This window comes from Setaria italica, chromosome VIII (genome assembly GCF_000263155.2).
Source record: "Setaria italica strain Yugu1 chromosome VIII, Setaria_italica_v2.0, whole genome shotgun sequence".
Classification (NCBI taxonomy): Eukaryota; Viridiplantae; Streptophyta; class Magnoliopsida; order Poales; family Poaceae; genus Setaria; species Setaria italica.
Window position 1 is genome coordinate 33,364,669 of NC_028457.1, and position 72,089 is coordinate 33,436,757.

General features: G+C 43.1%; 3 protein-coding genes and 1 long non-coding RNA gene across 5 annotated transcripts; all 4 read right to left on the minus strand.

The window, feature by feature from the left end:
• Positions 1-4,017: 4,017 nt before the first annotated feature.
• On the minus strand, positions 4,018-13,469 carry LOC101781174 (disease resistance protein RPM1). 2 transcript variants are annotated; one of them, XM_022829311.1, is made up of 5 exons: positions 12,551-12,643; positions 12,151-12,459; positions 11,481-12,053; positions 7,163-7,741; positions 4,018-6,390 (listed from the first exon to the last, which is right to left on the minus strand). In XM_022829311.1, the coding sequence occupies exons 2-5, from the start codon at positions 12,415-12,417 to the stop codon at positions 4,465-4,467; spliced, it is 3,345 nt and encodes a 1,114-aa protein (XP_022685046.1). In that variant the 5' UTR covers positions 12,418-12,459; positions 12,551-12,643; the 3' UTR covers positions 4,018-4,464. The 2 variants fall into 2 exon arrangements, with proteins under 2 accessions (XP_022685046.1, XP_004979689.1); XM_004979632.3 differs by having other exon boundaries at positions 12,151-13,469.
• Positions 13,470-20,242: 6,773 nt separating this feature from the next.
• Positions 20,243-21,748, minus strand: LOC101781569. The gene is made up of 2 exons (XR_002678786.1): positions 21,583-21,748; positions 20,243-20,863 (listed from the first exon to the last, which is right to left on the minus strand). It is a non-coding gene; the product is annotated as an uncharacterized LOC101781569 (long non-coding RNA).
• A 12,656-nt stretch (positions 21,749-34,404) lies between these two features.
• LOC101754443 (disease resistance protein RPM1) lies at positions 34,405-37,546 on the minus strand. Its single transcript, XM_022829551.1, has 2 exons — positions 37,280-37,546; positions 34,405-36,144 (listed from the first exon to the last, which is right to left on the minus strand). The coding sequence occupies exon 2, from the start codon at positions 36,100-36,102 to the stop codon at positions 34,405-34,407; it is 1,698 nt and encodes a 565-aa protein (XP_022685286.1). The 5' UTR covers positions 36,103-36,144; positions 37,280-37,546.
• A 3,560-nt stretch (positions 37,547-41,106) lies between these two features.
• LOC111258346 (disease resistance protein RPP13-like) lies at positions 41,107-42,549 on the minus strand. Its single transcript, XM_022829552.1, has 2 exons — positions 41,223-42,549; positions 41,107-41,136 (listed from the first exon to the last, which is right to left on the minus strand). The coding sequence occupies exons 1-2, from the start codon at positions 42,396-42,398 to the stop codon at positions 41,107-41,109; spliced, it is 1,206 nt and encodes a 401-aa protein (XP_022685287.1). The 5' UTR covers positions 42,399-42,549.
• Positions 42,550-72,089: the final 29,540 nt, after the last annotated feature.

The following is a 72,089-nucleotide window of genomic DNA, read 5'->3' on the forward strand; positions in this document are numbered from 1 at the left end:
ATAAAACTAATTACATAGATGGAGGATAATTCACAAGATGAATCTATTAAGCCTAATTAATACATCATTAGCACATATTTAACGTAGCACCATATTGTCAAATCATGGACTAATTAGGTTTAATAGATTCATTCGCAAATTAGCCTCCAACTATAAAATTAGTTTTGTAATTAGTCTATGTTTAATACTCCTAATTAGTATCTAAACATTCGATGTGATAGGAATTTTAGGAGGTCCTAAAGAACCATACGAGGCCTTGTTGCTGGATACAAATGGAGATCCTTGCAATGCTGTCTTCGGTCGCCGGTCCATGGCCTGGGAGTAAACTGAGGCATTGATATTTTGGTCCCCACTTTCCTTGTCGTTGAGCAATCTCCCAGCAATAATACCTTCTTGCTACCTATGTTGTTCTCTGTACGAAGCTCATGTCTATGATGCCATAGGTCGCCGGTTAGTAGCTTGGAACAAAATTGAGGTGTTGATGCTTGAGCATTCACTTCCTTTGCCGCTGCGCCATTCCCCTGAAGTAAAAACTTCTCTCTGAAGTAAAAACTTCCCTCTGTGTGAGTTGTTCTTTGTTTGGAACGGATGTGATTGTTGTCCTTGCGATTGGTGACAAGTGTCTCTACTTAAGTGAATCTTTGCTTCTCTTTCTCCATAACTCTCTTCCTTCTCTTTTCGTGATTTAATTATGATTTAAAGATTTTCTAAAAAAAATTTGAATCCAAAATTAATTCCCAAAATTAGGAAGAGGAAAACAAAACCGGACTCCAACCCAACCTATAAATACTGTCCGATGATCTTCCTTACTTTCTTTTTCCAACACCGCAAACCCCACCTCATCTTGATCCTTAGCTCCGGCAGTTAGAGGCTGAACATCTTCATCGGTTAAACTCTGATGAGCTGCAACTCTGGCCAGTGAAACAGTAAGTCTTTCGTCGAAGGTGAGCCCACCATCACGTTAATCTCGTCGTTCTCGTTCTATTTTGTATTCTGCCCCTCCGATGAGAGTTTGGTGGTCGTTGCCCGACGATCCCCTTTTCTCTTCCTCCCTCCCGTTCTGTTCACCGCCATGGCCATGGTCGTGACCGAGCTCCGCCCGGCCGCTCTCGCCTCAAGTCCGCACCCTAGGCCCCTGGCTCCCGAGCTCCTCGCCGCGCCACCCCTACGGTGGACCGCCTGCACGCACCGTACTCCGAGCCTCGCACCCGAGCTCCTCTACGCCGCCGCCCTTTTGCCCGAGCCACCACCGCTCGCCGCCCTGCGCACCGCCGCCGCTCGCATGAACCGCACCGCTGCCGCCAGCCGCGCGCCCCCGCGCCTCCCAGGCCCGACCGCTGGCCGCCGGCAAGAAGCCCCCACCGGCCGCTCGGGTTTGACCGGTTTTGGATTGAAAGGTTGAAGAAGGCAGTTTTGCATTCTAGCCTCTGAGGAAAAAGGTTTTTGCATTCGAAAAGTTCTGAGTCTTGCGGATCTTGCTAATAGCCCCTCATAAAAGTTAGATTCTCGCAATTCAGCCCGTCATTATGCTTTTGCGCATTAGCCCTCCGGTTTATATACGTTTATGCCCTCAGTTTTCACGGTTAAGCCCTTAGAAGCTTAGTTTTCTCGCAGCTATGCCCCGTTTAGATTTTTAGTACTATTTATGATGATTGGTGTACTTTTTTAATTTAATTTATTTGTTTCTGGTATGTGCGTGCTCTGGATATTTGCTTTGGATGATTGTCACGAGTAGAACGAATGGACTTCGAGAGCTTTCAAGAGTAAGGAGACCAAGACATTCTAAGTAGCAGCGGTGCTCTGGATAAAGGCAAGTGTGTCCTTGTGCTTTTGTCCCAATAACTATATTTAATCACTTTTGCATTGCTCTGCATTTAATATTGATGGGTCCTATCAAGGTTTGCCTATCTTTTATGATCATTTCTTGTCAACTTGGATTTTATCTTTCTGTTCGGTAGCTATGCTTAGCTGCTATACTTGGGCTACGATGGTTTTAATAAACTCAATGTTTAAATTTGTTTTATTTATGTTATACCTTTCATTAATACAAGATCATTATACTTTAATTGGAAAATGGAGCAACTACCCAGGAAAACAGTGCAATCACCATAACTAATAGGCTCTACTCTTAGCTAATTAAGGGGTAATCTTACCGAAAGGGTAAGAGCGGAGGCGTTGATGGGGTATAACCCGACCCTCAGTCTGATATGCTCTATGGTAGCTTCACGGTCTTGAAAGAGGTTTATGCTCTGCTTCGACCTGAAACCTTAGCAGGTTACCACTTATTAGGGAATCTTTGTAAAAGTCTCATAGCATCCCTATGCAATCACACCTCGGCAGTGTGATGAGTGCTTGATCAGCACAAAATGGTTGGGTCAAGTTGGGTCTAAAGTTCTTCTAAACTTTTACATGACTTGTGGGTAAAGATGTACAATCTCCGCAGAGTGTAAAACTGATATATCAGCCGTGCTCATGGTCAAGAGCGGTCTGAACCCTCACATGATAATTGAACTTGAAGTTGGACTTAAATTATGGTTTATGTTATGGTTATATTTCTGCCATATGCTTACGGCCTATGTTCATGTTAATTGTGGGTTGATATATACTTATACCTTAGTAATCATAAGCTAATAAAATTTGACCAATTAAAAATGTTTAATGCAATCAGTCAGTCAGCATTTTCTTGTTTAAGTTTTGCATTCATATTTTCCCCACACATGCTGGGTACGACATGTGCTCACCCTTGCTATAACCAATGTTGCTCAGAAGAAGAAACTACTATGAAGTTATTGTGAAGATGATGCGGAGTTTTAGACGTACACAACCCCCAGTCAATGGTCTGCGAAATTTGGAGCCTCCATTTTTAGGATTAAGCGTATATCTCTGATAAATTATTTTTCTTTACATGATATTTTATTATTATTATTCACTTATGATGTCACTATATGTATGAAACTAGATCGTACTTGGTTTTTGGTGACATGCCTCGTTCTCGCGCCAACAGCAATCGTTTTTTTTGCTCTACCTCCAGTCATCATGGCGCTTGTTTTTCTACCCAAGCTGTTTAAATGAGCCTTCTACGCGCTCTATCGTTGGGCTGCTCCACGCCAGAAAACAGAAGAAATGAAGCCGCGCCAGATGAAACGGTGGGGACGCTCCATTACCCTCTGACATCAGATCATCTCATTCTGACACAAGTAGGCAGGTACTTTTTATTTTATTTTTTTTAAATGAACAAGGTAGAAGATCTGCTGATTATATTAATAATAAAACAAGCTTAGATTGAGCAGAACAACAAACAAGATTGGTCAGTTAAATTAGGATATCAACAGGTAGGTAGAGTAGGTACAAGCTCTTTCTAGTTAAGAGGACTGGAGATAATGTTGGACGAGAGGCAATCAGTGAATGATTCTCACGTCACGGGCTCAGTAGCCAGCAGTTGCCCTCTGTCTGGACGAGCGTGGTTCCTCCTCCAAAACAGGTTTCATCTTCTCCCGGTGCTTCGCAAGCTGGCTGCAGAAGTGCTGCTTCAGCACGTCATAGTAGGACCCGCTGAGCCAGACTTCAGATTCGGACAGGGAAATCTTCATCAGACTTTAGCTTCCCTCCGACATATGTCAGCAAGTCAGCAACGAAACCAGAAAAAACTGGAACAATGTAGTTCATTGGTTCCAAAAAAAGAAAAAAGAAAAAAGAAAAAAAAAGATAAATATAGCTCAATTGAGCACAGAGATGATGAATCCCCAGGTTAGTGACCTCAAACGAGGAAAATTTGCACATCCTTCAACCTTCTAGACCATCAAAAACGTGTGTTTCGATGAATATCCACGGAATCAGTCAGAAAAGAGGATGGAAGTTGAAATAACCGGATTTTTTTGCTTGACTTCAGCATGGCGAAGTCACCAAGAATCACTCGCTACGAGACAGCTCCTTTTTTTTCTTCAGAAATAAGCTCTCTTCCTCCAGCAATTTTCAACTTCATTCATACATGGTACTACTGCATCATTAGTCGGCATGTGTCCATGATCATACATTGTTGTTTTTTTAATGAAACAGGAGGGTTGCATCGTACATTATTGTTTACCTAAGTAACAACAACATGCTCTGCTTAGAAAAAAACAACATGCTCTGCTTACAGTCCCTTTTGGGCCCCAGATATTACATAACTAAATTACAATATGTGAGAGAAATACAACAGCGATGGACACAGACAATGAGGGCCTTTTATTTTATCTGCAAAAAACAATGCATATGAGCTGATCCTTATTACTAATAAAGACTACGACACCAATGAACTGGACTGGATGCTGTCATGTTACTCATGTATGCATATAATCCCATTGTCCGGACGATAGACATTTATACATGCATATCCTTAATATTTTTGGATGATTAGCAGTGTCTATTCGATTGGCCAATGTAGTCCTGCAAACGTGAATGGTAGAGGCAATGGCCATGACGGGCTCAGCTGATCAACGCCCATCGGGATGAACCAGCTTCCTCCTTCAAAACAGGCTTCATTTCCCTTGGACGCCCTTTTAGTTGGTCCTCCAAGCGCTGCTTCACTTTGTCGTGATACAATCCGCTAAGTAGGATTTCCCGGAGACCTCGTAGCTTCTCTAACCCATAAAACTTCAAGGACGATGGCACATTATAGCAGCGGATCTTCAGGACCTCAAGCCCAAGCATTGTGTTGTCCGCAAACGTAACAGACTGTAACCTGGAGTTGCAAGCAATCTCGAGGACCCATAGTCGTCCGAAACATCCCTTTCCCCTGAACCGGAGCTCGCCACATTCAAAGTCCTTGAAACAAAGACAGAGAGTGTGTAGGCTTGGTAAATCTCGGAGGAGATCCACATCATGTTGCGTTATCATAGTCAACCGTAGTTTCAATTTTCTAAGGTTGGACAGCATCTTGATCCACGCTGGTAACTTGACGACATGCCCATAAAGCTCGAGGCTCTGTAGTTCCTCAGGAGGTGGGGAAATGGAATCCAAACAGCCATCTTGATTCTTGTCGAGCCACAGTGACAAGAATTCCAAATGTGCATAGCCCGAGATAGCAGAACACAACTCTTTACAGTTTTCCGGTTTCACCCCAGACACTCCAAGCTTGCGCAATTGGGTAAGGTTCTTCAGCTCTTCCAAGATAGCCGGCCCGCTTGCGCCACTGACGTCGATGACGCTGATATTGTGTACCATCATCATTTTCCCAATCCCTCGGGGCACCTCAACGCCACCATTTTGAGAGCCAGGAAGCAGCTGCCAGCGGCGTGTCCATGACTCTGGAAAACAGAACCGGGACACTGGTGTAGCGGCAGGTGGCCTTCTCATCGATGGTATTGATAACGATGGGGGGGTAGCTGTTGCTGATCCTGCTTCTGGTGATGGTGGTAAGCTTTCAACAATGCTCGTGTCGTCATCCAGTTGCACAGCAGTGCCAGCACGAATGTGCTGCAGCTTCTTTATCTTGGTGATGCATAGTGGAAGCTTGACAATGGAGGTGTGTCTGATATCCAGAGTCTGAAGCTGCCTCAGACCACCAAAAGAATCGGGCAGACGAGTGATCTCTCTGCATCCTCTTAGGGAGAGGAACTTGAGGCGAGGCAGCAGCATGACCATCTGTTCAAGGTCACCATCTGTTACTGATGATGCGTCCTCCAAATCCAGCACCCGGAGTATACTCATCTTGTCAGAGATGAAGAATGTCTCCCACTTACCAAAAACCGTCAATGACCGCAGCCGCGAGAAGTCGATGCTCTCATACACACTCTTGTCCCTGTCCCAGGTGCTCCCTATGGTGAGATGCCGTCCTGCGTGTCGCTGTGAATTCACGCTACAATGCCCCGCCAGTTCAAAGACAAGGTTCTCTTCCATTGACCGTGAGACGATGTATTCACGGAGGAAACCATTGACTTGCCACAAGGGCATCCTCGTCATATAGCTCAGACTTGTAGATCCTGGCACCTGGACCATGTTTCGGAAGCAGAGCTTTTCAAAGGACTCCTCCCCTTTCTCCTCGGCGGTCATATCTTTGGTGTCCCTGGAGTAGCCTTCCGCGATCCACCGCCGCACCAAGCGCCTCCGCCGAATTTTATGGTTCACAGGGAAGATAGACAAATAGAAGATACATGGCTTGAGAGAATCTGGACAGGAACGGAAGAAGGAATCCACCCAGGAAAATAGGTCCCTTAAACTACCAAATGCTGGGTGGTTCTCCAACACCTGGATAAAATAATCCTCTTTGGGTCTCCATCCATTGGCAATGAAATGAGCTACAGCAATTATCACTTTTGGAAGTCCGCCGCACTTGTGTAGGACAGATTTTTCTCTCTCAATATCCGCGGGGCTCAGGTCAGCGGGCCAAAAACTGTGACGCCGCTTAGTTATCTGGAACCAAATGAATTTAAGGATTGCATTAGTATAGGTGCGAAGAACAATTATAATCACGTTTATTGATATGTTTCAATTGTAAAACTACAAGATCAACCGATCAGATCAAAAGTTAATATAATGCGGACAACAATTATAATGACACTTATTGATGTTTCAATTTGCAAAACTACAAGATCCACCGCTTCAAATCAGATCAAACTTTAATACAGATGTCAACAACAATTACAATCACACCGCTCCAATAAGATCAAAAGATAAGATTGACTTTTGGATATTACGTTTGGCAATTTGTCTTTTTTTAAATCTATAAAATAATATTTATTTAATTGTGACCCTATTGTTTTCCAGTTAAAGGTATTTTAAGCATGACTTAAAATTTTGAATATTTGCACTTAACTTTTGAATAAGATGATGGTCAAACACCATGTGCACAAGTGAATTCATATATTTAAAGATGGATAGAGTTTGAAAGAATTGTTTGTTAATCTGATATTCAAAATGTATGAGATAATTCGAATAGTCTTTGAATTGAAATAATAATGTAGAGCCAATGAGCCAAGTGATTGATTATTCCACCTAGTTTGAGTGCTCACGTTTCATTCGGAGATCATTCATGACATGAAAAGTACACTAACATGGGCATGAGTGGAAGTGTGTACAGCAGTGCATCCCACTTCTACTTACAAAAATACACTAGTAGCATTTATGTAGAACTCTATAAGAATTATAAATATATGGGCATATGGTTGGTTATGAGTAATGTTACCGTTCTTTTGAAGAGCTCAAGTGCATCATCAATTTCTAGGCCTTCAACGCTCCACCAATTTTTTGAACAGTATGAGGCAACACTTTCCTCGTTTGCAATCACGATGATACGGCTTCGAGTTTGGTCAGGTTCAAAGCCCAAGGCAGCTTTTATCGAATCCCACTCTTCTGTGGACTGCAGACCGTCAATAACAATGAGACAAGCATGCTTTTTTAGAAGCTGGCGACACGCTTGAATTGGGTCTCTGATTCTCAACATGCCAGCATGTTGGAGAGATCCCGAGTGCAAATCCAAGAGTAACCTCGATGAGAAGTCCCTTATATTGAATGAATGGTATACATCCACCCAACCAAACTTCTCAAAAGAACCTTCAATCACTTTTGTGAAGTACACGTGTTTGACAATGTATGATTTACCAACACCAGCCATCCCAAACACGGGGCGTACCCCCCTATTGTTGGCCTGAAGGTTCTCTATATCTGCCTTGCGGCCAACAAGTTCATGTTTGTGTTTGTCTAACCATTCTTTTGCATCTTTTTTCTTGACATCCTCATCCTTATCCTCGTCCTTGTCCTCATCCTATTATTCCAATAGGAAAAATTTTCAGTGTGTGTATGATGCATTGAAATGCCATTTTAATTTAATACTAAGAGGAGATGAACTTTCAATCATGGTGGTTAAAAATTTGCCTAGAAATTATTTAAAAAAGCAAATATGTGGCCCTTTGATCGTGGTGGACATTGATTATCAAGTATTGAATGTAAATGAACTCGGGCGTGTGAGAGAAAGAAAAAGCGATGAATAGAATGCCTTTATTGTTCGATCTTGCACATCGTACTTCTACTAATTGAATATCTTTTGGAGTCTCTACGTTAATTCTCACGAGAGACACTAAAAGTTAATTCTCATGAGAGATACTAGAAGCTAAGATAAATCTTAGAAATTCTCGTAAGAATGATTCTCATGAGAGATACTAGAAGATAAGATAAATCCTAAAAATTCTCATAAGAATTGGAACATCCGACTATCAATCTAGTAGACTCTAAGCATCATATATCTATTAGATCTATTATGTTTTCTACAACAATTACCCATATCTGCCATTACGAAAATATTATAAACTAACATCCTAAATCTGTAGCTAAACTATGCACCTTTGCCATTATGAAAACTGAACTAAAGTAACACCCAACTCTTTCATCTAAATTACCCACCCATACCACTTATAAAAAGTAACTTAAAGTAACCTCAAATAACTAAGTAACTCTTAAATCTAAATTTAAATTTCTTACATAGTCATTATAAACATACTTAAAAGTACACAAGTATATGATTCTAAATTAGCTATTTCTCCCATTGTTTGTATAGAAAATACTAACTTAAAGTATCTTCAAATATGTGTCACCATTATACCATGTGTACAGAGAAAGCGATGAGAATACCGATTTCCATGTTAAAAGCATAGGTCAAAATAAGGGTCAATTAAATGCATTTAGAAAACATATGGATGTGCCATGCAAAGTGAAAGAAAATTATGAATGTGGATGAAAAAGTATGTAGAGTAATTACTAACTAAAGTCTATCATAATCGGATAAAGATAGGTATGTATCTATACGAGTATTGTGTTTGAATATTTAAAAAATGAGAGAGAGCGCAAGGTATATTTTGATTTCTAGACCTAATTTTTTTTCATGAACTAGACCCCTCAAAATGTTGCTAAACCAGTACGAAGAGGTTCTAATTACTTAATGGTTGATGGCGATTGAAATCTGATGTTGATCCCCAGTTTTCTGTGTGTCCATCACTGTGCGTTGGGGTGGTGACATGGGTATGTATGAAATGCACGTGAACAAATGCAAAGGACTTAACGGATTCCCACATACTAGTTAGTTGCATCCTAGTTAGCAACGTGTAAACCTGCCAGAGTCCAAGACGCAGATATGCAGTTGGCAAATACCAATTCACTATTAATGGTCATGTAATGATCTTTTTGTCTGAATCCGAGATGCACTAAACATATTAACTAGTATTCCGGTCTCTAATTCAAAGTACAGGAGTAATATATATACTCCACCATATAAAACTGTTAAATTAGGGACTAAAATAGAAAATGGTATAGACATAGAAAACACTTCTAGATTGCAGCTTCAGATTGTAGAAAACATGGGTGGTTTAATGTAAACGGACAAGGTTACGTCTACGGACAAGGAATGGAACCTAGATGTTGTAGTACTGTGGTCTGTGGACATTGATTTTTTTATATGTAAGGCCCATGGCCCAACTATGTAACACTCTTTATCTATTATATAAGTACAAATCGATGTATGGTTTTTATATTAGTCTGTTAATATATACATTTCAGCTACAATCTAAGACTTATATGTGATGCACAATGGACCTCTAAGAAGGGGGCCCACAATTGCATCGCACATCTACGTGTGTTTGATATGTGTTAATTTGAAATTTTACTTTGATCTAAGTGTTTGACATGGAAATAGATGTGATTATATCGTCTCTTGCATATTTGTATATATGGTGAGAATAAGTTATGTGACAAATTCTGTACATGCATACCATCGGTTTGTTTTCATATTAACAATGCAAGAAGTGGATAATATTGAAGCATGTTTAGAAGTACTTCAGGATATTTTTAATAATAATGGATGTAGGTAATTTAGAGGGTTGCTTATTTTTAATAATAATTTTAGGGAGTAATTTAGATGCGAAATTAGGAGGTTACATTATATTATTTTTTCTAATGGCATGAGTGGTATTATTTTATGTTATTTTTATAATGGTGGAGGGGACTAGTTTAGATGGTTACTTTATATTTTTTTATATATAGTTGCATATGTTGGCAGTTTAGATAAACATTAGGGAAAACTTTAGGTTATTTTATAATAGCAGATTTAGATATAGTTTATGAAGTTCCTTTAGGTTATTTTGATAACGATAGAGGTTGGCGAATTTAAAAAGCATAATAGACCCAACTATTGTTATTGCGAATATGTGGGAACTTTCGCACTAATGTGTGGGAGTTTCTGGATTTACCTTCGTTTACGGTGTCTCATGAGAATTAAGGCGTAGGCTCCATGGTATCGGGGACTCTAATTAGTAGTAGGAAGAGTGACCTTTTTTACAAAGGTGCTTGATGATATCTGTCATGCTGTAACACCCCGTCCTTCAAAGTCACACCGTCCAGCCTTATTGATGGGCAGGCATGCGTACACATAGCACCAGCCCTATCGAGGGGCGGGCATGCGTACACATAGCATAGCACCCTACTTATACTTTCACCCTCGCTTCGTGTAAAAGGGTTAACCTGAAGGTGCTATGGCTGGTGGACAAAGGCTTATAAGTTGGCTCCATCCTTGCTCAACTAGTAACGTAGTACTAAACATGCGTACATGTGCTACTACTGGGCCAACCAAATTGGTTCGGGTGTCACATACCACCCCCTCAAAGAACCCGCGACGTCCTCGTCGGTCCAAGTCACCCACACTTGGGCAAATGTTCAAGAACGTGCTATATGGCTAGTGGACTAAGGCTTATAAGTTGGCTCCACCCTTGCTCAACTAGCAATATGATACTAAACATGCGCATCTACGCTCATGGGCCATTACTGGGCCAACCAAATTGAGCCGGGTGTCATATACACCCCCCTTGTTTATAACCTGACATTCTCATCGGTCCAACTCCGTACACTGACCCGTACACGCAACCGCGAGGATTGGCTCTGATATTATTTGTAACACCCCATTCTCCAAAGCTGCCCCGCCTAGCCCTACCGAGGGGTGGGCACGCAAACACATAGCACCCTACTTACACTTTTGTCCTCACTTCGTGTAAAAGGGTTAACCATAAGGTGCTATGACTGGTGGACAAAGGCTTATAAGTTGGCTCCACCCTTGCTCAACTAGCAATGTGGTACTAAACATACACACCTGCGCTCATGGACTACTACTGGACCAACCAAATTGGGCTGGGTGTCACACATGCTCTGTGCATCCTAATTCCTATTGCAGCAAAGTAATGCCATTTGCCCAGTAATGAAAATTGTGTTAGTAATTTTGACATTTAAGATATACACTTCTTTTTTTCATTATATAATTAATGGTGATTAACTCTGCTAGCACAAGTTACAATATATAAAGGTCACATAAATCCATTGAAGTTTGATTTGTTGACTATGTGAGTTGGAACTTGGAGCATATGATGTGTGTATAGTGTTGTAGACATGTTGACCTTGACAAAAAACAAAGGTGGAGCAGAACTTTTCCACAAATTTTATTGATGATGAATGATGTTCGAGCATACCTCAGTGTAAAAGATACGAACAGAAAGGTCAGCTGTGGGCTGGTGCAGCTCCAATACTGATTGTCCGACGCACGAATGTGCAACTTCGAGCTGCTGGGTGAGCACGACGATGCAACTACTATTTTTCTTGTCTGGTAGGAATTCCATGACGGCATCCAAATCATCCTTGCTGGACAGATGTTCAAGGAAGATGAGGTATCTCTGATTGCTCATCACTTGTTTCACGAACTCCTTGATGAGTTCGCCTTCGGTAATCATCATTACACCTTTCACTTTAAGGAAATCTTCGGCACTTCCATGTTGTGCACAATAGTTTGTGCACAATTGATCCAGCAAGCTCCTAATAAAGTCCTCGTGTTTGAACGGGTGGATCAGCTTCACTGAAGCACGGTAGTTGAATTTTTCACAGATTTCTGGGAATTTATCACAGCCCTTCTTGATGATGGATGCCACCTCAAGATGGCCTGGTTGTTCGCACACGGAGATAATTCGACGCGGAGTATTTTCAGCATCTACCTTGCTGATGATGAGATGAACGAGATCTTTTGGGCCGCTACGCTTCTTCTTAGTAGCCTTATTATGAAATAAGATGGTCAAATACTACTGGTATTGTAGTAATGTTGATGCTGAAAATACAAAAAGAAGTCAGGGAACAATGTTTGAAGCATACCTCGTTGAAAAAGACACAAACAGAATGGTCCTCTGAGAACTGCTCCAGCTCCAATACTCGGTGTGATTGTCCGACACACAAGCTTGCGACTTCGAGCTGCTGGGTATGCACGACAATGCAGCTACCTTTGTTCGTGTCTGGTAGGCATACCCTGACGGCCTCCCAGTCGACCGTGCTGGACACATCTTCCAGGAAGACTAGGTATCTCTGGTCACTCACTTGTTTCACGAACTCGTCGGTGAATCGTTTGCCTTCCATAGCCATCATCACGTCCGCAAATTTAAGCAAATCTACGGAACTTCCTTGTTGCTGGCAACAGTTTGTGTAGAATTGAGCCATCAAACTCCGGCTGAACTCATGGGGATTAAAGGGATGCATCAGCTTAACCCAAGCACGGAACCTGAATTTTTTGCAGATTTCTGGATCGTTGCAGGTCTTCTTGATGATGGATGCCACCCCAAGATCGCCTACTGCTCCCCACACTGAGATAACTTGAAGTGGAGAAACATCTATCCTGTTAATCAACTCGATGAGATCCCTTGGGCTGCTCTGCTTCTTCTTGGCTTCTCTCGCCTCGATAAGGATGCCCACTGCCGTTGCATCGGCTACGGCCTGCTGATTCGTCTTCTCAGTAGAATTGGAGCTGGAGGCACCGATGTGCCTGTAGCGCTCGTTCCTCTGGCCCATGGCTTCCACCCTGGACTTGAGCAACTCTATAGCAGTGACTGCATCGCCCAGTGGATCAGCCGGCGCTGCTGAAAGCATGCAGAATGGGAGCATGCGGCGCCACCAGTGGGACTTGATATCCATGAGGACAACAAACTCGATGCAGTCCTCCACATCTAAGGCCATGTTGCGGACCTGCCTAACCAAGGTCTTTACCATTTCGTCAGTGGCACGATCCTTGGTAATGTTGAGGAAAGCATGCATCATCTCGAACTCGTCCGAGATGAGCATCAGGTCGCGCTGCATACCCTTCTTGAGCTTCTCCTCCTCCTCAATCGCTGACTTGGCAGCGGTCAGCGTCCCCTCCACCGCCGACTTGGCCAACCCAAGCACAAGGTCCGCCATTGCTCCTCCCTGCTTTCCTCCTCCCTTGATTGTTTGCTTGCAATGGATGGCTGCTGGTAATGCGGGAAATTATTCGAGGAGTGGAAAAGGTGAATGGACCATCCAACCTGCGCACACGGCAATTTATGGAACCGTCTCAAACATGGAGGCTGATGTTAGAGGCCGCGGAAGCTCTTTTTTTACACAAAGCAGTAAAATTATTCAGCCGCTACGTCAACCAAAGTTGCGTAGGTGGCAATTGTGAATAAAGAATAAATAATGCAAGTTCACAATGCGTATCAGAATCGGCTGCCTTGTGTAGCGAGACCTACTCCCTCCATCCCGCACAGAGTGTCCATATATACTATAAAATTTATCCCACAAAGAGTATCATTTTACCTCTCAGTAAACCTCATCTAATTAAATTAACATTCACACGAATAAAAAAAATATATGGAGAAGAGTGTAGAGCCAATGAAATGATCGATTGATGTTATTTCTCTGGTTTCAATTCACGTGCATTTATTTGGGATCCAAATAACTGTTTAAACAGACAGCACAATTTTTAATCACAATTAGTACTAGTTATTAGGGGCAACATAGGTATTCTCATCACTACTGTGTCTAAAATTTCTAAACGGACACTTGTTCTGGGACGGAGGGAGTATGGCACAAAGTTAACGGATAAAGAATATGGCACAAAGTTAATGAATAAAGAATATGGGATAAAGTTAAAGTTAACGAATAAAGAATATGATACTATGTCTAAAATTTTCTAAACGGACACTTATTCTGGGATGGAGAGAGTATGGCACAAAGAATATGGCACAAAATTGACAGATAAAGAATATGGCACAAAGTTGACGAATAAAGAATATGGCATAAAGTTAACGGACAAAGAATATGGCACAAAGTTGACGGACAAAGAATATGCACAAAGTTAAAGTTGACAAATAAAGAATATGGCATAAAGTTAAAATGCCTTGTGTAGGTTGCAATTGTGAATAAAGAATAAATAATACAAGTTCAGTATCAAAGTCGCCTGCCTTGTGTAGCGAGATAAGTTAATCTGTAATGTAATACATTCCGTTAATCTGTCTAAAAATATTCAAAGAAAATTATACTATGGAATGAAGGGAGTATTTAGACTTGCACTAACACACACTGCCACGCGGGCGGCGCTGAGGCGAGAGGGTGTCGAGAACCGGCCATGACCGTTGCAGACACGGCGAGCTCACGTGGGAAGCAACGACTACGTGTAGGCAGTGCGCCGCCGGCGAGGTTGTGCGGGTCCCACGGACTGAAACGAAGATGCAGCCCAGAACCTAAAATGTCGTTTCATGGTCTTCCGGGCTCGAGCAAGACACCAAACGATTCCGTCCGTAACTCCATTGGCATGTCACCAAATTACTAAATTGCTAATATGGCAGTCTTATTAATATCATAAAAACTATCCTACTTAAATCGATGAGACTGCCTAACCATGTGCTCAATTTTTGCCGTTTGTTCAAGTTAATCAGCATACTGTGGAGCTGGGTTGTCACACCCGGTTTTAAAGGCAAAACCAGATGACTATCATATATGTGCTAAGATCAAGTTTCACACATACGATGACTTCATATCAAATACAGTGTTAAAGTGTGAAAAGAGAGTTACATAGATTACATAATCAGAAGCTGAGATAAAAATCTCTAGTATAAGCAGCGGATCTCCAACAACTTCACAAGCAGTTGACTGGGAAAATGTATGTTTCGCAATTTTTCAAAGTCTTCAATAGAGTTGTCTTGTACTGAACAAAAGTGTGAGTACACTTATGGTTGGTAGTCAGCAAGTGTGGGGACATGTGTAGTGTAAAGCCAAGTTAAGGAATTGTTGTCGGGCATACATCCATGGGCTCACCAGAAGGTTTGTACGAATCCACATATGGAGAGTACACCAAGACGTATCAGGATATGGGGACCATGGTGCAGGATGGCGTAGTCTACATGGACTCCAGTGAATTAGTCGAAGACAAAGGAAACTACTCTTTCTAGTCAGAGTAGGACTCTGTAGTCAAATCCGACTAGTTCTCACGTAAAACAACTGACCTGTAATCCTGCTCCCCTGATATATAAAGGAGGGCAGGGACCCCCTCCAAACAAGTTCAATCGAATACAAGCAAACAACACACAGGATGTAGGGTATTACGTGGTCTAGCAATCCGAACCTATCTAAATCGCGTGCCTACGTACACCATCGAGATCCTGATTTTGGCGACACCCACCAACCAAAACTCTACCCCGGGTACTCCCGTGGTAGGTTGCCGGGTATAAAACACCGACAGCTGACGCGCCAGGTAGGGGCAATTGTCAAAATTCTCCACGCGAGTTCGATGGCTCAAGTCATCATCAAGCCTACGATCGCGTACGAACCCGATGCGACTTTCATCTTCGGCTCCTAGGTCTGTGTCGCTGACGGCGCTAGAAGTTTTCACCGCTACCTTGTGGAAGCTCCGGAGAAGAAGCACCACGACATCAGCCTCCGTCGCTAAGCTACGGAGGATTTCGTTGAGAAATTCAGTAAAATTTTCAATCAGACAAACAGCGAGTTTGAGTTCAACTCGGACTCTACAACAACTCGGACTAGCTCCCATGAGTAGGCAATCAAGCCATCGTGCGAACCGAATCAAACTCCGAGTCAATTCCCGTTTCGACTCCAAAACGCGACTTTGGTTCATCAAGCAACTCTATCCAAATCACAATCCGGATTGGAGGCGATTGAAGACCACAACCTCAACTTCTACTCAGATTCCATCAAGGAAACTCCTTTATCAGGTCCGCAACAGGGTCTGATGATCGGTTTACTGCGTTAAGCATTTTAATTAGTTGGTCAAGTTTATTAGCAAAATACTTACTAATGTATAAGTTTATACCACCCAATTAAACATCAGAGCAAGAATAGATCATGAACATAAATAAAGCATAAATAAAACACAGATTAATTATTCTTCAAGTTCAATTATCATGCGAGGGTCCAAACCGCTCTTGACCGTGAGGACGGCTGATATATCAGTTTTTACACTCTGTAGAGGCTGTACACATTCAGTGGCAAGGTAACAGCACCAGCCCAGCTTTGGCCATGCTCATGCTCGACAGCTACAACTTGCAGGCAGGCCAGCAACAGATCACAGCTTCACCTTGCCTGTCGATCTTTGCGATTGAGTTTCCATTACCTCAGATAAAAAGCAGCATGTATATTTGATCAACGCATTTCTGTCTGCTTGGACACATGGTTGCTTGATCTATCTGCAGATTGTTTGTAGCTGCAGGTCGTGCTTCACGGCAAGCACAGGCAGCAGTTAAGCATCGGCTGCTCAGTTCTTTTGTGCAGTTCAGTTTGTCTTCAGATTTGCATAGTTTGATTCAGAGCACCAGAATTCTTTTTGATGGACTGTCACTTTCATGCTATAGTAGAGCAACTGTTTGGCTCCTTTGTTTAATCGTGGCAGGCTTGTGTTGGCTAATCATTTGACAAGTTAATTAGCTTTTTCACTAATCATTTGGCTAAAAATATGAATTTAAAGTTTTGAATATGCACGTTCAAAGTAATGGATTCTAGAAAGTTTTGTATAAAGGAGTCAACATTTTTTATATCCTATCGTAAAGTGTTATGTATGTAACCTAAAAGGTCACGAACATAGAGAGTACAAATTGAAGTTTTGAACCTACAAACACAAATTTTTTGGATACATAAGTCCAAAGTTGGTAATTCAAGCATAAAGTTTCATTATATTGTTCCAAATATGTACCAATTATAGAAAAAGAATAAAATGTTATTTTGATACATTAAAGCCAAGGGTATATAAAGTTTTTAATTATGTTGTTACATGTAAAGTTTTGTACATGTGGTTGATAAGTTTTCAAAATATGAATTTAAAGTTCTGAATAGGCACGTTCAAAGTAATCACTAGTAGAGAACTCATCTTCCATGCGTCCCCTTTTATCCCGGTTTAAAGTTGGACCGGGATAAAAGGTTCACAAACCGGGACTAAAGCTCAGTCACTGGTGAGGGGCTCACCAACCGGGACCTTTTACCCCGATTGCAAATGCCAGTGGAAAAAAAAAAGGCCCTGAGAGGCCTTTTATCCTGGTTTGAAACACCAACCGGGATAAAAGACCTCCCTTTTATCCCGGTTGGACCTTTTATCCCGATTTGTAATACCAACCAGGATAAAAGGGGGTCTTTTATCCCGGTTGGTGTTTCCAACTGAGATAAAAGGGTCCCCCACGGATGGCTAAAAAAAAGGACTAAATCCCTCAAACCCTTTTATCCCGGTTTGTAATACCAACCAGGATAAAACATGGTCTTTTATCCCGGTTGGTGTTTCCAACCAGGATAAAAGGGTCCCCACGAGTTAATACAAAAGGATTGCATCTCCTATATAGTTAGATGTGCTGTGTAGGTGGAATGACAAGGAAGTTACGCGCGAGGCTTGAGGTTGTGGGTTTGAATCCCACGCACCGCGCATGCGCATATTTCGCGTAAAAAATCGCGTGAATTGTGACTTGCAACATGCGCGTGGGGGGCGGCCTCCTGGGGATCCCTGGGATTTCTTCTTTTTTTGGGCTGCGCCTGGTGTGGCAACCCTTTTTATCCCGGTTGGTAATAAAAGGAGATCTTTAGTCCCGGTTGAGTGACACGGGACAAAAGACCCCCTCCCTTTTGTCTCGATTGATTTATCCCGGATGGATTTTCGGAAGATTTGCTTCCTACCAACCGGGACTAAAGGCGAGTTTTCTACCGGTGAATGGATTCTAGAAAGTTTTGTTAAAGGAGTCAACATTTTTTCTTTTTATCCAATCGTAAAGTGTTTTGCATATAACTTGAAAGCTCACAAATATAGAGAGTACAGATTGAAGTTTTGAAATTACAAACACAGTTTTTGGATACGTAAGTCCAAAGGTTGTAATTCAAGCACAAAGTTTCAGTATATTGTTCCAAATATGCACAACTGCAGAAAAAAGAATAAAATATCCTTTTGATACATGAGTATACAACTTGTAGTGCTACTTAACTTATGGTTGCTTGTATTTTTCCTTTTTTAAGAAAATATAGCTGCTGTGACACAGTGGAGTGGTAATGTTCTTATTTGTATTTCAAATAGCCAATGAGCTCAAGAACTCTTATTTCCCAAAATGGTTCCACGATGGCCATAACTCCAGTTTTATGTTCATAAGGTGGATAAGTGTAATGTTTATATTTTTATTATTCTTTTATTTTAAACACTTGCTATTTAGCATTTGCAATTGTTGTTTTTTTTTGCAAGGTTTCATTGTGGATACGTTTCCTCAAAGATGAAAGCTCTCGTTTTCTATTTATTATTTTGGAAAAAATTAATGAGATTATCTTTTTCAATGGAGAGATGCATATTTTTATGTCCATGTGTTGATTTGTCTCTGTTGACGCATCTATCAAACTTTGTAATAAGTTTTTTTTGGTCAGCTAACGCTTTTTTTTTTGTGAACCTATCTATTGGGCACAACCGCACAATATTTTCATTACATGAACCAATAATTAAAATGCCACAAGAATAACACTATTTTAGTATTCTTCGACATTCATATGTATATGAAAGATTTCCCCCACCCATTTCATCTCCCTCATACCCATTGTACCGAAAGGGAAAAAGATGTGCCAAAATGTTTGCGGAAAAAATTGGGCAGAAGTATGTGAAGAAAAGGATTAGAAGCTAGACATGGGAAATAAGAAACAGAGAAATGGTGGGAAGAAACAAGCTCACTGTTCGTGCATGCAGCAGGTGGATAAGCGCCAGCTGGCATTAAGATAAATTTTATTTTTCTTTTATTTCTCAATTTCCTTGGCTGCTCCTCCATGTATATATACTTTCAAGGAATTCTTCTTTTTCAAGGTCCCCCCCCCCCCCCCCCCCCCCCCCCCCGGCTTTGCACCCTTCGCCATCATCAACCTATCATGCATGACATTACCCGATTCAGCTTTGGTGCTTCTGGACTCCTCGCTGGAGTCCACAAATGAATCCATACCAATGGATCCTGTGCTTTTGCTTCTGCGGTGGAAAACACTAGGGGATCATGTGCTTCAATATCTCCGATTAGAAATAGATGCCTCTCTGACGGGGCATCATAGGGCAGGAGGATGCAGTAACTCTCTAGAGTTTCTTTCTCCCAGCGTTCTTGGCAGTTCCGATGGATCCGCCCGTCGGGTGGTAGTGATGATAGTTTTGTTCTTTTCTTGTTGAGAGTGTACATATGCTCGAAGCTCGCTCTCTTTGGACATGTGATTGCCAGAGTTCTCCAACCTCGATCCTCCACCAACCTGCTCGCTCAATCTTCTTCATCGTGTATAGTACCAACTTCCACCAGAACAAGCAATGGCACCGTCACGAAAGAATCTCTCTGCCGTCCTCCTGCTCGTCATCACCGCCGCCGCCTGGATGCATATGCAGAGTCGGCGTCCGTTGAGGATCATGATCGCAGCCAGCACCTGAGCGGCAATTACAAAGGGACGTGCTGGTCATGGTTCAACGACGACGCCTGCAAACGTGCCTGCGTGGAACGAAAGCAGCGACAACTTTTCCGGCTTCTGTGCCTTCTTCCAGTGCTGGTGCCAGACCAGATGCACGGCTGAGATTGTTGCTGCTGCTAGCGCTCCGATCCGGCAACGATACAATGATCCCCGCCTGAACAACGAATGATCCGATCCTGTATGCATTCTAAAATACAATATTATTAACACCTCGTGGGGGTAGCCAAGTGCGCACAACACACCTAGCTCGGCCTCGGGACGACGTGCGTACGCACAACGCACCGGTACAGAGTGACGGTGAAATAAAGAGACCGACTCTGCAGGCGTGCTACTGGGGTCGCGCCGCGCAGGTGAATATGTAATGCTGATTGCTGAAGGCGCATGATATGTGGCTTAAGAGGATATGACCTTAACAGCACTCGGATCAGTTCATATGACAAGATACTAAAAATTAGGGAAAACCACCAAAGATTAACAAGTGACCTCAAAATCATTCAAATGTATAGCTTAAACTTAGGTCACCAAGTTTTACTGACTGGAAGCAAAATATTGTCAGGATGACGACAAATATGTTTTTGATCTGTTGGTTGTCAACCTGCATGGAGTTCTGATGCATCCAGCAGCTATGTGAAAAGAAAATCTTGCTGGCAATACTAATCCTCTCTACCATGGTGTCAGAATCAGGTAGGGGAATAACATAATTAGCTACTCAAGAACCGAATGTTGCAGGCAGGAAAACAAGAAATTATCCGTGTCTGCAAGATGCGTGATGTCATAAGGAAATACAGCAGAACTCACACACTAAACGCCAATCCTGAGTTGCCTCCCTCCACTACAAGAGCATGCGTACACACTGGAACACTTTGGATCGGCCACGGTGGAGGTGAGGAGCCGACTGCACGCTCACCCTTTGGATCTTGAGGAACTCGACTTGAGCAGCAATATACGAGCAGTAATATTCTGATGGAGATGAGATCTCTGAATTTTTCTGCAGAGAACATGTGAGATATGGGAATTGAAGGTCGAGACCAGCCAGCTCGAGACATGTGAATTAAGGCTTCAGTTTTTGGCAATGCAGTGCGGATACTCCAAATGGCTTGTTAATTCCCTCTGATCATCTCTACACACCATGCAAGGGACTCTTATAGCTACAGAGGACATAAATTGAAGTTCTAGTTGATCTGTCCACTAATTGACTAGTGCAATGAATACAAATGCAAATGGAGCTAGCCATCCAGTATTTTGGATTGTCCTTGTCTATCGTTTGGGGCAGAACAAGTTAATTAGAAGCTAGAGAGCTGCTTGCAAAGCTACTTAGGGGTGTTTGGATACTAGGTGCAAAACTTTAGCAGTGTCACATCGAATGTTCGGATGCTAATTAGTGGAACTAAACATAAGCTAATTATAAAACTAATTGCAGAACGCTAAGCTACCCTAGCTGATTCGCGAGACGAATCTATTAAGCCTAATTAATCTATCATTAGCAAATGATTACCGTAGCACTATATTGTCAAATCATGAACTAATTAGGCTTAATAGATTCATCTCGCGAATTAGACTCCATTTGTACAATTAGTTTTATAATTAACCCACGTTTAATACTTCTAATTAGTATCAAACATCCGATGTGAGCAGACACCCCTAATCAGAACAGCTAAAACATTTTTGTCGAGTGACACAAGTACCAAGAGGAGCTGGCCTGTAGGATCTGGATCCGGACTATCGCTGATTTCTAGTTTCGGCGAATTAAGAACTGGACTTCAAAGACGGAATCACTGCGAACCAAGAACCCTAGAACGAGAGAGGGCAGGGGAAGGAAGATGAGGACGCTGTGATTACCGGAGAGGAGGAGGCCGGAGGCGATGGGTGCCGCAGGGAAGAGCGTCGAGTCGCAGTCGCGTCCGAGGCCCGTTGGCGCGGCAGCCGCTGCAGCGCCGCCACCCCATCTCGCGTCGCCTCCGTGCGGGAGACTTCTCGCGAACTCGATGCGATGCGGGAGGATTCATTCCACGCCTAGGGACTCGAGGGTTGATTCCCAGGCCGGCGTGGTGAAAAAAGGCCGGGGTGGGCCGGGATAGAAGCCACGCCAGGGTTAAACGAACATCCCTCTCGTAGTGGGCCGGGATCTTTTTTATTTATATATATAATTTTTTGATTTTGCAGAAATATATAGTCGGATGAAAAAATTGCAAAACTAGACTATTACGGCCGGCTGGACCTTATCGACCCCAGGCCGGGGTGTACCCTTCCGCATCACACTTTAAAAAATCATAACTAATTCATATTAACTTAGATGAAGATAAACTTTATATGAAACTTGTGGATCTCGACGAGATCTACAACTTTTTTAGTTAAAACTTTTTTCATTTGATGTCATATTGGTACTCAAATAATCAATACAAGTTTTAGATCTAAAATATAACAATTAAATGGCTCCAAATAAAAATAGTTTGAACTACAAATTTGTAAATCTAGTCGAGGGCTACAATTTTCATATAAAGCTTATTTCTATCCGAGCTCACATGCATTAGTTATCATTTTTTGAAAGTGTGCTGCCCAATTTTGAGATCTAAAAATTGAATTTTAGATCTGAAACTTGTGTTGATTATTTGAGCACCAATATGACATCAAATGAAAAAAGTTTTAACTACAAAGTTGTAGATCTTGTGAAGATCTACAAGTTTTATATAAAGTTTATCTCCATCCGAGTTGATATGAATTAGTTATAATTTTTAAAAGTGTGGTGCGGAGGGGTGTATCCCTTGTCACCGGCCGGGCCGACGGTACGGCCCTTCCGCCGGCCCAACCGTCGCCTGGGCCGGCGATAAGGCCCTATCGCCGGCTGGACCGGCGATAATAGCCTAGTTTGTAATTTTTTTATCCGACTATATATTTCTGCAAAATGCTAAAATAAAAAATATAAAAATAAAAAAGTTACGTGGCGTGGTGTGGCTTACGTGGCGAGCAGGTTACGTGGCGTGGCGTGGCTTACGTGGCAAGCGGGTGGTGTGGCTGGCACCATCGATCTTGGCGCCAAGCCTATTACCACAACAGGGCGCCAAGCCTATTACTATAACAGGGCGTGTCCCTTTCTTTTGTGCGTCCCTTTCTTTTCTCGCTTCTTCATTCAAACTTGCTATCTCCAGCGTCGCTGCCGCCTGCCCGCCCCCGCCCGGGCGCCCCCGCCCACCCCCGCCGGAGATCTATGGCGCCAAGCCTCCGCCACGTCAGCTGCTCGGTCAGCGGCGACGGCTCGACCTTGGCGCCATGGAGGCTGGCGCCAAGACGTTGTAGCTTGGCGCCAGCCATCCTGGCGTTAAAGTAAGGGTCCATTTTTTAAATTAGTTCCACTAGAGGTCTATTTATGAAAAATTTTCACGAAAAGGGCTAAAATAAAAAAAAGTTGGCGAAGGGCCATGCGCCCATGCAATCCACCTAGATTTATTTTGCCCTCATGGCTCAAGGCGTTGGGCTGCTGTGCGAAGGGTTCGTATTCTCATGTAGATGATGGACCAAATCGCTTTCCTTTCCCTGTTGGTTTGTGTTGATCCGCCAATGAGGGCATGATGCCACACCACAGAGCAGCCCACCGAACCAATTGATGGGAGTAGGAATACGCTACTCTGTCTCTTATTATAACTCCAGTATGTACATGCACTTCCGCTGGGGGGTCTGGGGATTGCTGTAACGAAGTGTGTATTTGGAATTGATAAAAGTCAAATTGTTTGGCTTGAGAGGAGGATGTGCCCAGCTATTGTGGCCATACTAATGTTAAGGTGTACCTGCCCATTGTATTCTTCAGCCGATGGTCACATCTGCTTAATAACGTCTGTCCCATCCATAAGACCATACGTTTATCATCATGTGTTCGCTAAAATGCAGAGGCACAGACGAGGTCACTAATCCATCCGGTTCACCATGGCGGCATTGCTACACAGAAAGGTGCCCTGTGCAGTTGCTCTCTCGAGTGAGCTCAAGTGAAGACCTGGGCAAATGTGCACATATGTTTGTTTATTCTTAAAAGTCCTTACCTGGGCTATCTGTTCTTCCTGTATAAGATGGACACCATTGGAGGATCACCGAATGGTGTTTTCTGAAACATAATGTACAGGAGATCTAAGCTGGGCCTATATGGTCTATATGGGCCTTCTATTCACACCATTTTGGCTCCTCCAGGCCGGATGAATGAGGCGACGCCATAGTATTCTCGCTCGCTCCATTCGTATGGCGTTCAACGAGAAAATCGCCTAGCCTCAAACAAGGGGGATGGCTCGTTGATAGAGGAGGACAGGGTTGCGCGGCAAAGATTATCCTCTACAATCGACGATATTGTCTCGCTCTCAAGAAGGCAGCAACACATCTTCCATGAGAAAAAGTGCAGTGGGAGGGCGCCACGGGCAAATTCTGGTGCGAATCGGACTTCGATTTGGATGAAGATCTTGGCGATGTGGAGAACATCACCCAGGTATGTAACCCTGTGATTGCAGGCTTTAAATCTAAAACACCGGGGGTGCCTGTTCATCTTCCACGGCAAACTCGTGATCAAGGGAAGCCCAGACTACAACAATTATTCAAAGGTTGATGGCCTTGGGATAAAAAGAAAGGGTGGAAAGAGCCTTTGCCCAAGCACAGGAGATCGCCATTAACTTTGGGGGATTTCCTGCCGATATGTGGTGAGGAGCACCAATCCAGTCAGTGAATCCGTCAGCAGCGTGTTCGTCGTTCTGATCCGGAATTGCAGCCGATTCAAAATTCGAATGGGCAAGTTGGTGGGCATCCAGGTGGGCCGATTGACATAACAGGCCCAAAATTGACTTGGGTACAACGCAACCCTGGTCTGGCCTTGCTGTGTAGGAGGCGACCTGATTAAACCTACGCGGAGGTGCTCATGGCTGGCGGTGCTGGAGGCGGCGATCAACATTGTGGCCGCAATTACGGAGGTCGATCAGTTTCGAACTGCCCGCGGCAATAGCCGGCCTCCCAGGCCGTACGGTCGTGGTCGCGGCCAGGACTTTGCAGGACGCGGCCGGGATCATGGTGGTCATGGTGAAAGATCTGATGGCACCAGAGGAGGGGGTGCTGAGGGAACTGTACCAGGCATTGGTGGAAGTGGCTTTGGTGGAAGCTATCATGGCACAAACCCAGGGAAAGGTCTTGCTGAAGAGCGCACAACAAGCAGGCGAATGCATCTCCGAGGAATAAAGGTACAGAACCTGTGGGGGAACCTGCTACTAAAAAGAAAAAGAAGTTTGTGCTATGATGTGAGATTTGTGAAGGAGAACACTTCACGTCTCACTGCCCACTTCTACATGGTCTAAGCCAATAGCCACATTCTGTGGGCTTGCTGGTGACGGCCTTGGCTTCTTCCATATTCCATACACATCAGCGGCAAAGGCTCCTCGAAAGGTATCTGCTACTGCTCTAATCAAAATTGTTGAGGGGAATGTGCCAGTGGACCTTGTTAAAAGTGAACTTGCACGTGCTATTCCAGTGAAGTGGGATTGGGTGGTACGGGAACACAGCAACAACACATACATTGTGCCGTTTCCATGTCAGTGGAGCTTCAAAGGATGATTAGTATGAAGCACTCAGAACTGATACATTGAAGGGTGATGCAATTTGAGGAGTGAAAAATGAGATTAAGCCAAAGCAAAAGTTACAGAAAGTATGGGTTCATGTCTATGGTGTCCCTTATGAGATTAGGTCTTTTCTACCTCTTTGGGCAGTGGGATCCATTCTGGGAGCCACTCAGAGGGTAGATATGAGGTCAATGAAAAAGATAGGAGTTGTGCGGCTAATGGTTGCTGTCCTTGATGTGAATTGCATCCCAGATAAGGTAGATATTGTGGTGGATGATTGTCTTTATGAAATATTTTTTTAAAGTTGATCAAGTAGTGACGGACAATGGTGGTGAGCCGGATGATCTGGACGAGGATGATGATCTCGAGCCGGACAACCAAGATAAAGATAAGGATCTTGAGATGGAGGATGTGCAAAAAAAAACAATGATGGATCAGGCTCTTCTGGTTCATCGGGAAATATTCCAAAAAGCACACAGTCTGATCAAGTACCAAAATTTGGTGCATCTACTGATATGGAGATGCAAATAATGGAAAATGTAATAGACTTGGCTGTGGATAATTTGCTTGATGAGATTAGTGGCCGGGTGGTTGCTGAGATTAATCAAGACACCACTTATACTAGTGAGAGTCCAATTGAGAAAGGGTCTCATACAAATGATGTTGTGGCATATAACGAGGTCTTGAAAGCTAATGTGCATGCAGCAGTAGACACTGACAGCTACTCTGACAGAGATGGTACAGAAGTGGTAGTGCAAGGCTCGGAGATTGCAGGGGAAATTTTTCATGCACCAATGATAAATCTGATGGGTGTAAGAATCCCTGAATCAGATAAGACACCAACTATGCAGGAAGGGTGTGCCTAGAGAGTCAAATTTGCATGCAGAAGGGGAGATGGATATTGGTACTGTTATTCAAAGAACAGCAACATTGGGTCCGCTGACAGAACACAACGATTCAGCTTCAGCATTCAGGCAGCATATGACTTGCGTGCTAGGATTGGACGGACCTGTCCACGACACGTCGAGACTTTCACTTCCAAAGGAGCACCAGCTGGGGGAAATTGCAACTCTGACTGGTGCTAGCGAAGAATTTTCAGAAGTCGGGCAGGGTACAGCTTCCACAGGCAAGTCAGATGAGTGCCGGCCGAGCGACAAGGACCTGATGCTACCTGATGCGGCCACTAATTTAGTGACAACAACTAAGGAGGTTCCTGTACCAGAAATGGGAACTGTTTCATTAGATGTTCTGGCTGGGATGGTGATTAGTCCAGAGGGGTTTTCATCAGAGCCAAATTTTCACAAATTGCCCCGTAGAATGCTGCAGGCACTTTCTAAGAAGAATGGTATACGTGCTAATACTACTAATGTGGTGATGGCAAATGCTCTCCAATCATTAGAGGCTGTCATTGAAGTTGAAGAAATTGCAGCAATTCCTGGAGGCAGTGCACCGGGGGAAGATCAAGTAAACGCGCAGCAGCAATTGGGGACATCAAAATAATGGAGAAAGCAATGAACTTGGCAGCCAAAAGGAATTCACTGGAACCAGGTAATTGTTTGTCTTTCCCATCTATTTCAGATTCTATTATTTCTTCTAGAGTTGCCAACATTGGGGTTTCGATGGGTAGACATAATAGAGTTATTTTATCTTCTGTTACTTCTCTCAAAAACATAGAAATAGATAGGCTTAAATTGTCAGGAAAGAAAGATGGTTGTAGTAGCAAAGTATCCTCACCTAAGATTAACCTGGATGAGGAAGAAGAAGACCTTTTAGATGCACATCTTCACCACATATCTAGGGATTTTGAGGAGAGTGCATATGAGGAAGGCTATGATCAAATTTGTTGCGAATTAAATGCTACACCACGTAAGAAGAGATTAAATTCTAGAAACAAGAATAAGATAGCCATTAAGAAACCAATAATACCATCCAAATTGTGTCTCAAATGAAAGGGATCTTTTGGAATAGCAGAGGTCTTGGGCTGTGACGACCGGCCCCAAATCTTCCCAGTTAATCTTAATCCGAGCCCCTGATCACCTGTCTAGTTTTCCAAGCCTAAGTGTTCAACCTCCCGACCGGTCCCGACTCCTGAGACCCGACCCCTCCCCGCTTGTCTCCAGTTCCGACCCCGCAAACCCCAGCTCACCGTCGGATCCTTCTAAGTCCTTCCCAAAACGTCCGTTCTATCTGATCGGTGGACCCCTGAGATCTTTTTCCCCCAGATCTTCCGCGACAGGTGCACTCGAGTTGCATGCCCGCTTCAGAGTTTCCCCGCCGCGTGGCTCAACTTCTCCGACGCCCGCCGCTCCGCCTCGTCTCTAGCCCACGACCGAATGGATTCTCGCGCCCCCTTCCCTAATTGCAGCGGAAGCCCCTCTGCAACCTTTCTGCAACGCCTCGCCTCCCGCGCCCATCATCACATCGCCAGATCCCGGCCGCAGAGCCCGATGTCGCCCGTCTTTTCCGTCACTTCGACATGGTCGCGCCGCCTGGTCTTCGCTACCCGACGATTCCTTCTCCGCCAACCCTGACCACGGCAACGACAGCTCCTTTTCCCGCCCTGTCAGAAGCCGCTTGACAATCTGTTGCTCCGCGCTCGCCCGCGCGCCCGCGGCCGCCTGTCTTCTCACCTGTGCGCCCTCGATTTTAGCGCCGTTAACCCGGTCATTTCCATCAACTCTACCGCACGACGACGCCCACCTCCGCCAAATCTCAACCACTGGCATACCCGCTCCTGCGCCGCCCTGACGCCAGAGCCCAATGACCGCTAGCGTCATCCCCGAAGTCCTGCACCACCGCCCTCGTTGCTCAATCGCCGCCCAGGCAGAGCACTCCATTGCTTCTTCCCCGGCCTTCGCGCCGCTCCCCTTCTCACTTCCGCACCGCTTCCCTTCTCTCTCTCCCCGCCGCTATAAAAGGGAATGCACGAACCCCGCCGGAGTTCCCTCCGCCATCACTGCCTTTCCGCCATTTCTCTTGCTTCCTGCTCGAGCTCCCAGCGCCACACACTAAGTTTCTAAGGAACTCTCCTCTCCGCTCCACTCCGTTTTCCCCAAGCCATCCAGCCGCTTGCTCCTCCGTGCTGCGTAAGAGCTCACTTGTGATCCACAAGAAGCATCGCCGCCCCCGGAGCACTACAGGACCTCGCCGCTGTTCAAAGCCTTAGTCCCTCCGCCCAAGCCTGTTTCTTCCCGACCCCAAGCTTTCCTTGTAGGAAGAAGGTAAGCTGCCGACCCCTGGTCCGCCTCGTCCGACCCTTGTCCGCTTCGCCCGACCCCTCTTATCCGCCCGACCCCGGTTCCGTCTCGCCCGACCCTACCTGTTCCGCCGACCCCTCTCCGCCTCGCCCGAGGGCTCGGCTGTAACCTTTTCTTCAAACCGAGGGTGTATGTGTAAAACTTGGGAACCCTTCAGCGTTGAGTCTGAGGATCCCTAGCATACCAAACCCTCTAGTTTAAGGGTCAGATCACAAGTTCCTTCCTCGGACCCTTACCTCTTGATCTCCACCAGCTCCCTTGAACCTTCCCACACTCCTGCTTTTTGTCGCGAGTTTCTGGGCTCAGACTTACAAGTGTTGCTGTTGAAATAACCGTCTATACTAACTAATGCATTGCATTCGTGTAGAGCTGCGCCTCGCCGACGGCTTCTACGAGCTGCACCCGGCGCTAGAAGACGACGGTGTAGCTGAGCTTCTGCCCTCTAAAGCCGAAGCCGCCCCAGAAGTCGAGCAGTTCTCTTCCTCCTTGCTCGAAGGCAAGCCCCGGTTGCATGAAAACCCTGTGTTGTTTTACCAGACTTGCGCATGCCTTCTGTAGCATGCTTGTGCATTTACGTACAGGAGTTGTTTGAAACCCTAGATGCATGACTTAGTTGTTCCCATGATCTGAACACTAGCTGTTGGACCGAGTAGCTGCTTTGCTTAACTAGGAGACGGTAAAAGCCGAGTGATTCCGTGTCACTCGCGAGTTGTAGGAGTTGGATGTCTACCCTTCTGTTACAACTGTAAGGACGATGGACGGGGCAGGGCTTGGGTAACTCTTTGGTGGTCAGTTGATCGCCCCGTCTATCTATGAAACTTGACTAAGGCCCGACAGTGGTGGTGTTCGTGATCAAGTGTTTGAAAGTACTAACCTCATACTTAGTATGGGATGAGGAAGCCGAGTACCGGATTGAACCTGAACGTGAGCGGTCGCCCCATTGTTCTTGGACAGAGTTTCCCCTGCTGGATGTCGCACGTGGTGGCAAGCGTGGTCACAGAACGGCAGAGGTCGGGTCTGTGGAACCTTGCACCAAAGGAAATAGGCCCGACACGGGTTAGGGGATTGATGGGGAAGGCCGACACAGGAAGCGACCTCCGGGTGCGCGGATGTCGTGAGGTTAGGTTCACCATGCATGGTTAAAGAACTCGAATCGATTCGTCTGCCTCTCACAGTTTGAGACTGCTTGATCGCTATGTCACCCTGAGTAAATGAGGAATCTGATGATAACATGGTTTTGTTGATATATACATACCTTGGTTGGTTCTATGATTGCTCAGAATAGGTTGCAAAACCTAGATCAGTTAATGAACTTAGAACCGGAGCTAAAACTTGAAAATAGGGTTCTATTTAGTGCTTTTGGGCAAACAAACCCCTCAGCCAAAAAGCGTTGCATGTCTAGAAGTGTGGAGTAGCTTTACTCCTGTCGGTTAAGTCTTGTTGAGCTTAGTAGCTCAGCCTTGTTGTGGCCCCTGTTTTTCAGGTGAAGTTGCTGCTCCCGACCCTTCTCCCGCTGGCACTTGGCCGCCCCAGCTCCCTCCGGGTTGGACGGTCGAGTGGGATCCCTCCTCGGACGGCGAGGAGAGGGATCAGTGATGTCCCGGCTGGCCTCACCAGGGACGTCCGACCCCGACGTTTTGCTTCCGCTAGTGGTTTTACCTTCTGTTGTCTTTCTGAAAACCTTGTAAAACTTTGATGTTTATTTCATAACCAAACTAAGTGGTTAAGTTGTTAACTCAGTGGACTTGTTGTATTCTCTGGAACCGCTCACCTTCGTGTGGGTCTGCTAAAATGGTCCTGTTCAAGTGGTTAAATCGGAAGAAATCCGACGGCACTTCGTGGTTACTCGGTTTAGGCATGAGCGTCGCGTATTATGCAGCTAAATCATGTTTAACCAAGTAGATCCGAAGTGGATCCGCCACATGGAGACTTGACTAAACACGGGTGTTTAGAAGATATGGTCAAAGAGGAGCAAATTGATTTTATTACCCTCATGGAAACGGGTCGGGATCAATTCGTGGATAGGACCCTTAAAAAGTTATGTGGTGGCAAATAATACATATGGCACTGCATGTCGTCACATGGTCACTCTGGAGGAATTCTTCTCGGTGTCGACCTTATGGTTTACGATATTGGAGCCATCAATGAAGGGGACTTCTATGTTAAGTTCACTTCGAAATAAAAATAATGGCTTCAAATAGACAAGGAAATTTTTTAATAGAGTTGGCTAATATGTGTAGTAAAGAAACACTCCCATACATAATTGGTGGAGATTTCAATATTATGCAACGTCCGGAAGATAAGAATAAGGACAATTTTGATTCGAAGTTGCCAAATTTATTCAATATGGTCATTCAATCTCTAGATATTAGAGAAATATAGGCCGCCAATATACTTGGGCAAGCAGTGGAGATGATCCAACATTTGAGAAATTAGATAGAGTTCTGGTAAGTACAGATTGGGAGCAAACGTTCCCTCTCACAACTGTACACGCCAAACATAGAAGTAATTCAGATCACACATCATTATTATTAAATACGGGTGCTTCTTCACATAATAAACAACCACCTCTTTTTAAATTTGAACGAGGTTGATTAATTAGAGACGACTTTCGTGATTTAGTTGCTAACAAATGGCAATCAGAAATGGGGGGGACCACTGCTATAGAAAATGGCAAAATAAGATTAGATCCCTCCGGCAATTCCTTAGAGGATGGGCTAAAAATAAAGCAGGCCAAAATAAAAAGGAAAAAAGATATTAGTTTCAATGATCGATGATCTAGATAAAAGGAAGAAACTAATGTACTCTCTGAACAGGACTTAGATTTCAAGCATTACCTCAATGAGCGATTAGTTCACCTCTTGATGGAAGAAGAAATTAAATGGTACGAAAGAGCTAAAACTAAAGACCTCTTGGAAGGTGATGATATAACCCAATATTTCCATTTGCTTGCTAATGGTAAATATAGAAAACAACGCATCTTTAAATTAGAACAAGAAGATGGGGTGATAGTGGGTGATGTTGAATTAAAAGCTTATATCACAAACTATTACAAAGGACTATTTGGACCACCAGAAGAAAATAATTTCACCCTAGTGGAAGACCAAAATCAAGATATACCTTAGGTCACCGAGGAGGAGAATAACATCCTCACATCTCTCTTTACTGAGAATGAGGTAAAAGAGGTAGTGTTCCAAATGAAACATAATAAAGCCCCTGATCTAGATGGTTTTCCAGCAGAATTCTATCAAGTATTCTAGGACATCATAAAAGAGGACCTTTTAGATTTATTCACTGATTTTTTTGAAGGGCGCCTTCCTTTGTATAGCCTCAATTTTGGAGTAATTACTCTTCTCCCAAAAATAAAGGAGGCAACAAAAATACAACAATATAGGCCCATTTGCTTGCTTAATGTAAGCTTTAAGATTTTTACCAAGGTTGCCACTATGACTCATGGGGGTAGCCAACAAGGTAGTTCGACCTTCTCAAATGGCATTTATGCCAGGTCGGAATATTATGGAAGGAGTAGTGATATTACATGAAACTATCCATGAATTACATACTAAGAAGCTCAATGGGTAATTCTTCGAATGAAGGGATTTTGTCAGCAATGGTGCGCATGGATTGAAAGATTTGTTTTAGGAGGAAGTGTAGGCATCAAAATCAATGATGACATTGGACACTACTTCCAAACAAAATGGGGTTAAGGAAAGGGGATCCCATGTCACCTATTCTTTTTAATATTGTGGCAGATATGCTCTCTATTTTGATAAAGAGGGCAAAAGACGATGGTCAAATCAAAGGGGTCATTCCCCATCTAGTGGAAGATGGGTTGTCCATTTTGCAATATGCAGATGATACAATCCTGTTCATGGATCATGATTTGGAGCAAGCAAAAAATTTGAAACTGCTGCTATGTGTTCTTGAACAATTATCAGGACTTAAAATTAACTTCCACAAAAGTGAGATCTTCTGTTATGGAGAAGCTAAACATTATGAACAAGAGTATACTAGATTGTTTGGTTGTGGGTTTCCTTTCAGATACTTAGGTATTCCGATGCATCATCGTAAACTCCATAATGCAGATTGGAGTATAATTGAGGAAAGATTCAAGCGCAAATTAAGCACTTGGAAAGCCAAGCACCTATCCTATGTTGGCAGGCTAGTTTTACTGAATTCAGGTCTAAGTAGCCTCCCCATGTTCATAATGTCTTTCTTTGAAATTCCGAACGGCGTCCTTAAAAGATTGGATTTTTATAGGTCCAGATATTTTTGGCAAGGCAATAATGATGAACAAAAATACCACCTTGCAAAGTGGGACATCTTGTGTCATCCTAAAGATCAAGGGGGTTTAGGAATAACCGATCTCTGGATTAAAAACAAATGCCTTCTTAGTAAATGAGCTTTTAAATTTCTTAATGAAGAAGATACCTGGCAGACCTTACTCAGAAATAAGTATCTGAGTACAAAATGTTTTACTCAGGTTCAGATTAAACCTAGTGATTTACATTTTTGGAAAGATCTATTAAAGGTTAGGGAAGACTTTCTGGGGTGTAGGACATTTAAGATAAAAGATGGATCACAAACTAGATTTTGGAAGGACACTTGGGTGGGCTCTAAACCCCTTAGAGAGTAGTTTCCTAGCCTTTTTGATATAGTTAATTATCCTCATGATACAATGGAAAATGTTATGAACCAAAATCTATTGAATATTTCTTTTCAAAGAGCTCTAACATGGATAAATTAACTTCTTTGCACAACTTAGTAGCCAAATATCCTTGCAACAACTTTCACAAGGGAGGGACAACTTTACCTAGGACCTACATCAGTTCAGTCTATGTATCAGTATTTGATGAATCAGGGTACCGCCTTCACAAATAAATTTATTTGGAATCTACGAATTCCTCTAAAAATAAAAATCTTCCTTTGGCATCTCCAGCAAGGTGTAATTTTAACAAAGGATGATTTAGCTAAGAGGAATTGGGTCAGAAGTCAAAAGTGTTGTTTCTATTATTGCAATGAAACAATTAAACATCTCTTTTTTGACCGTCAACATGCTGAGACCATATGGAGAGTTGTCCATGTAACTACTAGGTTAACCCCGCCTAGATTAATAACATATATGGTTAGAAATTGATTAATGGGCATAGGAAAGAAGGATAAAAAATTAATGTTTGTTGGGGTTGCTGCCGTCATGTGGGCTATTTGGTGTACACGTAACGACTCAAGTTTTTAGAAAAAACATTTTAATTCTTTTATACATGCTGTTTTTAGAGGAGCATATTGGTTGCGGTTCTGGTCCCTACTGCAGCATGAGGATACATGGGAGATCGCCCGTTCGGCAAGCAAAGCACTGGGTTGTCGCTTTGGATATTTTTGCCAATAATGGATGGAGAAGGAATAATAGACTCTGCTTTTAATTTTTTTCTTTTATGTGTGTGCTCCTTTCCCTATTTTATTATCAACTTTGTTGCTGAGAATGAGGTAAAAATTGTGCTGCGTGCGATTGCAGAGGTCGGAAACATTTTCCTTTTTCTAAAATAATTAAAAAAAATAGCAACAGAATGAGTACCACGGCATTGTGCATGCCCAGTTCATACATATACATGGGCTAGCTATTCTAATACGTGTTCGAAAGAATACAGATATTACGGCTCATACCACCTACATAACATTCAATATTAGGTAGCTATTTTTGGTAGTGAAGACATGAAAGGCTATCAGAGAACACGAAGAGAAGTAGCACTAAGGCCACCAACCACGCGTGTGGTCTTGCAAACAGTCACCATCTGGAGCTCAGTGAGGACCCGTTAACGCTGGCAAGGTTAATCCAGCTTCCAATTAGGTTTGTTGGGATGCTGGGTAACTTTGCGCCGCAATTCTTCCTTGGTTGTGTCGTCAAAGGAGCCTTTCAGCCAGACATACTTTAGTGAATGCAGACGCTCTATCCTAGATAACTGCAGCGACGCCCCAGTTGAGCAGTGAACCTTCAGCACCTTCAGTTCAAACATCTCTCCTCCAGCAAACATCACATGTAAATTTGAGCTGCAAACTATCTCGAGGACCTTGAGTTCACTGAACTGGCGGTGTGTAGACGACCGATTTCTGTCCAGATTGTCACAGAATTGAAGCTCAACATCTTGATCCGTTTCGAAACGAAGACTAAGGGTATGTAGCCTTTTTAACTGGCCAAGGCCCTGTAAATAGCTCCAATGTGGGTACTTTACTACATGCACATACGCTTTAAGGCGCTGTAGGTTATTTGGAGGAGTGATTTTTCCTAACCACTCCAAATCCTTGTCGTCCTTGTGAAGCTGCAGTGACAATGATTCCAAATGGCTATGACCAAAGATGGCCGAAAGTAACCCCTTGATGTTACTCCGGTTGATGCCAGACACTCCGAGCTTCTTAAGCTGGCTCAGGTACTTCAGCTCGTTCAGAATGGCCTTACCGCCTCCAGCGCCGATGTTGACGACACCCAGTGTGTGCAAGGCCATCAGTGCCCCAATCCCTCTGGGCACTATGATGCCATTACAAGCGTCAACATGTCCATGACTAGTCCTCCATGGTGTTGATGGCTCCTCGTCCATCAACCGTAGGCTTGTTGCAGCACGAATATACTGCAGCTTCTGCAGCTTGGTGATGCTCTTTGGAAGCTTGGTAACAGAGGTGTGCCTGATATCCAGAGTTTGGAGCTGCCTGAGGTCGTCACCCAAGGATTCTGGCAGACAGGATATCTTTGTGCATCTTCTCAGGCCGAGGAACTTGAGGCGAGGTAGCTGTTTCACGACTTGCTCGATGTCACCATCCGCTACATTTGTGTCCTCCAGATCAAGAACACGTAACACTCTCATCCTGTCAGATATTAAGAAGGGCCTCCACTCTCTAGAAACCGTCAGAGACCGTAGCCGCGACAAGTCCATGTTGTCAAACACAAACTTGTCCCTCTTCCAGCTGCTCCCAATTGCCAGATGCTGTCCTACACGTTGTGTGTTCAGACTTCCTTCCCCCTGCAGTACCGAGACTTCCAATGGAAGGAAAATGTTCTCTTCCGTTTCCCGTGAGATGACATACTCGAGGAATAAGGAGTTGATTTGGCAACCGGCCACGGTAGGTGTCTGATGTGGATGCTCTGTTATGCCCAAGTTAGCTAGCTCGTGGAGGAGCTTCTCTGTGTACTCCACCTTGCTGTTGCTGTCAGTGCCTTCGGAGTAGCCCTCTGCAATCCACCTCCTCACCAAACGACTCTGACGAATCATGCTGCTTTGGGTAAAAAGTGAGAGATAGAAGACGCATTTCTTGAGAAGTTGAGGACAAGCCTGAAAGTTTGAATATATCCAGGCGAATATATCCTGGAAGCTATCAAGCCCCTTGCTGTTATTCAAGGAATACATAAAGTTGGCATTCAGACGCCGCGCCTCCAGTATACCATTTCGTACATCGGCCAAGTACTTAACTAAAGCAACAGATAGTTTGGGAAGTCTGCCGCACTTGTTTATGATAATCCCTGCTTCATCCAACATGTTAGAATCCCAACGAAAGGTTCCACCATGATCTTTAGTCTCCTATTGTACAACAAATATAAGGATTGTATTAGTTGAGATGACCAATGCAAAAATCATATATTCTTAAAGAAAATTTAAAGAAGCAACATTGTTGCGAATAAAACGATCTGTACATTAAACCTACAGTGATACGTGTCCTCCAAGAGTTTTCCATCAGAACATATACCTCGAAAATTACCCATGCCGACTCTCGATAATAAGAGCTATTTGTGCTGGCTTTAACTTAATTACAAGTCAGCACAGATATTATATTGTGTTTACAAAATCGATAACTTTTTGATATAGACTTAAATACAAATAAACTTTACATGTGAATTGTACGTTTCAACAAGATCCACAACTTGCTAGTTGATTAGCTAGCTTGGTAGGATGAACTCTAGGTTGGAAAACTCTTGGTGATTCGAGAACAAACGTACTAGATAAACATTAATTATAGCAAATCTAGATAGAAACGTATAGGTTTGTCTTGAACAAATTTTAGATGGAGCCATATGAGTAGATTTTAGTTCCCAAGTCCATTCAGTTCGACCAAATATTTGGTAACTGGGTACTAAATAATTTGTACCTTTCTAGTTATGTGTAATTCAGTTATACCTCCATTGGCAGTAAAAAAGACTCTACTTTGAAACAGGTGAAATTGCAATGGCACATATCTATTTGTTAAGTCTATTTGTTATGTTACAAAATTGAGTGCATGTATGAATCCATCTGATTACAAATATTTGGATATGAAATGATTAGAGAACCGGTCCAAGTCAAGCAAGTCTACATGAACATATATTTTCTTATTAATGAAATTTCTATTTAAAGTCCTATAAAAACAATGACAATTTTTAATCAAATTTTGTAAACTAATGAATAACAGCAAGGGCATACTTAACAACCATCTGCCTCTTCCCTTCCCCTAATTATGATAAAAAAAATAGACAAAGACAACTAGATTCCATTCGTCATTGTACTTAAAATAGCTTTGAAAGAAAAACTCAAATACATAGTAAATTTTGAGTTATTCTATTTGTTTATTCAAGCTAGGGTAGGTTTGTTTTTTCCATTTATTTTTACCATGGTTTCAACACAAAAGAGCATATACCATTTTAAATTTCAATTGTTAGCATCACATGGGTTGATGACAAACCTTCTCGAAGAGACTACGGGCTGCTTCAGCTTCTAGACCTTTGACTCTGCACACTGCATGGTCTGACGTTGCACAATGTCTGGCAACACTTTCTTCCCTTGTGATGACAATGATACAGCTTTTCGAAGCTCTCAATATCAGTTTACCTTCTATCAGGTCCCAATCTTCCTTGGACCGTAAGTCGTCAATAATAATAAGGCACTGTTTTTCTTCCAGATGCTTCCAAATCCTATGGAAGATATCTTCACCTTCAGGTGGTTTCAAGTCGTCAACTAAATCCTGACAGAAGTTCATGATATCGAATGGACGGGATGCACTGACCACAGCAGAACTCCCAAAACATGCTGCAAAATGGTCAAAGTAGGCTCGGACGAGAAAAGATTTCCCAACACCAGCAATCCCGCACACTGAGATGACTGCGCTGACTTTTCGTGCATGAGCTGATGTTATCTGCGTCCCAAGTATCTTTATCTCAGATTCACGCCCGTAAAGGTTATGATGTTGCTCCCAATGGTCGGGAGGCGGTAGCCGAAAGATTTGCACGTCTGGGCATGGCGGCTTACGTCTAGTATGCTGCAAATAAGAAGAGAGGAGGACCAACAAACATATATGAACGGTGCTGTGGGGAAGATACATGGTACGCATGCATGCAAGGCACAAGAATATCATATAAGATGGCGGGCATAATATAGGAGGGAACTCAGGATTTCAGGATGCATCTCACCTGAATTTTCTGACCATTAGATTTAAGACATATAGCCACAACTCGCTTATGAGAATAGTGTAGCACCACTACAAGAGTTGTGATCTTAACTGATAGTTATTCTATGGCTGGCCAACAGTTAGTCTTTAGTGCTTCTCGGTAGTGGCAAACGACTTTTAGTTAGTAGTACATTCTTATTTTCCCAAAAAGTTTGAACAAACTGCCAATAACTTCATTCCCAGCAAGCATATTACCCTTGGTTTGTAACATCCAAAATTTAAAAGAATTTAAGTTCACTAAAAATTGCTCAATTAGGATGTCGCTCAATTAGGATGTCATTTAAATTTCTAGGCATTTAAATTTGCATTTTCTCAAATTAAATTAATTTATCATAGGAGTTCATTGTGCATTCATGCTGGTGCATAAGTTTTGGTTGCTTGTGTTTGAATCAAATTTAAATCTCAAATTCAATTTCCATTTCAAAATCCTTCCTTTTCTTTCTTTTCTGTCTCCTCTTGGTCCGCATTCTTCCTTCTTCTCCTTTTTCTTCCAGCCCAGCTCCAAATCCCTCCAGCCGAGCACCAGCTCCGCATGCCCACATTCCCATCCGTCCGCTCGGGATCGAACGGCTCAGATCCGTCGCGTACCAGTCAACCGTGCCGCACCACATCACTTTTGCATTTAAGCCCTCGCATTTTTTGCAAATCAAGCCGCAGTCCAATCTAGTTCAAAAGTATTTGCAAGCCGGTCCTATTTTCTTTTGTTTTAAACCCTGCACTTTTGTAAAATTAACCCGCCATCCTGAGTTGCATTTTTGTGTGTTAAACCTTTAGTTTATTCGTGTAATTGTGTATAAGTCCTCGTTTTTTCGCAGTTTAGCCCTGGAAGTTTTGTTTTTCTCGCAGAAAAGCCCCTTAAACTTGTTTTAAGTGTATCTTTTGCATCTTAACTCCATTTTTCGCGTTCTTTATATCCACATGTTCATTTTAATGCGTAGATTAGTTTTCCAAGATTTTTTTCTCTCATTATTATGATTGGTGTACTTTTTTTTATTATGTTATGCATTTATTTGCTTGTATGTGCTCGTGTGACGCGTGTAGACGATCCGCAGTTCGAGGGATTTGAAGATCAAGCCTTCAAGGAGTACGAACAGCAAGAGCAAGGCCAAGAAGGCAAGTCGTGTCCTTGATCACTTATTTAAGTCCTACTCACCTTTACTTTCATGTTCAATACAACATTGCTATGCACATAATAGTTGTAATCTTGATGGGTACCAATTAAGGTTCGCCTAGATTTTGTTTACCTTTGCCTTGACCAACCGGGTTTACTTTTATGTTGGGTAGCTCATGCTTATTGCTTACTTGGGATATGGTGGTTTAACTGAATTCAATGATTAATCCTGCTTTACTTCTTTTATACCTTTCATTAATACAAGATCATAAATGTTTAATCGGAACATGGAGCGACCACCCAAGAAAACAGTGCTACCACAAGACTAAATGGCTCTGGTCTTGGCTGAATAATTAGAAACTCTAGTTCGAAGCGGTCTTACCGAAAGGGCAAGAGGGAAAGACAGTAGTTTGTGTATAGCACTTGCTCTCTTGGGAACTGGACTTTGCTAAGACACTATACCACTCGGGGACTGTTATACATTGCGCTGATCATGAAACCTTAGCGGACCACTTCTTATTAGGGAATCTTTGTAAAGATCTCGTAGCGTCCCTATGCAATCACACCTCGGAAGTGTGGTATGGTGCCTTGTAAACATCACATGGTAGGGTCCAAAGTTCTTTTGAACTTTTACGCGACTTCTGGGTAAAGATGTGTGACCTCTACAGAGTGTAAAATTGATCGATCAGCCGTGCTCACGGTTAAGAGCGGCCTGGACCCTCACATGATAACATTATCGAAAGATGGACTTAAATCGTTGTTATTTCATTCATGGTTATCTTATTACTTTATTTATGTTCTTGTTTCATTTCGGGTGGTATAAACTTACACTTAGTTAATTGCTAATAAAATTTGACCAACCTAATTAAAAGCTGATGCTGATTAAGTCTTAGTCATACCTTGATTTGCTTTACACTACATTGTTCCCCATGACTTGTTGAGTACCAACCATAAGTGTACTCACTCTTGCAAACCCGTTGTTTAGACCAAGATAATCTAGTGGAGTACATTGACGATTTTGAGGAGTTCTAGGCATACGGTTCTTCAGTCAGCGGCATGTGGTGTTGTCGTCGTCGTCTTCGGAGTCCGCTGCGTAATAAAATTAGGCTTGTCTTTTATTGAGACTTTCGGTCATGTAATGACTGTTTAATACTATCTTTATTCATTATGATACTGTCTTTGTTATTCACTTATGTCATACATGTGTATAACTTGATCCTGGCGCACACTCGGTTTTATCCTTAAAATCGGGTGTGACATGGTTATAGTTATTCTTGTCGTGTATACCTATTCTGGTTTACGTTGATTGTACCAAAAAAAAGCTTTTGATAGGTCTTTGTTATCACATAAAATACATTGATACATTTTTTCTTTCACTTTTTAGGTATGATTATCACTGATATTTAGAGATTTTAAATGTTTGGATGAAAGTAGCCTAAAATTTAGAAACATAATACTTAATTTGACTAAAAAAATCTTCAAACTTTATATCGGAGCATTGATAGCCTCTAAATGGCATGTACGATTTACTAATAGCAGATCATTTAAAAATATCTGGAATCTCATTCACCTAAGTTGTGGTTTGCGCCGCACACAGTACTCTCTTGGTTGTTTTCTACTTGTTTTTAACACACACACAGCTCATCCGAAATGTAAGACATTTAAGTTTTGTCCTAACTCAAACTTTGACTGTTTCTTTTAAATGCACCAACAAATAGAACATCAAATTTTTTCATTAATATAGATCCACTACTAAACATGTTTTGGTCGAGCATTTTTTTGTAATTGTAGATTTTCATATTCTTTTTTTATAATCTTGGTGAAAGATAGAAAAGTTTGACTTAGGACAAAAACTATAACTTTTTCCATTTTGGAGGAAGTACGTACCTCCTAGTAGGGATAGCAAAGGGGATATACATATATATTTGATATGTTGGGGACACCATAAAACGACTTATATTAGAAATACACGTGAAATATCTTTCTAAATTGAGATAAGACATTTAAGATAACTATGCCACGAATAGTGATATGTTGGAAAGTTTTCTGGCAGTAGTTTATTATATGTACCTGATGTTTTCTTGGAAGCGCCTTGAAGAAGGCATAGACAGAGTGATCAGTTGAGAATTCACGGAGCAACCCATGGTTTGTCTGCTCCGGGCACAGGCTTGCAATCTCAAGCTGCTGCGTTGATACAACAATCCGGCTGCCATTCCTCAGGTCTGGCATGAACGTCTTGATGGCGTTCCACTCTTCTATGCTTGAAAGGTCTTCTAGGACGATGAGGTATGCCTTCTTCTTGATTATCTCCATGTAATCTGTATTGATATTGTCTTGGGTAGCCTTCATCGTCTCTAGTACCTTCGCACCTAAAAAGTGGACATCCTGAGTTCCAACTAGCTTCTTTGCAAATTCTGCAAGGGTAAGGATGCTAAAAAGTCGCTTCCCTGGACCTCCATTGATGTGGGAGTTTCCAGAACCCAGCTCTGGCTCTTGGCTGGGAGAGTTTGCATAGAACCCAGCTAACAAGCTCCGGATGAACTCATGTGGATTGAAAGGACGCACCAGCTTCACCCACGCGCGGCACTCAAACATTTTGCAGATTTCTGGGTCCTCATATGTCTTCTTGATGATGGAAATTACACCTAGATCGCCACCTGTTCCACAAACAGAAATCACTTGAAGGCCCTTGTCTTCCATCTTTATCAATCTGGTGAGATCCAAAATATCCTCCTGATTGTCAAAGGCATCTGTCGGCTTCTTGATGATATCCAATACCATTTGGTTGGCAGCAGTTGTCTGCTGCACCTGCTCTTTAGAGTTGCCAATCTGGTTGTAGCGCATGTTCCTCTGGTTCACTTCCTCAGCTCGTGCCCTGAGCCGCTTTATCTCAGCGACGGCTTGGTCAAGGGTAAGTGGTTTTTGTAGCATGTTGAACCGCAGTAAGCGTTGCAAAAATGACCTCTTTTTGTCCAGGTGAAGGACGACGTAATCAATGCAATCTTCGGTGTCATAGGACAGGTCACGTACCTGCCTCACCCAGGTCCTCGCTACCTGGTTCTTCATGCCCTCCCCACTGGAGGCCTTGATGAGGAAGGACTGCATCATCTCGAACTCGTCCTTGATGAAACTAATATCACGTTCCACGATCTGCAATTGCTCGGCCTCCTCCTTGATGGCGGTCTTCACCTTATTCAAGAGAGCTTCCACTGCGGTCTTGGAAATCCCTATGGCAAGTTCCGCCATTGTATTGTTCTTTTGGCCTCTCCCCTATGATTGTTTGTCTTGTACTGATCTTGTAGTAGAAGCTAACAAGTATGGGTGCTGCTATCTCTATGAAATTGTGGATCGACTGAACTTAAGATGCATGGGGTTATAAAGGGGAGGGGGATATGGAACGAAGAGGCACTATTTAACGAGTTAGGTCCTATTTGGATCCACCATAATTAATTGATATCTAGCAAATTGGTAGCAATTAGCTGGGGTGTTTGGATCCGCCAATGAATTGCTGCTTGTCGAGGAGCAAAATTTGTGATTGTGATTTTTGAAGAAAATGAGAAAAGGAAAAAAAGAAAAGAATAGAAAAGGAAAGGAGAAGAAAAAAAGCCTCGTGACGTGCCACGCAAATTAGTAACAATTGGTATGCCCAAATAACCGGTACTAAAAGTTCCTTTTAGTACCGGTTATTTGGGCCTTTAGTACCAATATAGTAATACTGGTTGCACAACCGGTATTAAAGGGTGGTTCCGACCGGGTACTAAAAGCGCATTCCCTGGTAGTATAGTACGGAGTAGAACTTAACATGATGCTTAATGCTTGCACCGTGACAGCACCTCTAGACAGAAAAACTGGACACTCGTATATTCTGACGGTCAAATGAAAGGAAATGATAATAAATTTTGGCCGGCGTAGCTCATAAAATAATATGAAGTGAAGCTGATTTTTCCTTCATTCCTTGAATGAATAATCGGTGGTCCCTGTTCTAATTAGGTAGAGAAAAAACTGGTTGCCTCTCTGATATGTCACATGAGGTGCATATAAACTTATTCGAATTAGAGACAAACCTAATCTAGAGGTTTTAAGAAGGGAAAGGCATACAACAAACTTCGAGTCTGTTAAATTAAATACGAATCGATCTGCTTTCTGCCAGCTCGGATCCGTTGGCCCCAATAAACACACCCACGCACAACTTACGCTAGGAGCATCTACAACATATATACTATATATTGACAGATCTTAATATTAAAGAAGTTACTGTAGTCAGAAAAGCACAACGACACATAAAGAATAAGGGTGTTTGGATCCATCCACTAAAATTTAATCCCTATCACATCGAATGTTTAGGTACTAATTAAAATTATTAAATATAGACTAATTACAAAACAAATTGCACAAATGGAGGCTAATTTACGAGACGAATTTATTAAGCCTAAGTAGTTCAAGATTTGACAATGTGATGTTACAGTAAACATGTGCTAATCATGCATTAATTAAGTTTAATAGATTTGTCTCACGAATTAGCCTCCATCTGTGTAATTAGTTTTGTAATTAGCACATGTTTAGTTCTTCTAATTAGCACCTAAACATTCGACGTGATAAAGTACTAAATTTTAGTCCGTGGATCAAAAACCGCTAACGCTATTCCTGTACTTGAGTAGATCTCTACCTATAATATAAAAGTCAGCGGTGAATCCTTCGCGCCTTTTGCTTTGGTGAATTGATTTCCGTCCGTCCTAACAAATCATTTCTTACCAAGAGTCGTCCGAGAGTCCCATGATTGCACGGGCTCACGGCAACGCCCGTCGAGGCGTCCATGGCATGGACTGCTTCTGCTACCAGAGTTGCGATCGTTTGTATAAATCCATGTCGCGGGCTCCCGGTGCAGCAGAATGCAAACGACAACGATGCCAAGATTCTCGTTTTCATCTGGCGATCTCTGCTTTGCGCGAGACTATCTGATCCGCTGCTGTTTTTCCTTTGAGGGAAAGACCCGCTGCTGTTTTTAAGGATCGTTGCCTGCCATGGCGCAGGGCCATGCGCCCATGCAATCGACCTGGATTTATTTTGCCCTCAAGGCTCAAGGCGTTGGGCTGCTGTGCGAAGGGTTCGTATTCTCATGTAGATGACGGACTAAATCGCTTTCCTTTCCGTGTTGGTTTGTGTTGATCCGCCAATGAGGGCAGGATGCCACACCACAGAGCTGCCCACCGAACCAATTGATGGGAGTAGGTGTAGGACGGTGACTCAAATTCTACTTGAATTAGAACTCAATAAGGATGTACTATTAGAACTTGAGCAATGAACCCGACTAGGTGTAGGTGAGGGTCTTGGAGGGGACTATATAAATAAGGGGATGGAGTTTTTAGAATCAATCAAGCTAAAGGCAAACACCAAGGTTTCATTCAAGACTTGAGAGAGGCAATTAGGATCGCTCAAGAGGGATAGGCTAGACAGGTCTGTAGCACTAGATTCTTGTATAGAGTAAGAATCAAAAGTGTCCTAGAGGGTCAAGTAGGATTGTGAGGGAGCGACAATCACTTGTACTCTTTTGGAAGTTGTGCTTAAAGAATCCGCGGTCGGCTTCGCCAAAATTCTATTCTCTTGTCGTGGTTGCTTTAACTCCATCATCTAGGGTTTTCTACGAAATTCATCGACGTTGTTCTTGATACAGTGCAAGCTCGTGTCGTACTCGCAATATCCTTTCTAGTTTTGGGGGCTGCTGCGCATAGCGAGGGGTATCAGATTCTAACCGTAGGAATGCGCGACTCTGTCTCTTATAACTCCAGTACGTATGTACATGCACTTCCGCTGGGGTCTGGGGATTGCTGTGACGAAGCGTGTACTTGGAATTAACAAAAGTCAAATTGTTTGGCTTGAGAGGAGGTTGTGCCCAGCTATTGTGGCCATAATAATGTTAAGGTGTACCTGCCCATTGTATTCTTCAGCCGATGATCACAAATGCTTAATAACGTCTGTCCCATCCATAAGACCATACGTTTATCATCATGTGTTCGCTAAAATGCAGAGGCACAGACGAGGTCACTAATCCATCTGGTTCACCATGGCGGCTTGCTACACAGAAAGGTACCCTGTGCAGTTGCTCTCTCGAGTGAGCTCAAGTGAAGACCTGGGCAAATGTGCACATATGTTTGTTTACTCTTAAAAGTCCTTACCTCTGCTATCTGTTCTTCCTGTATAAGATGGACACCATTGGAGGATCACCTAATGGTGTTTTCTGAAACATTATGTACAGGAGATCTTTGCAACAAGGTGTTCTGATGGATGAAACCTGAGTTCTGGTCCCATGTCTAAATATCTAATGGATGCTCAACTGTTTGAGGTTTCATATGTTTTCTCTTTATGTACAATTTCTCTGTAACCAACCTAAAAATCTGTAGACCAACATGCCAGAGAGAACAATATGATGAGTTTCTAAAGTTTGAATGTATAATTGAAAATGACTTTCTTAATGTCTAAAAATAAATTTTATTCTCAAGATTATCTTTTTGTAGTTTTCTGAATAGGTTCCATTGCAACGCACGGACATATTTGCTATTTAAAGAACTATATGCACATCTGGTGGGTTCATGGACTCAAACTCGGATAAGTATGTTTTGATCAAGAAACCCAATGTTTGCCTCGCCAATTCACCCGATGTTCAAGCTAGTCCAATATTTTTAAGGAGAGGCAAATTTTCCTGCCACTGCTCCTAACGGCGACCATAAATGATGATTAGTTCAATTCAATTCAACAATCATCGCATGGATACTCATCGTCAAAGGTGGAAAGAAATCAGTACCTGTACAGTTAGATGGAAGAGTGTTTGGCGGCAGTTAACGCGTCAATTCGTAAACCGTAAGTGCACGAATTAGTTGTAACTTTTTCCAAAGTTTATCAATCCGTGAAACAAGTGGAATGTAGGCTTTCATTTTATATTAATCTTACTAATGAAACTAAGTAGATGGGTATGTGTAGACACATACTAATTTAAACAACAGAGTTTGATACAAGATAGTAACAAAGATAGATTTTGCGTTCCCTCCCTAGGATCTAGGTTCACATGAATATGCGTTTAGTACACAAAAAAGGCACTGCCTTTACTAGCTTCACAGCAGTTACGTACTCGCTCGGCCCTTTCCCTCATGTATACTATCACTACATAAGGGTAATCAACCACCTCATTCACACATCTATATCAAAGCATCCACAAAGTTAAGATAATCACCATGATTACTACAAACTCTACTAAGGACATATGATACACTCACATATGTAAATAAAGCATTGAAATGAATATAACATGAAGCATTGATAGGCGTAATTTGCATGTAGCATGTTACATACCAGGGATCCGTTCAACCCTAGGGATGAATAGAGGCTTTACCACATAATCTTACAGAGCTTGCTGCACAAAGGGGCCATCGAGACTCTAGAGAACGGTGAGAAGGTGCAGGAACACTGACCTCCTCAAGCTAATCGGCCTAAGGTCTTGTGCGACCTTCCTAACCTCCACCAGTGTTTGCCATCACGGTGATCTAATCTAATCTTTATGCCTCATTTGATCTTGTGGTGGTGGTGGCTAGTGCTGACGGTCCTTACAACAACAATAAAACTGTCATATTACTCAGGAAAACTATCATTTCTTACTAACATATGTGTATTAATGATCTAGTTCCACTTATATTTCCAAATAAGTGATTTCAGGGATACAAGTCTATGTAAGGAAGAAAACATGCTCAAACGCGGACAAAACACGCCGAGTAAACATCTAACAGGAAGCATGAAGGACCAAGGGCCAACATGCCAGGGCAAAATATGCCAAACTAGGTGAAGTCCACAAGGATCAAGACCAAGGCCCATCGGACAGCCCATCACGCAAAGGCGATGGAGAGGTGGCCCAACCAAGGGTCGGCCGACCTACTGGGTCAGTCGAACTGTGGCGGTGGCTGCCCGTCCTCATCCTCCATGTGGCAGGTGCTGGTTGACTCCTGATGGTGGTGGGAGAAGATTGCTCGAAGATACCTCCTTGGAACCGCCCCTACTTAGCTATAAATGGAGGAGGAGACCCTCTCACAACACACATCACACTTGAACCCTCTCTCTCCATTTCTGTAAGCTAGATTTGTGATCCTTAGGCTAGTGGAGGATAGGCTAGTGCTTCCTCTTGTAGTGCTAAGCTGTTGGTATTTCTTAATGTTCATGAATAGATTCGCAAACGCATGGATATACCGCTGTAGCACTTCATCCGGAGAGTATTCAGGGTATTGTATTTTCCTCAGGGAACGGAGGTGTAATGGTCTCCGACTAGTCTAGCCCAGAGAAGGAGGAAGAAAGGATGACCTGGGTAGTGTGGTTATCTACGGAGAAAAGATACTCGGGAAAGGTAAACTCCGCTACTGCTTCGGGCACCGGTCTATGCTTGGTCTGCCAAACATCTCTGGCTATTAGTTCGATGCTGAAGCCGAACGTGGAGGGATACAAGGGACATACAGGGTTGTCACCACTTGCACGCCTACCTCTCAGACCGTGAGAAAAGGTAGCAAACAAGGGAAACCTAAAGCCTAGACACCGCGTCTACGCTATCGGCCACTACTCAGCGTCATGCAGGATTACCCGTCTCTACCAAAGGTCCTCTACTAGAGCAAACATCATAAGGACAAACAATGAACCCACAAGCAAATAATAACAAAAGCTTAATTTTACCAGGTACTCACCACCGAAGATGAACCCGGGTACTCGCCCAAATGCTCGTACCCGCTGAGATACAAGTAGAGGGAGGCTGACACACTTTGACTCTGCTCCGGACTTCTCTCTCACACACTCCCTATCCTAAACTATTCTAAGGGTGGAGCTCCTCTCCTCTACTCTTCTTCTTCTCTATGCTTGGATGAATGGATGAATGCTCTTGAGAGGGGTGGAGGCCTCCTTTTATAGGTGAATAGGGCGGTTCCCGAGGTGTTATAGATGGTAAGCATCCTCCATCTCCTATGGTATTGCGCGGGATATCTTCCCGCCAAAACTTGGCGCGCGCGGCAGCTTCCCTGGGTCGGCCGACACATGGGTGGCCCTCTTTGCCACCGCCTTTGGTAGGTGGGCTCTCCTCTTGGGCCTTGGCCTCTTCTTTGGGTGTTTGCATTGTTTTGGCCTAGTTTAGCCTTGGTTTGGGGCCCTTCATCCCTTGGGTTGTATGGGCTTGCTCGATTTGTGTGTTTCTCCTTCTCTTTAGCCCATTTCTTCTCCTTATTTACCATTGGGTCCCTGCATACAAAACTTCACCAAAGCTTGTGGAAATAGTTAGTGATAAACCTCTAAGCCTATGTTGGTGAAGGTTTTCTTTATTATTTATGATTAATGTTCACGGTGTATGTTTGAGTTAAGAGCCACCAACATAAGCTCATCCTCGGGTCGTTGTGCGATGCAACTATTGACGATAGTTAACAGGCCAAGTTGTGAATGCAAGTGCACGGATCATTGTAGCTTTTCTCATAGAGTATTCCACCATGGATCGGTAGTGAACCAACTAGGATTTTTCATCTAATCTAACGGATCTATCCAAACATGAAGCATTGATTGCATATGAAGGGTAATCTTGATGCAAAGATTAGTAACACAAACAAGAGTAGATCACATCCACAGATATATATAATATCACCAAGGGTAGCAAGATCCTATAATTTTCTAGTTGCAGTTCTAGCTAATAAGAAAGCACAACATGCATCTCATCCAAAGCATGTTTAAACTACAACCTTCGGTCAACCTCTTGAAAAACCCCACCTTACATGGAAGAAGAGCTCGTCATGATCCCCATATCAGTGCAGGCAGCTTAAGGGCATGAATATAGATGAACATGTCTAACTATCATGAAGGATCGACATACTAGATCTAATCATCACGATTACACCAATCATGCTAGATAGTCTAATCCAAAACTAGACTAAGGATCAAGCATATTCATGACAGATAGAAAGCATAAAAGGAGGCATTGAGTCGCTAATAGATCGGATGACAAGAAGAACATTGCTTATATTATAGATGTATTTAGATCATCACCTCCAAGTACATCCCATCGATGATCTACTCCTGCTCCTCATCTCCACCATGGCTCAACCACGTAGGGAGGCTATGGTGGCTAGGTCTGGCCTAAGCCATCTCCTAGATAACTTTCAAGACTTGTAGTGGCCGTCAGCTCCCTTTGGTGTATGTCTTTAGTCTCGTCGAGTTCTGGTGGATGGATCTCTGTGCCTTGTTATTTTTTGGAGTATTTATAACCTGGAGACCACATGGCAAAAATTGGAAGGCGAACAGGTGAAGGAAAGGGGTGAGCCGATCGACCTGGTGGGGCCTCGGCCGATCGGCCTGGTCCTTCCTTTTACCCTCTCGTTTCCAGCTTCATCGCCAAGTCTCCTTTGATGTTTGGAAACCTTATTTTTGTATGCATGGAATCCTGGCACGTCAGTTGCTTCGGGAGGAGATTGATCTTCATTGACATTCCAAATCTTCCCTTGATCATCTTTGGTTCCTCTATGATCATGAAGTGGGTCTTGCCATATCTTCAATTTCTTAGCCTCTAAGTCATCGTGGAGGGTTGCCTGCCAAAGATGTCCACCAGGGGGCACCAGGGAGCCTCAGGCTGATCCGCCTAGACCCCCCTAAGCCTATCGGCCTAGGCCTTTTCTAGGTCCTCTGGTCCTCATTTTTGTTTGGCTTGTTGCTCATCTCAAGCTCTATCCAAAAATGTTACTTTAGGCCCAATTTCCTGTGAAAACACAATATCCTCCAAAATGCAAAGCATATGCAGAAATGGGGTCATTGCATATGCCAAGTGGTGGGTTAGTATAAGAATATGCATGAAAACACTGGATAAATGACACTAAAAGTGTGCAAATAACGAGTGTTTACATTCCCCCATGCTTATCTGTTTCTCATCCTTGGGCAAGTCAGGTGACTATAAATTTTTCCAAAGGGTTGAGCAAAGATGGTTGAACCAAACTTGAGCAAGTGAGTCAAGTACCTTATCCTTCAAACAAAAGGTCAGAGGAGCAGCAAAGATAATCAAAGTATGGGTGTTCAAAGATTCATCTAAGCAAAAATTACCCCACAAATTTTAGACCTATGTAACTTCATGAATCAATCACACTTACTTTCTGGCTTGCCTTGGAGGATTTTTCTTTCGTTATAAAACAATCTCCCTACAATAAGAATTGAAACCAAGACTCTCTTCTAGGTGCTTTCATGTTTCTCAAGTTTAAGTGTGGCTATGCTATTTGATTTGCAAGCTCTCATCTCTCAAAAATTCACTCATTATATGGTGGAGCTTGGATCGAACTTTAGGCACTAGATAGGATAGATAGAAACTCTCAACCTGGTAGAGATCTTGTTCAAACTTGTTTTTGCAGAGGTTTTAGATAAGAAATAAAAATTTTAAATCACCTCCAAATTAAGCCTTACTCATGAAGCATAATTAAAACTAAAGCACTAGATCATCATAAAGCATGGGTATTGCAAAGACAAAACAATTACTAAATTCCACAACTAAGATTTAGAATGCAAGACAATGCTCCTGATCAAAAGTTGCAAGGTCAAGGTAAAAGACAAACAAGCAAAGGTAGACATTAAAAACGCTTACTCGATCCTCAGATTTTATTCATGCTTAAGCCTTGCCATGTTCAAGTAGTCCAGGATACTTGCTTAATCAGGAAGTCAGCATTTCCTTTCGATGTTAACCCTACACTTAGTTACACATAACAAGATACATTGCTCTCTCAAGTGTCTAGCATTTAAAGTTCAAATTGTGACCAGACTAGCAATAAATAACATGCCACAATAAAATAAATACAATACCCTTGAACTTAAGGGAACTTCAGACCTTTACCTTGATCCATCACGAAGAGTTTACAAAAAGATGCAAATCCAACATAAGCGAGATTCTCTTGTAAAAGCTCATAGAAATACTCATCTCATCAAGTCACTCAAGCATATACTAGATCATTTTCAACCTATTCTACCCATATATGAAAGTGAAAGTCTTATGTGAAGCTTGGTAGTTAGAAACAATCCTAGCAAAATATTAATTCTAAAATATTGTCAAACTAAGAGAGAGAGATCTATTGGGATTACTGAGACTTGTCAAAATAGCCATGGAAAATAAATGTTGGAGAGGGAGAGAGGTGAAACACACACATATAGATAGGTGGACACGTGCAAGTGTCAAATGAATGATCCTGAGGCATAAATGAAGTCCTCGTTATCAGATTGCACATGGTTGGAAAAATTGAGTATGGATCAATCCTTGAATCGGAGAGCACTGGGATTTTAATGAAGCTCAAAGAACTGAGGAGCACTTTATTTCATTTCCCTTCCTTTTTTTCTTTTTTCTCTCTCTTTTCTTTCTTTTCTTTTTTTCTTCTTTTTCCTTCTTCTTCCTTCTTCATTTTTTTCTTTGCTCCTCATAACTTCTTGCAACATAGTACTTACTTAACAATGGTTGGAAATAATGTGATGACTCCCCAATGCTTAGATGAGGCTCGTCCTTGAACATAAAAAGGAGAAAAAATAATCTGCTGATGTAAGTACCAAAATCTTTGATCTTTCTCTAAAAATTAACTTCAATTCTTCTAGATGGACCTCCACGCCAAAAATTATAGGCAACAGAGGGGAAAACACCCCAGGTCGATCGGCCTGAGGATGTCCAAGGCGATCGGCCTGGCCCCCACTAGGCTTTGTTTGCTCCGAGTTTTGTTCTATGCACTGATGAATGTCTGCATTTCTTGATTTTCTTGAAAAGGCACTGACTAATCTTCTGAATCTTGGTCAAAATATTTTTCCATACTCAATAATAGGTTGTGGTCAAGGAGGTAGTCACAAAAATAATAATTTGGGTTTAGGTTGGATGCCTAGCGGTGGTTTGCAAAATTTTCAGTGTAGAAATTCACAATGCATGGAAAGAAAGGCGAGAAAGAAAAAGGTTTACACAAAGGAGATGGCCAGCTTCTAAGTCTTATACCATAGAAATCAATCTTAATCCAACTCATCAGAACATAAGTTTGCAATCTAAAGGTTTCATCATGAAGGATCATGCAAGTATATAGACTTTAGGAGGTAGAACTTTGCAAGAGATTCACAAATGTGGATAGCATATAAATCAATTTTAAATAAAAAACAAATCAAGTTATCAGGTCATCTATAAACTTAAATCAAAGAGCAATAGAGAGTTTGTGGGTCTAGAATTTAGTCATTTAACCTCCACAATTAAAAGTGCTAGTATTTAATCAATTTAAATTCTTTAAATAGAGAGCAATTAGTCAAGTCATATACAACATTGTGTAAGTATAACAAAGCAGCAACCTTCATAATTTTTCCATAAGCAAGACTATACAAAAAATATTGACATCATGGTGAGCACAAGGTGATGGTGATAATGAAAACAAAACTAGGTTGTATTCCTAAAAGCCATGTTATTATCGACAGATAAACAAAGGTTGCATCAAGACTGTAATTGAAGGCATATATACACAGGCATTATAAAGAGATCGAAAAAGAGAAGGTATAGGGAAATTTGACTATCCTTTTGATGCTTGTAATGAAGTGTAGTGCCGCATCACCCATGCTTAAGCATTGTGCTTAGCATGGAAGAAGAAAAATGAGCATCTCATGGCGACCATGATCCTTGTATTCTTCATCCTCCAAGTCCTCCCCCATGCTTAGCATTGTGCTAGGCATGAAAGAAGAAGATGAAGTTTTGTTGAAATCCATGTTCTCGGCATCCGGAGCTTGCCTTTATGCTTATTCACTTTTGTCACCTTTTGTCGTTGTCAAGATCAGCGGATCAAGACTTAGACTAGTAAATTTCTTTTATGCGCGTGAGCCTCAGATGGTTGCGCGAGAGACACGGATTAGACTGGTTCGGGCAAGGGAAGCCCTACGTCCAGTATCGAGGATGCTCGTATTGCCCGCGCGGGGGTTCTGTAGTAGGGGGTTACAGATTGGCGAGAGAGGGACTGGTCCCAAGTCTCTTCCGTTTTCGTGCTCTTAGGAAGAGTGATAGTGTGCTATGGTGTACGGGAGAAGAAGCTGATCGATCCGATCCCCCCTCTCCGGCTCTAGGTTCCTCCTTTTATATCGCAAGGGGACGACCGGAGTTACAATTGGGATCGGGTAAAAAAGGTCTGTAAAGAGTGAACAGTAAGATGGTAAAAAGTATGGCAGGAAGGAGGGGAGAGATCCTAGGCGCCCGATGTCCTGCCGACCCTAAACGCGTGCCGTCGTGCATGCCGGAGGGGGAGGTCGCCGGACGCCAAGTGTTGCTGCTCCCCGTAGGTAGCTACTTCGATGTTCGTAGGTACCAGGTCAGATCATGATGAGGCGGTTTCATCGTTACCCCAACGTCCGTTAGGGAGGACCGTGGATACTGCTGCTCCGGCGATGGCTGTTGAGAGGGGGAGCTTCACATCTGTACTGCTGTTCGCGCGGGACCCGAGGGCGTGCGGGACCCGAGGACGGGCCGCTCCCTCCTTTGCCCCGGTAGCCGCAGGTCATGAGTACCCTGCGGCGAATGGGAGCCGGCCGCCAGCACTGTAGCCCGCACAGGACGGTCGTGCACGGGTACTTGCGCCGGGTTGCGTGAGGGGCGCGGTCGCCCTGCCCTCTGCCAGACCTGCGGCGCATTTACGACGAGGGCGACGGGGGGGGGGACCCACTGGTCTTTGTCTGTCTTGCTCATGCGGATCGTATCTGAGGGGGGTTCTGACCTCGTGGACCCCAGCGTGCCCGACCCCTTCGCTCGGGGTCGGGCGAGGCGGAACTTTCGTGGCATAGGGTCGGGCGCCCCCGACCCTGGGGTTACGGTCGGGCGAGGCGGAGACCTTGCGGAGGGGGGTCGGCCGTTTCCGACCCTAGCGTCTTGATGGGCCTGGGCCTTCTGTGTTTGATTCCCTAAATGTTGCTTAGGGGATCGTTAATATTCCCCCCTAACACCTTTATTGTCCTTCAATTTCTTCTCTTTTTTGTTTCATGAAATTGCTTCACCATGCCTGCAAAACAATTCAAGCGCGCATACTACTCCCAGGGTGACTGTCAGGAGTAGAAAAAGTTGCCAACAAACCAAAGGCATTCCTAAGACCTTAACTTGTGGCATAGCTAACATAGTAAAATAAAAATAAAAACCTAATGAGTGTACATGCGTGCAAATGTGAATGCATAAGGTTAGTATCATGAAAATCGGGACCAAACTTGATAGAGATTAAACAAAGTTTTAAACACCATGTTTACTACTCAGCTGCTAAAATTCTTAGATGAAACACCATATTAAAGCTAAAGAATCCAAGCACTCCAAAAACTTTAGAAAACAAAACATTATAACATAATGAAAGCGTGAAGAGTTAGCAAAAACAGTGGTGAGCAAGATAAAATATACTATTGTTGTTGTTCCGCAATTGGTTGATGCAAAAAGAACTGCTTAGAATGACAAAGCAAGGCTGGGCACTTCAAAAGAAGTCAAGCAATGCCAACAAGAAAATCATTCATAAAAATCCCCAACAACAGGGTAGGTTCATACGTATCCTATATTTTTGGCTTGAAACAAGAATTTTGAAGAGAGAAATCAAGCATATAAATTCTAAGGTGGTTTTAAAAAAAGAAAAGAAAAGGGCTTATTTTTGAATGAAAAGCAAAAACCTATGGTTTTAGGATGGCTTAGGTGGAAAAAGGTTTTGATAAAAATAACATGAAAATGCAATGCAACATGAGTTGGGTGAACAAATGACATGACATGATATGGAGGTGTTCTAAAACAAATCAAAAGTTAGTCTAAATTAGCTAGCCACAAGTTTAGAATCAAAGGGTGGTGTCAAACTTTATATTCTCTCTAAAAAAGACACAAAGAAAAGGCTCTAAACACTAATAGCACCCAAAAAGGGTCTCTAAGCTTTCCAATATCAAATAACAAAGTGCTCCCTCAATCTAATTTAAAGCATATAACATGTTTTTGCAAAATTTGTTAGAGCAATGGTACAATGTTACTTGATGGTTTCGATTAAAGAGCACAATATAGACCATCATATTAATATATAAAATAAATAAAAAGATGGATTGTCTCTCGCAAAGTGGTTTAGTTGTAGTCATATAGCTAGACTCCTCACCTTGGTCATGTTTATGCGAAGCCATGGTCCTTGGTGCGAGAATCCAAAGTGTCCATGCAACTTCATGTCATCTTTTGTAATCCTTTCTGGTTCGCTTCTAACATCTTGATGTAGCCTGCTTGTTTCTTCACGTGCCAATTCTTTGGGGTTTTTATTTGTTCTAAGCTTCTAAATTTGATCATGTATGCTTGATGATAGTATTGCCCATGCTCCTCTTTATCGTTGTCATCCTCATCTCCTTTGTCTTGTACTCATTGCGTTGTTGCTTCCTATTCCTCATGGATTTTCCCTACATACAGAACAGAATATATACCAAAATATGGATCTATTGAAAATTTCATGAAATTATCTTTCCAACGAGTGGTCACTCATCTAAAACGGAGTTCAAACTAGAAAGTTATGCTCATTTTATTTTAGCACTGCGTGCTGTCCAGAATGATTTCATGACGCGTGATGTTTGATGATTTGGCCATAACCGCTCGTAGGAACATATGATTGCCTTGATTCTTGATTCATTGTAATTTAGACTTCATGAAGCTTCTAAATATGCAAAAACATTATGATTTTTTCTTCTGAGGTCATGCAAAATCTTGACGACAATAGTAGTTTCTCGTAAATTGATCCGGAGATGTTGATGATCTTGATCTTGTGGTCTTTGGGGAATTATGTCATGCATCCTTTGGCTTAAAGGTTATCATCATTTTTGTACTAGTATAGCATGGTGCACGGATCATCATAGCTTTTCCCTTAGAGTATTCCATTGAAGGTTATCAATCCATGGATCGGCAGTGAACTAACTAGGATTTTACATATAATCTAACGAATCTATCCTATCATGAAGCATTGATTGCATATGAAGGGTAATTTTGATGTAAAGATTGTAACACGAAAAAGGGTAGATCATATCCATAGATATATATAACATCACCAAGGGTAGCAAGAGCCTATCATCTTCTAGCTGCATTTCTAGCTAATAAGCAAGCACAACATGCATCTCATCCAAAGCATGTTTAAACTAATACCTATGGTCAACTTCCCGAAAACCCTTACCTTACACGGAATAAGACATCGTCACGATCCCCCTATTAGCGCAGGCAGCTTAAGGGCATGAACATAGATGAACATGTCTAACTATCATGAAGGATCGACATACTAGATCTAATCACCACGATTACACCAAGCATGCTAGATAGTCTAATCACTACAACATAAATATCAAGTAGAGACACTTTTATATAGATATTTTATGATTTGCCCTTATGAATATGCCTTAACATATTATAAAGACACGTTTTGTGGCACTTTAGAAAGTGTCGTATATCTTGAGACACTAGTTGAGGAATTTTCAACCATAGGGACATTTTCTTAAGTCATTTTGTACAATATCAATATAGAATATTAGGGACATATTTTAGACACATAAAAAATTGACCTTACCCCTATAGAGACATAGTTTGAGACATTCACTATAACATCTTCAAACACTTTAGACATTGAGGCATACTCATAAGAATTATACTAAGTAAAATACAACAATTGGTGTGAGGTTGAGTTGGCTAGTAGGTGTAGTATCATGCAACACAGCATGAGGTCCTGAGTTTGAAGACCCATCACTCCAAAATTAACATATTTTTGTAATAAATTTCTAGTTCATGTAGAGGATAGAGACATAATATTGTGTCATTATAAGTTGTCTTAGAAAATATATGGACACTTTTAAAAATATCTCATCATTCAATGAGTCACTGTCTGTAGTGGCACATCTATGACATATTGAAAAATGACTCTATAACTCTATAGGGACAACATAAAATGTCTCTAAAGATAATAATAGTGTCCCTACATGTGAAGGCATTTTGTAGTGAATCCAGAACTAGACCAAGGATCAAGCACATTCATGATAGATAGAACACATAAAGGGAGGCATTAAGTTGCTAATAGATCGGATGACAAGAAGAACATTGCTTATATTATATAGATGTATTTAGATCATCACCTCTGACTGCATACCATCGATGATCTACTCCTGCTCTAGATCTCCACCATGGCTCAACCACATAGGGAGGCCATGGTGGCTAGGTCTAGCCTAAGCCATCTCCTAGACAACTTTGAAGACTTGCAGTTGCCATCAGCTCCCTTTGGTGTATGTCTTTAGTCTCTTCGAGTTCTAGTGGATGGATCTCCGTGCCTTGTGATTTTTTGAAGTATTTATAGCCTGGAGACTACGTGGCAAAAACTGGAAGGTGAACGGGCAAAGGAAAGGGGTGAGCCGATCGTTCTGGAGGGGACCAGGCCGATCGGCCTGGTCCTTCCTTTTACCCCCTCGTGTCCAGCTTCGTTGCCAAGTCTCCTGTGATGTTTGGATACCTTGTTTTTGTATGCATGAGGTCATAGCATGACGGAAGCTTCAGGAGGTGATTAATCTTCATTGACTTTCCAAATCTTCCGTTGATCATCTTTGATTCCTCTTTGATCCCAAAGTGGGTCTTGGCATATCTTCAATTTCTTAGCCTTTAAGTCATCATCGAGGGTTGCTTGCCAAAGTGGGCATCAGGGGGCGCTAGGGAGCCGTAGGCCGATCGGCCTGGACCCCCCTAGGCCGATTAGCCTAGGCCTTTTCTAGGTTCTCTAATCCTCATTTTCGTTTGACTTGTTGCTCGTCTCAGGCTTTATCCAAAAATGTTACTTTAGGCCCATTTTTCTGCAAAAACACAATATCCTCCAAAATGCAAAACATATGCAAAAATGGGGTCATTTCATATGCCAGGTGGTGGGTTAGTATAATAATATGCATGAAAACATGGGTTAAATGACACTAAAAGTGTGCAAATAATGAGCATCAATAGTAATCTTCGGCCTTTGGTATGGTTTTGTACTCGACTTTTCGATACCTCATTCATAATATAGAGTATGGTTGTTATGCTATATCTATAGTATCACATGCCATGTCTTGTTATTTCACAAGTTATATAAGTTATATGGATAGGATAATTGATCTAAGCTACGGCATCTGTTCGCTATGCCTTTGGGCTTACTCTAGCTCTATGCTTATTGATCCGAAGGGTCGGAGTCCCGGGGGAGCAAGGGTAGTTATTGTGTGCACAGGCGTGCTACTCGGGTACAGGAGAACCTTCAGATATGACTGTGCCGCACAGTCCATTAGGGGGAGGCACTAGGTGGTAATAGCTCTATCCGTCCTTGTAGTTCCCCACGTTTGGGTATGGTGTGTAGGAGTTCTGAATGATATCTAGACATGGCAGACCAGGGTTGGGTATTCTTCCCGTAGTGCCTAGGTGCTTACAACGATGTCCAAACCATGTGCTTGTATAACCCTTGCTAGTATGATTAGGTACCACTAGGGCCCCTTTTATGCCTTTCTCCCACTAACCTAAAGTTTATTTGTTTATTCTTTATCCATGAGATTGGATTGTGTGTGTCACATTACCCCCTATCTTTATTATGTCTTACCCCTATATAAACTTTTATCTATTACTTAAGCATATTGTCCTGGATATGTATCTGGTACACTCTTTCACACCAACGCCATCCTTTGGGAAAATATAAATAACGATGCCGTGAATACTTCATGGTGAAATGTTACAAAAGTATATCTATGCGCTTGCGGATTTATTTGTAACATTAAGAAATACTAACAGCTATCTATTTGTGGTTCTCGACATTAGCTAGGTGCCTTCTAGGAAAAGTATCTAGAAAAAGCCCTAGGATCATCGAGGGCCTTCATGTGTTGAAACGGGCATCGATCGGGGCCAAAAAATGGGCTAGGCTGATCGACCTTGACCCCCTTGGGCCGATCGGCGTGCCCAATATAGTCCTCAAACGTCTAAATGCTCCATACAAAAGTTGTAGTTCTTTTGGAGCCATGCAACTGTCTCACCAAATTCGCCCCAATCGGACTTCAGATGAAGGAGATATGGCATGTGCTATTTCTGCTGCTCCTACAGGCATGCAATTCAATATTCCTGATTATGTCTTTCAATAACCCAAGTCTGGACCCAAATCCAACTTGTACAAAACCCCTCTATTTATGTCGTATTTCCTAAGATTTTTTAATATGATCCAAAACACAACACATACGTGACTATGTGGTTATTTCAGGTGCCAAGGGGCAGGTTACTACAAGAATAAGTCAAATAATGCCACTTCAATGGTACCAAAATGTGGTAATAACGAGCACCACTAGGAAGGAGGTGAATTAGACTATAAACTTGATAATGCTATCTGGATGAATAACTATGATCTAACTAATGTTTGCATCCACCCATATATAATTTTGCAATCTTAGGATCAATCCTAAGCAAGAAATACTTTAATAAAGTAAAGGCAGTTGAGTTGCATGTATAAAATATGGAAACATAAAAGTGTGTGTTAGAGAATATGTGAACTCGGCATGGTGATTTACCTCATGGTATCGAAAGGCAAATGCATCCCTAGTCTGCTTTAAAATTCTAGTGCCAAGGATGTGCTCCTGATCTCCAAGCCTCTCCGGGTAAAGATCTTAGGCTCACTACAGAGGCTCTCACCAAGTCGGACGAGAAGCTTAACTCTAAAGCAAGGCTCACATACTCCCTATGCTCTGCTAGATTATCCAGTGGTACGATTTCCATACTTTGTATTTCGGGCATTACTTTCTACTCTGAATTTCGATTCTGATGATGTATACTCTAAAGAAAGCATGTGAAATCCTATACAAGCTTAACTAAACATCCATTTCATTAGCTCAAACTAAAATAAGAAATTTTGTGTGCACCTCTCAAAACTCTAGTGGTACCATCAGATTATCCGAGACCACTTTTCTACACTTGTAGTTTGGGCATAACTTTCTACTTTGGACTCCAATTTAGATGAGTTTGGACCAGATGGATCATTTGTGGAATTCTCTACAAGATTATCTTAAAATTTATCCCATTTTTCTTAAACCAACATATAAATATGCATAGAACAAGTCCAGTTCATTTGATCTTTGTCCAATTTTTGGTTGGTTTGAGTTGCATCCAAACATATGAAGTCCAAAAATATTCATTCTTAAAAACACATTATTCTCAATAATAGTACTGCCACTCAATCACCAAAATCACAAACAATGGTCTACAGAGGCAATTTCCTTCTAGAAGATGGTTTGATTGGTAAGCAAGCTGCATCTACAAAAAAGATTTTTATGCATGCTCCAATTTTGTTTAGGGCCAGATGAGAAGTTGTTCCGCACCTAAAATTATGGATGATGCGGTGAGATGCCCTTGGAAATAGGGCTATTTCCAGGGACGGCTCGCTGCATGATCCGTCCCTTGAAATTAAGTTGTAGTGCTGGACAAATCGCTAAGCCACCTCTGAAGATGTTTGTCACGCTGAACAAAAAAAATTAGAGGGCTCCGTGCCTCACAGTAAAATACAAAGGAACTCACATGTTGGACTCCACACCCAACCCTATCCGGTTGTCCATCCTTATCTCCTCCCATCAACCTCCCTCCCTCCCTCCCTCCCTCTCTCTCTCTCTCCCCCCCCCCCCCCTCCAAAAGCCGACAATGGGTGGTACGAGCATCAGGTGTGGGCAGCAGGCGCGGTCCTGGGTGATGTGGGCTGCTAGCGCAAGCCCCACCAGTTCAGCCTTGTGCGAGCGCGGTCCATACGAGGCACCGCGGACGGAGATTGGCATGATTGTGGGGGTGCATCGGGGTAGCGTCTGCGGCGATGGGTGGCGGGGGCATCCAGCGGTAGGATAACATTCGGTGTGGGGGTGCACGTGGCAGTGGCGAGGGCGCAGCCCGGTGTAGGCCCTCTCGGGGATACACACATCAAGTACACGTATAGAAGGAAGAAGGTAGAGTCCTACTAGGATTTCCTTTTGTAAATCAAGTAGGACTCATGCGTTGTAATCCTATTAGATTTCCTACGGTAGGCAGGGTCCCTAGACAGGCAGAACAATCTTAGACAAAACAACTCAAACCTCATACACCGAGGACGCAATATATTCCACACCAAACAGGTGTAGGGTGTTACACTAATCTGATGGTCCAAACCTATATAAATCCATGACATCGGGGTTCCCTTTTTGTTTTGTTATTTTTTATTTGATTGGGGGGTTTCACCAACCGCCCTTGCAAACAGCTAGTGTTAGCTGGAAACAAATGTTTTCTATAATAGTGTGGTTTAAATCAATAAAATAAATATGATCAATTCCCAAGCCTTGGGTGTGGCAGAACCGCTCAAATTATCTAGGCTAAAGTGTGCTTAATGTCGCTGAACACGCGATCGAACACTTCAATCGAGATAACCCGGTGTTGTGTCTGGTTTCATCCAATAAACCACTTGTTTCCGGATCGAACCGAAGCATACTCACACGAAGGCGAGTCCAAACATGACAACCATCCAGAATAATTTAACAAGTATCGAATTAAAGTTATTACAAACCAAGGTTCATGCATAAAGTAAAAAGTTTAGAGTTCATGCAGCGGATATAAAATGATAGTCTAGCGACGATACATTGATGCCAGGTGAAGCCTGCCATGACATCAGTTGCCATGATCCTCGCCGACCGAGGACGGGCTCCACTCGACCGTCCACCCAGCTGGAAGCTGGGTTGGCCAAGTCAGACTTGTAGCACACTTGGCCACATCAACCATGTTACCTGAAAAGTTATGCCACAAGCAAGGCTGAGTATACACTCAGCAAGACTTAACCGTCGGGTGGTTTCTAAACCACCAAGTCTAGACATACAAGGCTTTTTGGATAAGGGTTTTGTTTTTGCCAAAAGCATCTAAGATAGGTCCTTACTTTAAAATTTTAGCATCCAATTCTAGTTAATTAACCATTCTAAGTGAGCTCTTAATCTAATCAAGCATGGTGATCAAACAATTACAATCAAGCATCCTCATTAACATCATCTCTATTCATCTTCTTACTCAATGCGGAATAGCGATCAAGTAGTCCCAAACTGTGAGAGTCAGACGATTCGAATCGAATTTGTTAACCTTGCAAGGCACAACCTAACATCACGACATCTGCGTACCACGACGGGTCCGCTTCATTTGTCAACCGTCCTCATCAATCCCCGACCACGTGGACAGGGCTCACTTCCCTTGGATACAAGGCCCCACGATCCCGGACAACACCGTACCGTGACTGCACTTGTACCCACATGATGCACCAGGGGAACAATTGCAAAAGCTTTAAAGGATATGAGTGCAAGTTGAAAGATGAGCATTTGACTTCCTTCACCGCTTTTAAAATTTCAATTGAAGGAGAGAGAGCTGCTTCTTGCAGGAACAAAAATGCGAAGCGTTTTCATGAATTTTGGAGCAGACTTGGTTGATGTCGAGATCAACAGTAGCATTATTAGGAATTTTTCAATTGGCTGGAGAGCTGTTTTGTTGACTTCTGTAATGTTTGGAATTTGTTTAGTCATTTTTCTGTACTTATTAGAGTAAGGAGCTCCGCACATAGCTTTGAAAGCCATGGTTGTTGTGACTTCTGATCAGATAAAGTCTGTTTTGGCATTCAGGTTTTGTGTACCTGAATAACATGAGGCTTGATGGGGTAGGGAAGAGAACTGCAAAGATTGCCAATAGTTCTATTCAGAACTTTTTCGGCCTTCCAATAGGCCACAAACTTACTCTGAAAGAGGCAAAGTGCAGTTGAGAAGATGTTTCTATTAGCTTTGATCCCTGTTATAATGTGTCTAAGGGCGGGCTTTAATTACCTTTACTTGAATTTCTAGGAGTGCACTCCTGTTGATCGAGATCATGAGAAATCTAGCGTTAGGGATCTCTCAGTAGGTTGGTGATTTATTGATGTTTAGATACTGGTTCATTTGTCTGACCTGTTTTTTGTTTGTTTCGGTGCAGGTGTCAGCAGGTGATGCTTTCATCCAGAGAGCATCTAACATTACGACTAGCTGGGTCCCGGTGAAAATTTTAGTCTTGCCACACAGCATTGTTATAAACGACTAGCTGAGTCCAGATGAAAATTAGTAGTCTTGCCGGCCTAGCTCTAACATTTAAATTACGAAGAAGCTTATCTATTTGTAAAATCAGCTAGACGGCAATACTTGGTGGATGACTGATTAGAGGCTGACCTGTTAAAGCATAATATAATTACTTGACTGGACAACCAAATTCTTATCACGAATGTCACAGTCCAAGCCTGATTTGTACGTGTAGTGTAATGCTGTCAGCACTGACACAATCAAAACTGTTGCATGGTCATACCTATACTCTGCTACATAGAGATTAATTGCGCAATGTATTATGATTTGGATTTCATATACTAGGAGTAAAATGAATATACAGCAAAGTTGTGAGTTAGGGGCCGTGTCTTCCTGCTCAGAATTCTGAGAGGTCTTTCGCTTGTAGCAGCAAAGTTGGGTGTGCCACTGTCAGCAATAATATTTCTTGTCGTATTTGTGATCCTAGCTCCTCCATACATGCATTCAGTGGCTAATTTGTCTGCAAAGTGAACATGATTTGTGGAAGGCTTCTCATCATGTAAAGGTTTGTTTCTGTGTGAAGCTCTCGCTAGGTCTTCGAAGCGCTCGTCAAACATGCTAACTAAGTAACCTAGTCAGCAGTTACTCAATCATTGTGAGGATCTCGCAAGGTCTTGAGGATAAAAGAAGGGAGTTTGGGAAGCTTGACATTATTATCGGTGAGAAAGTTTACTTTTTGAGGAGGTTGAAGGGCTTACACTCGGAACTTGAGGGGTATGATTTTGGTGAAGGCTCAAGTTGGTTGACTTGGAAAAAATCCTGTGTACTTCACATAAAAATCCGTGGAACAATTGCAAAAGCTTTTAAGGATATGTGTGCAAGTTGAAAGATGAGCATTTGACTTCCTTCACCGCTTTTAAAATTTCAATTGAAGGAGAGAGAGCTGCTTCTTGCAGGAAGAAAATGCGAAGTGTTTTCATGAATTTTGGAGCAGACTTGGTTGATGTCGAGATCAACAGTAGCATTATTAGGAATTTTTCAATTGGCTGGAGAGCTGTTTTGTTGACTTCTGTAATGTTTGGAATTTGTTTAGTCATTTTTCTGTACTTATTAGAGTAAGGAGCTCCGCACATAGCTTTGAAAGCCATGGTTGTTGTGACTTCTGATCAGATAAAGTCTGTTTTGGCATTCAGGTTTTGTGTACCTGAATAACATGAGGCTTGATGGGGTAGGGAAGAGAACTGCAAAGATTGTGTAACACCCAAAATTTCAATAATTTAAATTCATTAAAACTTGCTCAAATTAAGGTGTCATTTAATTTCTAGGCATTTAAATTCATTTTCTTTAATTCAATTAATTCAACATAGGAATTATTTGTGCATTCATGCTGGTGCATTTATTTTGATTGCTTGAGTTTGATTTGAATTTTGAATTTCCAAATTTAAATTCAAATTCCAAACCTTTTCTTTTCCTCTTTCTTTTTCTTTTCCTTCTTCTCCACCCGGGCCACATCCCTTTCTCCTTCTCCTTTCGGTCCGCTCCCCCTCCTCTTTTCCTTCTGCGCCCGCGCGGCCCGTCGCTCCGTCTCCGCGGCCCAACACCCCGCCTCCACCTCTGCTCGGCCTGCTCCGCAGCTCACCCGCTCGCGTTTCCTCCGCGGCCCGCGAAGCGCCGGCCCACCGCTTCGCCCCGGCCTGCCGCTCACCCCCGCCTCGCGGCCCACGAGCGCGCGCCGGCCCGCGACCGCTCCGGCCTGCCTGCCGCCCGCGCCGCTGACGGGTGGGCCCCACCCGCCTTCTTCCTCCTCCGGCCGAATCCGGCCGGAACTCCGCAACCGCCGCGCGCCTTCTCCGCCCCGGTCTCCATCCGCTCCGACTCCTCCGGGGGTTTAAACCCGCGCCTCCTCTATCTCTAGCCCCTATATAAGCCGCCGCCTCCTCCCGGTCTCCTCCGCCCAAAAACCAGCGCCGCAACTCCCCGAAACCCTAGCCGCCCGAGCTCCTAGCGCCGCCGCCTCTTCCCCGCCGCCGTTCGCCGTCTCCGGTGAGCTCCCGTCGGCGAGAACCCCCAAAATGAGTTCGCCGCACCCTCCTCTTTCTTCTGGTGCAACCCGCGCATCAAACGGTGCCCCGGAGCGCCGTTTCGTGTAGCTCCGGCGACCCGCCGCCGCTCGCCGTCGCGCGCCGCCGCTCGCCGCCGCCGCCGCGATGTCGCGGATCACCGCGACCGTCGGATCTTAATCCGACGGCCGGACGCGAGTCAATCAAGATCGCGTACCGGTCAACCGAGCCGCGCCGCGCCGCTTTTGCATTTGAGCCCCTGTCTTTTCCGCAAATCAACCCGCGGTCCAGATCGCGTTGAAAGTATTTACAGATCTGCCCTCACATTTTTCGGTTTAACCCTTGAGCTTTCCAGAAATCAACCCGCCATCCGGATTTGTTGTTTTTACGCGTCAGACCCTCAGTTTATACGCATAATTACGTATAAGCCCTCGGTTTTCGCGGATAGGCCCTGAAACTTTTGTTTTTCTCACAGAAAAGTCCCTGGATCTTGTTTTAATCATATCTTTTGCATCTTAACTCCGTTTTCCGCGTTCTTTATATCCACGTGTTCGTTTTAAAGCATAGATCATCTTTTCAAGCTTCTTTTCTCTGTTTAACTATGTTTGGTGTACTGTTTTCTTACTTTTTGCCCATGTTTGCTTGTATGTGCTCGTGTGACGCGTGTAGACGCCCCGCAGTTCGAGGGAGTTGCCGATCAAGCCTTCGAGGAGTACGAACAGCAGGAGCAAGGCCAAGAAGGCAAGTCGTGTCCTTGATCACTATCTTGTTATCCTATACACCTTTACTTCCTCGTACTCAACATTTATGCTAGGCACATGTTAAGATTAAATTGATGGGTCCCAATTAAGGTTCGCCTAGATTGATTTACCTTTGCCTTGACCAACCGGTTTACTTTATGTTGGGTAGCTCATGCTTAGTGCTTACTTGGTACATGGTGGTTTAACTAAACACAATGCTTAATCTTGTTTTACTTCTGTTATACCTTTCATTAAGACAAGATCATTATTTGTTAATCGGAACATGGAGCGACCACCCAGGAAAACAGTGCTACCACAAGACTAAATGGCTCTGGTCTTGGCTGATTAATTAGAAACCTTAGTCTGGGGTGACCTTACTCGTGATGAGGCAAGAGGGGGGACTGAGTCGTTGCATTTTACCTGGGATGGGTGGTGCACGCCAGACACCGAAACCTTAGCGGGTTACCACTAACTAATGAATCTTTGTAAAGGCCTCGTAGCGTCCCTATGCAATCACACCTCGGAAGTGTGGTATGGTGCCTTGCAAACACCGCATGGTTGGGTCCAAAGTTCTTATGAACTTTTACACGACTTGTGGGTAAAGATGTGCCACGTCTGCAGAGTGTTAAACTGATCGATCAGCCGTGCTCACGGTTAAGAGCGGCCTGGACCCTCACATGATAATATTATCGGAAGATGGACTTAACTTATTATCATTTCATGCATTTGTAGCTTTATTTATGATCATGTCTAATTTCGGGTGGTATGAACTTATACTTAGTTAATTGCTAATAAAACTTGACCAACTTAATTAAAAGCGAATGCTATTTATGCCTTAGCCATACCTTGAATTAGCCTTACACTACACTACTTCCCACGACTTGTTGAGTACCAACCATAAGTGTACTCACCCTTGCAAAACCGCTGTTCAGACCAAGTTAATTGGGAAGAGGAGTACTTCCACAACTTCGAGGAGTTCTAGGCGTACGTTTCTTCAGTCAGCTGCCTGTGGAGTCGTCGTCATCTTTGGAGTTCCGCTGCGTAATAATTAGGCTTTGTGGTTTATGTGAGACTTTCGGTCATGTAATAATGGTTAATACTCTCTTTATTCGTTTTGGCACTGTCTTTGCTATTCACTATTGTCGTACATGTGTGTAACTTGATCCTGGCGCACATGTATTTAATGCACTCGATTTTATCCTTAAAATCGGGTGTGACAGATTGCCAATAGTTCTATTCAGAACTTTTTCGGCCTTCCAATAGGCCACAAACTTACTCTGAAAGAGGCAAAGTGCAGTTGAGAAGATGTTTCTATTAGCTTTGATCCCTGTTATAATGTGTCTAAGGGCGGGCTTTAATTACCTTTACTTGAATTTCTAGGAGTGCACTCCTGTTGATCGAGATCATGAGAAATCTAGCGTTAGGAATCTCTAAGTAGGTTGGTGATTTATTGATGTTTAGATACTGGTTCATTTGTCTGACCTGTTTTTTGTTTGTTTCGGTGCAGGTGTCAGCAGGTGATGCTTTCATCCAGAGAGCATCTAACATTACGACTAGCTGGGTCCCGGTGAAAATTTTAGTCTTGCCACACAGCATTGTTATAAACGACTAGCTGAGTCCAGATGAAAATTAGTAGTCTTGCCGGCCTAGCTCTAACATTTAAATTAGTAGTCCAGATGAAAATTAGTAGTCCAGATGAAAATTAGTAGTCTTCCTGCTCAGAATTCTGAGAGGTCTTTCGCTTGTAGCAGCAAAGTTGGGTGTGCCACGGTCAGCAATAATATTTCTTGTCGTATTTGTGATGTTAGCTCCTCCATACATGCATTCAGTGGCTAATTTGTCTGCAAAGTGAACATGATTTGTGGAAGGCTTCTCATCATGTAAAGGTTTGTTTCTGTGTGAAGCTCTCGCCAGGTCTTCGAAGCGCTCGTCAAACATGCTAACTAAGTAGCCTAGTCAGCAGTTGCTTAATCATTGTGAGGATCTCGCAAGGTCTTGAGGATAAAAGAAGGGAGATTGGGAAGCTTGACATTATTATCGGTGAGAAAGTTTACGTTTTGAGGAGGTTGAAGGGCTTACACTCGCAACTTGAGGGGTATGATTTTGGTGAAGGCTCAAGTTGGTTGACCTGGAAAAAATCCTGTGTACTTCACACAAAAATCCGTGGAACAATTGCAAAAGCTTTTAAGGATATGAGTGCAAGTTGAAAGATGAGCATTTGGCTTCCTTCACCGCTTTTAAAATTTCAATTGAAGGAGAGAGAGCTGCTTCTTGCAGGAAGAAAATGCGAAGTGTTTTCATGAATTTTGGAGCAGACTTGGTTGATGTCGAGATCAACAGTAGCATTATTAGGAATTTTTCAATTGGCTGGAGAGCTGTCTTGTTGACTTCCGTAATGTTTGGAATTTGTGTAGTCATTTTTCTGTACTTATTAGAGTAAGGAGCTCCGCACATAGCTTTGAAAGCCATGGTTGTTGTGACTTCTGATCAGATAAAATCTGTTTTGGCATTCAGGTTTTGTGTACCTGAATAACATGAGGCTTGATGGGGTAGGGAAGAGAACTGCAAAGATTGCAAATAGTTCTATTCAGAACTTTTTCTGCCTTCCAATAGGCCACAGACTTACTCTGAAAGAGGCAAAGTGCAGTTGAGAAGATGTTTCTATTAGCTTTGATCCCCGTTATAATGTGTCTAAGGCCACATAGCTTTAATTACCTTTACTTGAATTTTTCTCTGACCTGTTTTTTGTTTGTTGCGGTGCAGGTCTCAGCCGGTGATGCTGTTGATAATGTTTTTTGACAGGTGTCTGGCCGATGCTATAAGGAAAGGCAGGGTCCATGAAGCATAAAGCAAAAGATAGCTAGTAGGAGCATCGCGGCCCATGGAGCGGAATTGAAAGCTGGCATCTTACATCAGCAAGGTCGATTAGGAGAGTCCGACTCGTGCTCGAGTCATATTATGTTTAGAATTATTTTCCTTGTTTAGGCAGGTTTGAATAAGGTCGAAATCGACTAGGAGTCTGTAGTCGAGAGTATAAATATTAGCCGCAGGGGCTTGTAATGAAAATCACACATCAATCAAACACAAGTACTTAACAATTTCGCCACAAGTTTTCTTTTATTTTCCTTTTTTGGGCAATCTTCCGATCCCAACGGGCTGCATCGCTTGACCTCCGGCTAGTTCGTATGCTCTTGTCTCCCTCTCGAATAACGTTGGCAGGCTCAAGGTTGACGGCGCATCGCTTCTTCCTCTGTCTATTTTGTTCACAAGTTATCGAGCATATTAGATCTAGATTTACGGCGCATCGCCTCTATCTTGATCTAATTTTATTCACAGTTATCAGCTGAGATTAGATCTGGCTAGGCTATCGCTGTAGGCTTTCTAGCTTTGCTTCTTGTCTCATCCACCAGTTATCGATATCGGCTATCCTTTGCAAGTTTATTTATTTATTCTTGTTGAGTTTAGTCTTTATAACAATTTACCCAGCCTAGACTGAGACTTCCGATTGGCTTAGCACGGTTCCCCCTGCTTCGCATCTGTACGGCTGATCAGACTTAGCCTGGGCGCTGCTCTCCCATTGGCTGACGCGGCCGATAGCCATCTTGTCCCTACCCGCCATCGGTTGAGGCAGCTGATAGCCAATCAGGATCCAGTCTCTGCCCAATCCGCTCCTGAGAGAACGATTCGGATCTCCCAGCCGATTCGTTCAGTTTTTAATACGGCTATCCCTTGTCAATTGCAAGACCTTTACTGATTGACAGGACCTGTACCGAGCGAAGTAGATCTCTCACGATCTTTCATGTGTGCACGGCGTTGGGACCACCCTCGTGATAGTTTTTGCGCCAACACGCTTCTGGCACACCCAGTGGGACACAATCGCCTGATCGGAAGACAGATTCCACCATGAGTACTCATCAATCGTCCGATCTCAACGAGAGCAACATCATCAATGTCAGCATGGATGAACTCAGCGAAGAGCAGAGGCAGACTTTCAACAAGATGGTCGAAGATTTCAAGAAATACTACCTTAGCGCATTCAGCAAATCCAGAGCTGGCGGCGTAATCTAGAAAACTCCAATTCCACAGCCGCGCAACATCACGATCACTCAAGACATGGCTAAATTTCATGCACCAGGCGATGATCAATCAATCTGGGACATTATTGAACACAATCCAGAACACAGTCAGAGACTACCTTGGAGGTGCTATAGCTCAACAAGGGCGAAATGGTCCTGAAGCATCAGGGGCTGCAGCAATGAGGAAAATGTGATTCAATGCTAATGCTGCAGGAGGAGGTTATCCAACACCACCATACCTGATGCAGAATGTCTATCTGACAATGGGAATGCCTACTCAGTCTGCACCAATTGTCTCTACTACACCACCATTGATGTCATCATTGGCGCCAGGGAACTTGTTCAACACAACACCTGGATTTGTCCCTAATCCATCTCTGGGGATGCCAACTGGATTTTTGCCTACATCAACTGCAGAATCCCCCTGCACAAATCCATAGTTCAAATGGTCTGGAGAATTCAGCTCAGAATCTTCAGCCTATTCCACAAGCATCACAGCCGATTGTGTAGTACAATCAGTCATCGGCTATGCCTCAACTCATGGGAAACTTCCAGCATCCTCAGATTGGAGTGTATCAGCAGCAGAATGCTGGAGTTCACCCCCAGCCGATAGGAGGCCACGCACCCCCAGCTTTTGGAGTCCAGCCGATCGCCCAGCTGCCACATCAGCAGGCAGGAGTTTAGCATCATGACGGACATCAGCAGGTTGATTGGGTAAATTAGATAGCCGATGTGATTCAGAATCATTTCGGTTTAAAACCCAAGGAGCAGGTGTACATGTATCGGCGGCCTTATCCAGAAGCTTATGATCGAGTCCCCATGGCACACCGATACAAAGTACCAGATTTCACTAAGTTCTCTAGTCAAGACAACATGTCTACCATTGAGCACATTAGCCGATTCTTGGTGCAATGTGGAGAAGCTGCCTCTGAAGATGCATTGAGAATCAGGCTGTTTCCACTGTCCCTGTCAGGTTCGGCTTTCACCTGGTTTTCATCATTACCAGCAAATTCTATTATTAGGTAGGCTGATCTTGAGAAGGAATTCCATAAGTTCTTCTTTGCGAGAATCTATGAAAGCAAGTTGACAGACTTAACAGCTCTCCGATAGAGGAACGATGAATCGGTTCCTAACTTTGTTCAAAGGTTCAGGATGTAAGAAGCTGATGTTACAACATGACACTCACTGACAGCCAGCTTGCAGGATTGGCTTTCCAAGGACTCATACCTCATATCAATGAGAGGTTTTTCATCCTAAGAGTTCGAGAGTTTGAGTCATCTGGTTCAAAGGATGTCGAACATGGATGTCTGATTCCAAGACACATGGAACAGACCGTTCCAAAAGAGGATCTCTTTCGTGGAGTACGCTTCTAAATAAGAGGAAGAGGTCGAGATTGGCTTAGCACAGTGGACCAGAAGCAAAAAGCCAGTTTGGTGCCCTTATGGCAGAAAGGAACCCGAGAGGTACTGTAACGACCGACCCCAAATTTCGTGAGTTAATCTTAATCTAAGTCCCTAATCCCCTGTCTCAGCTTTCCCGAGTTGAGTGCTCACTCTCAGTTCAGGTCCCGACCCTGAGATCCGACCCCTCTCCGCTGGCCCCCAGTCCCGACCCCGCCGACCCCAACTCACCCGCCGAATCCTTCTAAGTCTTTCCACAGCGTCTCTCTCTCTCTCAATCTGAGCAGTGGACCAACTGAGACCGACCAGTGGACCCACAGAGATCTTTCCCCCAGATCTCCCGCGACAGACGCACTCGAGTTGCATGCCCGCTTCAGAGTTTCTCCGCCGCGTGGCTCGTTTCCTCCGACACCGCCGCTCCGCCTCGTCGCCGGCCACGACCGGATGGATATCCGTGCCCCCTTCCCCAATCGCAGCGGAAGCTCCCCTACAACCTTTCTGCAGCGCCTTGCCGCTCGCGCCCATCATCACCTCGCCGGACCCCGGCTGCGGAGCCTGATGCCGCCCGTCTTTTCCGTCGCTCCTC

Excerpts from the sequence above, each read along its gene's own strand:
- LOC101781174 (XM_004979632.3), bottom strand. The coding sequence starts at position 13,221 with ATGGCGGACCTTGTGCTTGGGTTGGCCAAGTCGGCGGTGGAGGGGACG. Across the intron at positions 12,054-12,150 it reads TTTGTGTCTTTTTCAACGAG|GCTACTAAGAAGAAGCGTAG; the intron begins GTATGCTTCAAA and ends TTTCATAATAAG. Across the intron at positions 7,742-11,480 it reads TTCGTATCTTTTACACTGAG|GATGAGGACAAGGACGAGGA; the intron begins GTATGCTCGAAC and ends TTGGAATAATAG.
- LOC101754443 (XM_022829551.1), bottom strand. The coding sequence starts at position 36,102 with ATGTTGGATGAAGCAGGGATTATCATAAACAAGTGCGGCAGACTTCCC.
- LOC111258346 (XM_022829552.1), bottom strand. The coding sequence starts at position 42,398 with ATGGCGGAACTTGCCATAGGGATTTCCAAGACCGCAGTGGAAGCTCTC. Across the intron at positions 41,137-41,222 it reads CGCTTCCAAGAAAACATCAG|AAAGATATTTCACGTGTATT; the intron begins GTACATATAATA and ends ATCTCAATTTAG.